Source organism: Stegostoma tigrinum, chromosome 19 (assembly GCF_030684315.1).
Source record: "Stegostoma tigrinum isolate sSteTig4 chromosome 19, sSteTig4.hap1, whole genome shotgun sequence".
In the NCBI taxonomy this organism is placed as follows: domain Eukaryota; kingdom Metazoa; phylum Chordata; class Chondrichthyes; order Orectolobiformes; family Stegostomatidae; genus Stegostoma; species Stegostoma tigrinum.
The window spans coordinates 28,897,607-28,969,695 of record NC_081372.1 but is presented as its reverse complement, the minus strand read 5'-3'; the positions used below and the strand labels follow the sequence as shown (position 1 = coordinate 28,969,695).

Below are 72,089 nucleotides of genomic sequence, written 5' to 3'. Positions count from 1 at the left end.
AGTTTATATTGTCCACTAATGATGTAAGATTACAATGTAAACAGTCAGTGCTCAGGAAAGTAAATTTTAGAAGCAAACTATAAAGTTCGACCCAGAAAATGTCGCAGAAGAAGGGTAAGCTAGCTCACTGCTTCCAGAACCTTGTAGTGCCAGTGGAGAGGAGAGCAGTCCTTTTCCCTTCTGAATGCCAAAGTAGGCCCTGCCAACAGACCCAGTAGGCTGAAACTGAAGGTGCAGGATGACTCAATGCTGTGTCCCACATCCAAGCATTTTTCCCAACTTGGACTTGACTAGAATGACGAATGTGGCCAATAGCCTGTGGTATAATTGGACGAGCCCCTTGACTATCTACCACTTCACCTCACAAAGGACTCTTCCCCTTTGACTTCCTCACATGGTCCTTTATAGAAACATAGAAAATAGGAGCGGGTAGGCCATTTGACCCTTTGTGCCTCCCCAACCATTCAGTATGATTATGGCTGATCATCCAACTCAGTACCCTGTAATAGACTCATAGTCAGAAGGTAAGCGTGTCAAACACTATCTGAAACACCTCATCTGTATGTGATAAAAACTTCAAAGAATTATGTACCTGAACCCTTTTGTCTCTCTGTTCAATAACACTACAACTCTGTTCCCATTGATCCTTCTAGCCCTAAGATCTAGCTCCTTCTTGAAGGTATTCAAAATATTGGTCTTAATAACTTTCTGTGGTAGAGAATTCCATAGGTGGCCACTCTGTGTGAAGATATTTTTTCCCATTTCAGTCCTAACTGGCCTCACACTGTGACCTCTGGTTTTGGAGCACCTGCTGTATATTTGCTTGAGCCACATACAGTATGTTTGCTGCGTAAATGCTGGCATATACTGCACCTCTAAAGTTGATGCCGCAAAGTGCCACACATTTACATGACCACTCCCTGTCTGACTGATAGATTGACGGTTCAATGTGCTCCACTGTGACAAGCTGCCTGCATCTCCCTCTCTGTTAAATCATTCAAACCGCAAGAATGCAAAAAATTTACAATATCTTTGAAAGTGATGTAGTTCAATATAAAAACATGGGATACAATTTGGTGGATTGGGAAAATATGACTGTGGATAGGCAGTGGATAGTCTTTAAGGAACTCCTACAAGACTTACAGCAACTATATATTCCCAGAAGTGGCAAAAACTCAAAAAAGGTCAGTCAACTATGGCTGACAAAACAAGTTAAGGAGTGCTTAAGGCTAAAAGTCTTATACTGTGCCCAGAAATAGTAATAAATCTTAGGATAGAGAAGTTTTCAGAATACAAAGGAGGACGAAAAAAAAAACACAGAGGGAAGGGAATAATAGAATATGATTGCAATCTAGCGAAAGAACATAAAAATGGACAATATCTTCTGCAGGTGTCTAAAAATAAATATTTGGTTAAGATGCATGTAGGTCTATTAAAAGAAAAATTCGGAAGACTTTATAATGGAGAATAAAGAAATGGTAAAAATGATTATTCGTGCCTGTCTTCACTAAGGAAGATATAAGAAATCTCCCAGAAATACAGATTCAAGTGACAAGGGAGAATGAGTAATTGTAGGAAATTAGGACAATTACGAAGATCATGTCTGGAGAAATTAATAGGACTAAATGTTAATAAGTGCTTGGGACCTGGTGGGCCTGCATCCTAGATTGTTAAAAGTGGTGGTTAGAGAGATAGTTTGGAAGGTAATCATCTTCAAAAAATTTTTTGAGTCTGGCATGATTCCTGCAGATTGAAAGGTAAAAAATGTCACTCCAATATTTAAAAAGGAGCAAGCGAGAGAAGAAGAGGGAACTATAGAGCCATCAGTCTTACATCGATACTAGGGAAAATGTTAGAATTCATCAGGCAGAATATGCTAAATGGATAAAAGTGTTCTGGATGGACATAGTCAACATGGATTTGCAAATGGAAAGTTATATTTCACAATTTTCTTGGAGTATTTTGGAGGAAATTATTAACAAAATTGATAAAGGGGAGTTGATGGAGATAACAAGGTGTGAAGCTGGATGAACACAGCAGGCCAAGCAGCATCTTAGAGCACAAAACCTGACATTTCGGGCCTAGACCCTTCATCAGAAAAAGGTGGATGGGGAGAGGATTCTCAAATAAATAGGGAGAGAGGGGGAGGCGGACCGAAGATGGAGACAAAAGAAGATAGGTGGAGAGGAGAATATAGGTGGGGAGGTAGGGAGGGGATAGGTCAGTCCGGGGGGGGACTGACAGGTCAAGGGGGCGGGATGAGGTTAGTAGGTGGGAAATGGAGGTGTGGCTTGAGGTGGGAGGAGGGGATAGGCGAGAGGAAGAACAGGTTAGGGAAGCGGGACGAGCTGGGCTGGTTTTGGGATGCGGTACGAGAGGGGACGAGCTGGGCTGGTTTTGGGATACGGTGGGGGAAGGGGAAATTTTGAAGCTTGTGAAGTCCACATTGATACCATTGGGCTGCAGGGTTCCCAACCGGAATATGAGTTGCTGTTCCTGCAGCCTGCGGGTGGCATCATTGTGACACTGCTGGAGGCCCAGGATGGTCATGTCATCTAAGGAATGGGAGGGGGAGTTAAAATGGTTCGCGACTGGGAGGTGCAGTTGTTTATTGAAAACTGAGCGGAGGTGTTGTGCAAAGCGGTCCCCAAGCCTCCGCTTGGTTTCCCCAATGTAGAGGAAGCCACAATGGGTATAACGGATGCAGTATACCACATTGGCAGATGTGCAGGTGAACATCTGCTTGATGTGGGAAGTCATCTTAGGGCCTGGGATGGGGGTGAGGGAGGAGGTTCGGGGGCAATTGTAGCATTTCCTGCAGTTGCAGGGGAAGGTGCCGGGTGTGGTGGGGTTGGAGGGTAGTGTGGAGCGAACAAGGGAGTCACGGAGAGAGTGTTCTCTCTGGAAAGCAGACAGGGGTGGGGATAGAAAAATGTCTTTGGTGGTGGGGTCGGATTGTAGATGGCGGAAGTGTCGGTGGATGATGCGTTGTATGCGGAGGTTGGTGGGGTGGTATGTGAGGACGAGGGGAATTCTCTTTTGGCGGTTATTGCAGGGATGGGGTGTGAGGGATGAGTTGAGGGAAATGTGGGAGACAGGGTCGAGGGCATTTTCGACCACTGTGGGTGGGTGGGGGGGGGGGGGGGGGGGGCGGATGTTGCGGTCCTTGAAGAACGAGGATGTCTGGGATGTGCGGGAGTGGAATGCCTCATCCTGGGAGCAGACGCGGTGGAGGCGGAGGAATTGGGAATAGGGGATGGAATTTTTGCAGGAAGGTGGGTGGACGGAGGTGTATTCTAGGTAGCTGTGAGAGTCGGTGGGCTTGAAATGGACATCGGTTTCTAGGTAGTTGCCTGAGATGGAGACAGAGAGGTCCAGGAAGGTGAGGGATGTGTTGGAGATGTCCCAGGTGAACTTGAGGTTGGGGTGGAAGGTGTTGGTGAAGTGCTTGAACTGTTCGAGCTCCTCTTGGGAGCACAAGGAGGCGCCCATACAGCCATCAATGTAACGGAGGAAGAGGTGGGGTTTGGGGCCTGTGTAGGTGCGGAAGAGGGACTGTTCCACGTAACCTACAAAGAGGCAGGCATAGCTTGGGCCCATGTGGGTACCCATGGCCGCCCCATTTGTCTGTAGGAAGTGGGAAGATTCGACAGAGAAGTTGTTGAGGGTGAGGACGAGTTCGGCTAGGTGGATGAGGGTGTCGGTGGAGATCACAATCATAAGATGTGTGTGTGTTTATTTCAGTGCAGAAGACCCCTATTGATATGCACGAGGTGCATGGCTGTCCGTGCTTGAATGGTGACTCAGGAGAAGCATGCAAGCTGTAGGTGTTTGTCAGCTCCAAAGTGTTGATGGCCTAAAGTGGGTCTGAATTGGTCTGAGAGCAGGTATGGTGGCATGATGAAGCTTTTGGTTTGTTATTGTGGAACTGCATGGGTGAAGGGTTGAGAAGGATTGTGGCCATGGCCCATACAGTGACATTGTTCAGAAGAAGCAGTGGAATGAAAGCCCAGAAGACATTCAGTGAGCTGGTACCACTCTATATTACCTGGCATGAATATTTTGCTGTCTTGTTTCTCTGTGGAGGAGATGAGAACTGGAAGTGGGATGTAAATAGAGTGTGATCAGAGATAATGGGAACTGCAGATGCGGGAGAATCCAAGATAACAAAGTGTGGAGCTGGATGAACACAGCAGGCCAAGCAGCATCTCAGGAGGACTGAGATGCTGCTTGGCCTGCTGTGTTCATCCAGCTTTACACTTTGTTATCTTGTAAATAGAGTGTTTTGGGGCTTTACTGAGATGCAATTATTTGAAAATCACAGTCAACCCTCAGCAGTGAGATTCAGAGGCTGCCAGTTAAGGCTTGAGGCGAAATCGAGAAAATTTATTTCAACATTAGCCACCATTGCTGTCATCACACCTGGGAGAGGAACATTCTGTCCATAGAATGTTCAGCACAGAAGGCCTCGATGGAGGCAGTAATATGTTCTCCACCTTCTAATGGTGTGAACATTACATAGAACATAGAACATAGAACATTACAGCACAGTTCAGGCCCTTCGGCCTTCGATGTTGTGCCGACCTGTCATACCGATCTCAAGCCCATCTAACCTACACGAGTCCATGTATGTCCATATGCTTATTCAATGACGACTTAAATGTTCCAAAAGTTGGCGAATCTACTAGCGTTGCACGCAAAGCGTTCCATTCCCTTACTACTCTCTGAGTAAAGAAACTACCTCTGACATCTGTCCTATATCTTTCTCCCCTCAATTTAAAGCTATGCCCCCTCGTGCTCGCTGTCACCATCCTAGGAAAAAGGCTCTCCCTATCCACCCTATCTAACCCTCTGATTATTTTATATGTTTCAATTAAGTCACCTCTCAATCTTCTTCTCTCTAACGAAAACAGCCTCAAGTCCCTCAGTCTTTCCTCGTAAGACCTTCCATCCATACCTGGCAACATCCTAGTAAATCTCCTCTGCATCCTTTCCAAAGCTTCCACATCCTTCTTATAATGTGGTGACCAGAACTGTACACAATACTCCAAGTGCGGCTGTACCAAAGTTTTGTACAGCTGCAGCATAACCTCATGGTTACAGAACTCGATCCCTCTATTAATAAAAGCTAAAACACTGTATGCCTTCTTAACAGCCCTGTCAAGCTGGGTGGCAACTTTCAAGGATCCGTGTACATGGACACCGAGATCTTTCTGCTCATCTACACTACCAAGAATCTTACCATTAGCCCAGTACTTTGCATTCTGGTTACTCCTACCAAAGGGCATCACCTCACACTTGTCCGCATTAAACTCCATTTGCCATCTCTCAGCCCAGCTCTGCAGCTTATCTATGTCTATCTGTAGATAACATTCAATGTTATCGCCAATAGCAACTTCTATTGTTACACATTTGTGCAAAAATTTGCAATATCCATGCTGACATTTGTAAGCATTTTTATTGCATAAAATGACAATTTATTTATCAAATATTAATAATTAAAACTCATGGGCAGCTGAAGAATTTTCAGATGTGCAGCATATCTTTAGAGATCCATTAAGCTAATTGGAGCAATCCTTTATAAGCGCCCCCGTCTTTGAAAGTGATGCTTTGTAGACATCCAGCTGAAAATACTGTGGAAGAGACTATGTAATGTGATAGAAAGAGTGTTGAAACTTCATTCATTTTCATTTCCCAGACCTGTCTTTTCAAAGGAAAAACACACTTTCAGGCGATACTTGCACACACAATGCAAAAGCCTGTAAACAGAATCATTTTGATACCTTTTTCATTGTGTGAAAGAACAGATAAGGAATTCATTCACTTATTTAAAAAGAAATGGAGGTGAACCATAGTACCTGCACTGTGATTTTAGATCAGCTCTCCTCAATGTACAGTTAATTCCAGGAAAGAAATAATCAGAACCAGCATTAGTAACTTATGCAGCAAAATACAAATCTACCCACAGCAGCTATTATCATCACGAGGCTAATTGTGTGCTCTGTTAGATTGTGTTTGTGGCTTTAATGGTTGCTAGCTACCAGACATACTATCCCTCCTGGTAAGGCATGATGCTCTTATTTTCCATGTTCAGCTGGACAGATGTTCATATAACATGACATGGGTGATGTATACAATTTATATCACTGCTCCCATTGTCTTTAAGCATAAACCAAGATGGAATGAGTCACAGAGTCATATTGCATGGAAGCAGACCTTTCTGTCCAATTTGTCTATGCCGACCGGGTTTCCCAAACGAAACAAATCCCACTTCTAAACCTTTCCTATTCATGTACCTGCTCAAATTTTTTCTAAATGTTGTAACTGTACCTGCATCTATTGCTTCCTTTGCCACTGCATACAAACCATCCTCTGTGTGCGAAAGTTACGCCTTCAGTCCCTTTAAAATCTTTCTCCTCACACTTTATAAACATACCCTCTAGTTTTGAACTCCCCTACCCAAGGGAAAAGACCTTTGCTGTTCACTTTATCTCTGCCCCTCATGATTTTATAAACCTCTATAAGGTAACCCTCAATATTCTACACCCCAGAGAAAAAGGTTTGAGCCTATCCAGCCTCTCCTTATAACTCAAACACTCCAGTCCCAGTAATATGCTTGTAAATCTTTTCTGCACCCTTTCCAATTTACTAACATGCTTCCTATAGCAGGGCAATCAGAACTGTACACAGTACTCCAAAAGTGGCCTCAACAACATTCTATACAGCCACAACATGACATCCCAACTCCTATACCCAATGCTCTGATGCATGAAGGCAAGCCTTCCAAACATTTTCTTCACTACCCTACCTATATCCTTATTTATCAGTGTCCTGACCAAACCTATTTATGAAGAAGAGTTTAAATAATGCACAATCCTTGTAGTCAGGCAAATTTATTTTGAAAGTGGACCATGATCTCCTTCTATTACCTGTTATTAAAATATTTCCAATGTTTTGATGACTTGCTCGATAAAGTCTGAACTACACAAGAAAATTATTTCTTGCCATGTAATCAACTGTCTTGGAAAAGCAATGAATGGCATATGCTGCATTTGAGGGCTGACAGGGCCACGATAGGTAGGTAAAAGCTATCAGGGGAAACAGTATATTTAGCAGTGACGGAGCCACCTCATTACTGTGTCTGAAATTGTATCTGCTCATCCTGTTCAAATGGAAGTTGTTGGTTTCCTCACCTGTCTCAGCCTTAGAGATAAAGAGCGCAGTATCACAAAATGTCCCACCTAACTGCACCACAATAATAACGCAACTCTTAACTTTTAGTTTTGCCTATGACTAACAACAAAACAGACAAGTTGACCTAGCCATGAGAGATCAGCACTTACGATCTGTTTAAAAAAAATGCTAGAGGAATCGGCAACTTAGTTAATTTATTTGAACTGCTAGAGATTGGTTAACTACAATCTCATTATTTTATGGTTTATTTACACAATGCTGATTTTTAATTTCATCCTTAAAGTTATTTGTTGCTAGTTTAATTCATGTAGGATTGAACATCATCAGATTACATTTAACCAGTGTGTAAATTCATCTTTGCAAAAACACCGCATTGAAGGGGAAAAAGAGTAGCTTATTATCATTTCACAGTTAAAATATAAATGTGTTTGGGAATGGTCAGATATTTACTATTCGGTTTAGGTAGGACGTAACCATGAAATATGTGCCCTTGTGGTGTTATTTGCATTCTGAACTGGCCTTAGTCACAGGCAGAGGTCTGAAATTTGTCACAACTAGTTTGGAATGTGGGAATTTCTCAGCATTTGTTCACATAAAAAGGAATTTCCATACAAGATATTCAAATCCATTGAATTAAAAATGATTTATCTCCAATGTATAAGTGGGATAAAATATTTGGTTGACTGATGTTTTCCAGTTTCTGACAATAAAGTTCTTGATCGCATATATGTGATTATTAAACCTGTGAAAGTAAGACAACAAAGAATGGTTCCAGAGAAACATGAAACTGTCATATATTGAACAGCATGTTCTCACATTGAATACAGACAAGGTAGAATTCAGTCAGTCCTGCGGGGATGATACATTGTGTAACAATGAATCTTGTGTTCCAAATTTTGTCTTTTTTCCCTTCTGAGGTCATATCTGTCGGCATTAAGATAAGGAAATTAAATTTATAGGTGGTTATCAGTTGGTTATTTTTCTCTGGGTACAGCCCTTGTATATTCATTGTATAGCGATCTATCATAAGGATTGGATTTATGTTGACTAAAACAGAAAATGCATAGTCGCTGTAAAGTTCAAAGACAAGATTGTGTTTTGGTAGACCTTCTATATTCTTTCTGCTGCTTTTGCAGCTGAGTATTGGGAGACCAGCAAGCATAATATTTTAATATACTCCAAAAGTGGGAGAGAATGGGGGATAGTAGAAGTAACAGATGCTCCATCGTCAAGTGAAGGATGAGGGCCAAATGACCTGCAAACTGTTTAATGGAAAACTGTTCGATGATATAAAACATAATTTCAATAAGGCAATGGAAAATTATGAATGAACACAGAAGGTATACATAATTAAGATGGCGCAAAGATAAACAACATTGAACGAGCCTGCCGAAACAGAATGGAGAGTAAATGGATCTAATTAAAGTTGAGAAAATAAAGTTGGAAATGCAGAACATGTGAAGCGAAGAAAAGAACTTGCATTTCTATTGCCCTTTTTGTATTCTATTCGCAATTTGTATGCAGCAAATCCAACAATAAAATTGAGATAAATAATCATTTAATTTAGTTTGGTGTCATTGGTTGAAGGATAAATGTTGATCAGGCTTTTTCCCTTCAAAAGCAAACTTTGCAGGTGCTAGAAATCAGAAAAAAGAACAGAAAACATTGGTAATACTTTGCACGCCTGGTGCCATCTGTGCACAGAGAAATAAGAGCTAATGTATCAGGTTGTGTTGAAGAGTCAAAATGGTTGAATAAACTGACCATGATACTATGGATGCTGTGCATTAGGAATAAAAACAGAAGTTGCTGGAAAAGCTCAGCAGGTCTGGCAGCATATGAAGAAAAATCAGAGTTTTGGGTCTGGGTGACTTGAAAGGTTAACTCTGATCTTTTTCCTCATAGATGCTGCCAGAACTGCTGAGTTTTTCCAGCAACTTCTGTTTTTGTTGTGTTGTGTTGACCATGGCACCGTGTGCAGGGAGCAATTCAATAGGAGGAGCCAAAATGAATGTAATTTGTGGTTCGGGCACAGGATAGTCAGGAGGACAGATACTGTCCTCTGCAACTAACTGCGTGAGTCATAATGGCTATGTTGTCTGCCCTGTGCATCACCTTCTGGCAAGAGAGTCCTTTGGAGAGTAAGGGGAAGTATCCACTTGGGTACCAAATGTAAAAACGAAGACTATGAAAGTGATTCTGCTGATGGAGTATGAACATTAGGATTACACAACGAGGATGCTAAGAGTTAGGGACAGTTACGTGAGCAGGCAACAAGGTGAAAAATGGGATGTAGTGTTCTGAAGTGTGAAATTATTCTCTTTTGGTCATAAAAATAGAAAAATTGATTTTTTTTCAAAGGCATAGAACTTGTAAATGTTGATGTTTGAGAGACTTGGATGTAATCATACAAGCAATACAAAATGTTAGCATGCAGATATAATTAGCAACTGGGAAAGCAAATGGCATGTTGACTTTTATTGCAAGAGCATTGAAGCATATTGACTGCTATTGCAAGGGATTGAATGACAAGGATAAATCTTGTTTCCTACACATACAGGGCTTTGGTGAGCCACAGTAATGTTACTGTGTACAACTTGGTCTGCATATTTAAGGAAGAATGTACTTGTATTGAAGGCAATACAACAGCAAGAAAAAAAACACTGATTGACCCATGGGATGAGAAGGTTGCCTGATGATAACAGGGAGAGTAAACTGGGAGTTTAGAAAATGAGATGTGATTTGGTTGAAACAAGCACAAAGGTACTTGACATTGTTGTCCTAGTTGGGGAATCTAAAACAAGGGACACTGTTGTAGGCTAAGGGAACTATAATTTAGGACTGAGTGGACAAGAATTACTTTCACTCCAAAGGTTGTGAATCTTTGCATTATTCTAACACAGAGTATTGTGGAAGTGGGAGTGGGGGTTGGTCAGTGAGGAGGGAGGAGCAGGTCTGCCCCTCGCTCCTCACTGACCAACTCCCATCCCAACTCCCTGCCGACACTCACCTTTACTGGCTTTATCCCCGCCTCCTTGGCCTGTTCGTCTTTTCTCCCTCTATCTGCTCCACTGTCCACCTTCTATCACCACCCTCCTCCTCTATTTATTTCAGAACCCTCTTCCCCACCCCCATTTCTGAAGAAGTGTCCCAGCCTGAAACGTCAGCTTTCCTGCTCCTCTGATGCTGCCTGGCCCGATGCGTTCATCCAGTTCCACACCTTGTTATCTTTGAAAATGAAGAAAATGTGCCAACGCTTCTTTCTCGCTTGAACAGCTACTAAGGTGAAGAATGCTGGAACCTTGAGGGTTAAACCATTTCAGCTACTACTTTAGGACAAGCCGCATCAAAGAAGCAGGAAAGCTGATGTTTCAAGTTGGGACCCTCCTTCAAAAATTTTCTGAAGAAGGGTCCTGACGCGAAATGTCAGCTTTCCTGCTCCTCCGATGCTGCCTGTGTTCCACTAGCTCCACACTGAGTTATCTTTGACTCCAGTATCTGCAGTTCTTACTATCTCATCTGATACTTTGTTGTTTTGCCACATCTTTCTCATATGATGGCTATTCATAAGACACCTTTCATTAACCTATGTGGATTTGCAGTGCTGAGTGACCGAATCAAACTGGTTCTAAAATCAATAACATTATATGAAGCTTGATAGTGGAAAGAGCATAGGACCCAGTAGCAAGACATCATTTCACCCTTTGAGCCTGTTCTACCCCTCAATAAGATCACAGCTGATGTGATTGTAGTCTCAGTTTCACTTTCCTATCTATGCCCGATTACCCTTGGCTCTTTTGTCTATCAAAAATCTATCTAACTTAATAAGCCCAGAGCCCAATATCTTTTGGTGAAGAGGATTCCACAACCTAACGAGGGAAATATTTCACTGCATATTCTCTTATTCTTAAATGGTGACCACCCAAATTCTAGTGGTACCCCACAACAGAAATCATTCTCTCAGAACCCACTCTATCCAGTTCTCTCAGGATCTTACAATTTCAATAAGATTATTTATCCTTCTTCTAAACACTGATGGGAATAAATCCTGGGTGTGAAATTTTCTTCATAAGACCTTCATCTCAGGAATAGATTGAGTAAACCCTGTCTGAACTGCTTCTAAAGCAATATCTTTTTTTCAAATAAGGAGGCCAAAAGTCTACACAGTACTACAGATGTGGTCTCAACATCACCCTGTGCAATTGCAGTAAATCATCTGTACTTTTATATTCCAATCCATTCGCAATGAAGAACAACAATCTATTTGCCTTCCAAATCACTTACTGTACCTACAACCTAACTTAAGTAATTCTTGTATCGGAAACCCAAAAGCTTTTGTACCCGTCAAGTGTTGCAATTTCTCTTCATTTAATTAGTTCACTGTCTTCTCTATTCTTCCAGCCAAAATAGGCAAGCTCATATTTACATAAAATTTAGCTTAGCTATATTCCTTTACATTACTCTTACCTCTCTTGATAACTTACCTTGCAATCTATCTTTAACAAATTTAACTACCGTACATTTGGACCCCTCATCCAAGTCATTGCTATAAGTTGCAAACAGTTGAAGAAATCCAAACACAACCTTTTTTTTAGCAGTTCTCTTCTATCCACTGTAATTGTTGTTATTTTACCCAAAGCTCTAATAGATTAGTTAAGTACAATTTTCCTTTCACAGAACCATGTTGGTTCTGCCTGATTACATCCTGTAATGATTTAATGGATAATGGATTTCAGCACCTTCCCTATGGTTAATGTTAGACTAACTGGCTGACATTTCCTGCTTTTTGCTTCCCTCCTTTCTTGAATAAAGGTGATACATTTGTTAATTATCAATCTGCTGGGACTCTTACAAAATCTAAGGAATTTTGGAATTTATAAAATCCTAAACTAGAATACATCTGCTATCTGTGCCTCCACATTATTTTAATACTCTGGGATGCATGCTGCCTTGTCCTGGATGCTTAAACTTTAGGTCCAATACTTTGCCCAGAACCTTTCCCCTGGTGACAAAGAGTATTTTAAGTTCATCTCTCCCTAACACCTACTGACTTTTGATTATTCTTAGTGAAATTTTCTAAGAAGACAGGCTCAAAATATCTGTTCAAAGTCTCTTTCTTTGTTTTCCATTATCAATTCCTTGAACACCTTCTCTAGGGAATGAACACTAGCTTTAGTTATTCTTTTCCAATTGTTGTTGCAATTCTTACTTTATGTGTTTTATATTACTAGACGGCTTTCTCTCATCCTCTTGATTATCTTTTTAGTCATTCTTTGCCGTTTCTTAAGATATGTCTAATCTTCTGACCTACTACGAAACTTTGCAGATTTGTACAGTGTTTCTTTCAATTTAATACTATACTTAGTTTCCTTAGTTAGCCACAGGTGATACATCATTCTCAGAGTCTTTCTATCACATTGGAATAAATCTTTTGCCGACAGTAATTAAATATACCTTTAAAGATCTGCCACTGCAACTCTACTGTCCTACCCGTCACCTAGTTTCTCACATCACCTGAGATAATGGGAACTGCAGATGTTGGAGAATCAGATAACAAAGTGTGGGGCTGGATGAACACAGCAGGCCAAGCAGCATCTTAGGAGCAGAAAAGCTGACGTTTTGGGCCTAGACACTTCATCAGAAAAGGGGGATGGGGAGAGGATTCTGAAATAAATAGGGAGAGAGGGGGAGGCGGACCGAAGAGTTGCAGTGGGAGAGAGATCCCCTGAGGTTGGTCTGGAGGGAGGAGGGTAACTTCTTCAGTTTAGGCATCCTGGAAGAGGCTTCGCAGTGAGGTTAAAATTGTGATCAGAGATAATGGGAACTGCAGATGCCGGAGAATCCGAGATAACAAAGTGTGGAGCTGGATGAACACAGCAGGCCAAGCAGCATCTTAGGAGCTCACATCACCTGAGCCAGTTCTGCCTTCGTACCCTAATAGCTGCCTTTATTTGGCTTCAAGACACTAGCCATGAACTCACACCTTTCCCTCTCAAACTGAATATGAAGTTTTATCATGTTGTGATCAACATCACTTACAGAACCCTTTACCATGAGGTTATTAAACTGTTCTGTCTCATTGCACATTAGGTCTGGGATACCCTGCTCCTTTGTTGAATACACAATGAACATAAAGCAAGGGAGTGTTATTGGATTTACAAAGGACAAGGTGGAGAACTGAATGCAGCTCTGGGGGATCCATTTTTGGAAAGCAACTTTCAATTGAGATTACTTTAACATTCTGCTTGCTGAGTTGTCCAAAACTACAGCTCATCCGTCAACTTTATTCTGTGGACCGATACTGGCTCCCTATCCAACATTTAATGCTCACCTTCAACATTGCCCATGGTGTTACATTGTCCTATTTCTGATATCACTTCCAGACTTACTTTCTCTCCTACATTTGACAGTCTCTGATTCTGACCTATTTTGCTATCTTGCTAACTGTGGGGATTTCAAATGCCTTTTCTGTGCAAGTTCTTTCTCAAAGCTGTATGGACCAATTTACATTTATATAGCATTTTACACATCCTCAGGCCATCTCATAGCACTTTTGAATATAATCATTGTTGTGATGCAGGCAAAAATATCTATTGTACTTTTAGTCAAGAAATGCTAACGTAAATTTTCCTCAAGTCGTGTTGGCTTTCCAACACAAATTAATTTGGCTTAAATGCTGTTCCAGCACCACTTTCATTGAACATTTGAAGTATCTGCTGTAAAGGAATGTCTTCACCAAGGGCCCGATGATAGACTAGCATGACACATCACATTTTTAGTCATAACCTGTCTAACAGCACTGGAAAAATGGAATGCCTACAATTGTTCGTCGTCACGGGGGCTTCTCGTGCTCACTTAAAAGTTAAAAAGCTGCCACAGGGATTGCATTTATGAAATAGTACTGATGTTAGTCAAAACATTACAAGGGCTTCTCCCTTTAAGGTGGGCAGCCCTTTTACATGCTGAATGCATGAGAGTCATTGGTCACAGGTATTCTCCACTTTCAACTCCCATTGGTTTCTGGTGAAGGCACAGACCATGCAGCAGAACCCCTTAAAAATATATAAGAACGTAAGAACTAGGAGCAGGAGTAGGCCAGCTGGCCCCTCGAGGCTGCCCCACCATTTAATAAGATCATGGCTGATCTTTTTGAGACTCAGCTCCATGTACCCACCCACTCACCATAACCCTTAATTCCTTTACTGTTCAAAAATTTATCCAGCCTTGCCTTAAACACATTCAGCGAAGTAGCTTCAACCGCTTCACTGGGCAGGGAATTCCACAGATTCACAACTCTTTGGGTGAAGAAGTTCATCCTGACCTCAGTCCTACATCTGCTTCCCTTTATTTTGAGGCGATGCTCTCTAGTCCTAGTTTCACCTGCTAGCGGAAACAACCTCCCTGCTTCTACCTTACCTAGTCCCTTCATAATCTTATATGTTTCTATAAGATCTCCTCTCATTCTTCTGAATTCCATTGAGTATATATTTTAAACTGACCTTGAAATGTTCCATGGGGCCAGATTGGCATACATTCTGCTGCAATAAAATTACATTGGTGTAGTTGTAACAGGGGAGGCCAGTGTAGTTTTTAATATCTGGCAACACATTGAGAAGAAGGGCTAATATAAAATATAGTTTAAAGAAAAATGTGAACTGCATGTTTGTAGCTCATAAATTGGTGGTGTGGGATATTTCAGAGGTAGTCCAGGTCTGATGGAGGTAGAAGATTTACTCCACTGGTCGACACAAATGTGTTCGTTGGATTTTTATGCTAATTCATCAGCTGCATAATGACTTTTATAGTGCAACCCACAAATTGCTTACTTAGTGATTCTATCCACAACAAAATCTGCAAGGCAACTGTATAAAGTCACACATTCTCACCCACTTTGCATAATGGCTTGCACAGTTGATAACAAATAAGGATCATTGAGTCAAAGGATTCATGTCTCAGCAGAGACTTTTAATCCTTTTTTAAAGCCTATCCAATTGTGAAAAAAGTAAACAAATATTTGTATGGAAGATTTTGTGATTCAAATAACATTATTTTGAATTTAATGGAGATTACTTCACATCAAAGGACGACAAGATGCTGGTCACCTTTGACAGTGCTGTCTCACTAATGATGATCATTTACTAAATCTTTGATCAATACTTTGCAAACATGTTTGGATGATGGTCATCTTTAAAAAATATATTACATATGCTTCAACAGTCCCAGGGGTATGCTATTGGCCATCTGCAGATGTTTGACCTGAGTATCTGTATTTCTTTGCTCCCGCCTTTGTTTTGGAATATGTCCTCAAGGAAACTTCATTGGAATATCTGGTTTCAGGGGAGGTTCTGCATTCAGTATAAGCCTGCTCTATGTATGTCTGTGCAGGAACAGGTGATCTGGTGCCGGACAGTCTGTTGTTTTATTTGCAGCAGCCTCATTCCAAGGCAAATTGAGAAGGATTTATCACAGTCTTGTAAAGGGAGCCAATCTCTGACAACAGACCCAGTTTTACGGGTACAGGCCAGAAAGCAGCCCACCTTACATTCTAGGATGTATTAGAACACATCTTTCTCCTGGAGTGACGGCTATCTATTGTAACTCAGGCGAGGACCAAGGAAATTTCTGACTTGATTGCTTCATCCCTAAGCCATACTTGATACAGACAGTAATTTCACTCCTAAAGATGCTTTTCACCTCCTCCTACAAATTCAAGGAGAGCTTTTCCTGAGCCTACATTCAAAGAAAGTGACAAGACATCCAAAGTTATCTCCCCAGCCTCTATTCATACATTCCTTCCCCTGGACCCCATCATTATCACCTCACCAAGCCACTGTTACTGTGCTTTCCTTAATCTCCAAGCTCCCAACCACCAAGACAACTCTTCCCACAGCTTCAACACCATTATCTCCAATTGGCCATGTTTTACACTCTCTCCAATCCTAACTTTTTTCTAACACCCATGGTTGATTAGATCTAACTAAAAAGTTATTCTCTTTAACAAAAATTTTATTTCTGGGCTAATAGTTAAAACATTTCAGATATGAGAAAAAAATAATCTATGAATATCAGGGACATTTTAAGGGCTTTACAAAAGTATAAATAGGCTATTTTCCTTTCAAACCATAGTTAACAAGGCAAAACACATTTGGTGTCTGTATTATGTTAACGACAGAGTGTGGACAGCTCCAGAGACTGAAACACAGAAATCAAAACCCTCTGCAGACAAATGCATTTAATGATAGCAAAGAAAATGTGCTGTTACTCATTTCAACAAGACAAACTCACAGCTGTATTTATACAGGAAATCTGTGCACAAAGCGTGTGTAATGAAAGGCAGAACAGCAGTGCTGGTTTCAGCAGAAGCCAGCAGTCACACGGTGATTGAATTTCAGTAGTTTCTCCATTGATGTGGGAAAATATTTCCTTTTCCTCCTGGCATTTCTACAGCAAGAGAGATCTCTATTAACTAAAGCTTGGGAGACATTGCTAAATAGATTGCAATTATGTTAGTGATCAAACTCATACTGCCTTGATCAAACCTTTTGGATATGACTGCTAGGAACTGAACTCTCTACTTGATCCATAAATAACATCCCTGCTGCTTTCGATAATTGGATCCACCATATCTCATATAGCCTTTGAGAATGCTATTTGATGGTGTTAACATAATTTTTAAAAACACACAGATTCAAAGAAAAACAAGTAGAAGCAATCACTACAAGCTCAAATCCCATTACAAACAGTTTGGGCAAGGCAGCAATCACACTGGAGAAATGCCAAATACCAGAATGATTGGTATTATTGTTGTATCTCATTTTAGGTCACTCAATTTCTCCCATAAAAATTAGTAGTAGTATGACTTGTAGAGTATATTATTTTGCTGGTAACTGGTGTAGCTATTTAAGGCTATGAGATTAACTGTTGTCCACAACCAAAATCAATTACAAGCTAATTGCTCTTTGATTGATTCAGGTAACATTAAAGGACAATTTACGCTCCTGATGATATTTTTCCAAAGATTGATCAATACAATATAATTCTAAGGATAATATAGATATCTGTATGTGGGTGGGCATGTGACAATTGAAGAATGTCCAATCAAGATCCATTTTTAAAATCTCTGGTGTGTTGCACACAGACTCTGTGTAGGCTGGAATATAGTTGTGATGTTTGGTTCCTAAAATATCCTTTATAAGTAAATTTATATGCTACAATACAATAACACAAAGAAGTGTGGATGCTGGTGATCTTTAAACAAATGGAAAATGCTGGAGAAATTCAGCAGGTCAGGCAGCATTGGTAGTGAGAGTTAATGTTTCAAATCCTGTGCTTCTTCAGAACAAAGAGTTCTAATGATGGTGTCAGTGGACTTGAAATGTTATCTGTGATAATGGGAACTGCAGATGCTGGAGAATCCAAGATAATAAAGCGTGAAGCTGGATGAACACAGCAGGCCAAGCAGCATCTCAGGAGCACTAAAGCTGATATTTCGGGCCTAGACCCTTCATCAGAGAGCTCTGATGAAGGGTCTAGGCCCGAAAAGTCAGCTTTTATGCTCCTGAGATGCTGCTTGGCCTGCTGTGTTCATTCAGCTTCACGCTTTATTATCTCGAAATGTTAACTGTTTTTTTCTCTCTACAGATGCTGCCAGAGCTGCTGCACTTCTCCAGCAATTTCTATTTTTTGTTATATATATAAGCCAATGGGCTGAGGAATGGCAGATGGAGTTTAATTTAGATAATGTGAGGTGCTTCATTTTGGAAAAGCATATCAGGGCAGGACTTAATGGTAAGGTCTTGGGGAATGCTGCCAAACAAAGAGACCTTAGAGTGCAGGTTCATAGTTCCTTGAAAGTGGAGTCGCAGGTAGATAGGAAAGTGAAGAAGGCGCCTGCTATGCTTGCCTTTATTGGTCAGTGCAACGAGTATAGGAGTTGCAAGGTCATATGGCAGCTGTACAGGATATTGGTTATGCCACTTTTGGAATACTGTGTGCAAGTCTGGTCTCCCTGCTATTAGAAGATGTTGTGAAACTAGAAAGTGTTCAGAAAAGATTTACAAGGACGTTGGCAGAGTTGGAGGGGTTGATCTTCAGGGAGAGACTGAATAGGCTGGAGCTATTTTCCCTGAAGCTTTGGAAGCTGAGGGGTAACCTTATAGAAGTTAAGAAAATCATGAGGGGCATGGATAGGATGAATAGCCAAGGTCTTTTCTTCCCAGGGTAGAGGAGTCCAGAGCTCGAGGTTATAGGTTTAAGATGAGAGGGGAAAGATTTGAAAGGGACCTAAGGGATAACTTTTTCACGCAGAGGGTGGTGCGTATATGGAATGAACTGGTACAATTACAACATTTAAACAAAATCTGGATGGGAATATGAATAGGAAGGGGTTAGAGTGATATGGGCCAAATGCTGGCAAATGGGACTTGATTTGTCTCGGATATCTGCTCAGCATGGATGAGTTGGTTTGAAGGGTCTGTTTCTGTGGTGCACATCTCTATTACTCTATGTCTCTAACACACTTCTTGTGATATTGATTTGATCACAATTATCCATTTCTATAACTTTTATCCATCCATAACTTTTATTTGAACATAGAACATAGAACGTTACAGCACAGTACAGGCCCTTCGGCCCTCGATGTTGTGCCGACCTGTCATACCGATCTCAAGCCCATCTAACCTACACTATTCCATGTACGTCCATATGCTTATACAATGACGACTTAAATGTACCTAAAGTTGGTGAATCTACTAGCGTTGCAGGCAAAGCGTTCCATTCCCTTACTACTCTCTGAGTAAAGAAACTACCTCTGACATCTGTCCTGTATCTTTCACCCCTCAATTTAAAGCTATGCCCGCTCGTGCTCGCCGTCACCATCCTAGGAAAAAGGCTCTCCCTATCCACCCTATCTAACCCTCTGATTATTTTATATGTTTCAATTAAGTCACCTCTCAACCTTCTTCTCTCTAACGAAAACAGCCTCAAGTCCCTCAGCCTTTCCTCGTAAGACCTTCCCTCCATACCAGGCAACATCCTAGTAAATCTCCTCTGCACCCTTTCCAAAGCTTCCACATCCTTCTTATAATGCGGTGACCAGAATATAAACATGTGTAACTCATTTATATATAAAAAACGGCTGTATATTTGCACATTTTACATAATTTTTAAATTTGTAGACTTCACACAGATAAGTAAAGCAGTTGTGACTCTACTACTGATGTTTGCAACATTTTGGTCTGGATTTCACCATCAGCAGCAGAGGATTGGCCTTTGCCACTAAGATCAAACTAATGACTAATATTCAAATGGTCTCTGAGGCACTTGTTTACCATTTTCTGGTGTTAGTTTGCATCATATGAACATAGGAAGATATGAATTAGGAGCAAAGGCTGGCCTCTTTAGGCTGCTCTGCCATTTAATAAAGATTACATCAGAACTGATTGTAACCTTAACTTGTCAAAATGGACAATTTTCCACATTTTACTCCATGTGCCAGATCTTTGGCCATTCGCTTAACTAATCTATATCTTTTTGTAGCCTCCTTATGTCCTCTTTAGAACTTCTTTTTCTACCTTCTTTCTGTCATCAGCAAATTGGACGACCATTCCTTCAGTCCCTTCATCCAAGATGATTATATAAATTATATAAAGTTGAGGTCACAACACTGATTCCTTTGGCAGATTATTATTACATCTAACCAATCAGAAAAAAGAGTTATGTTTACTCTCAGCCTCTTGATAGTTAGCTAATCCTCTATCCATTTTTCAATCTCTGCCAACACAAAACCCCTACACCGTGAACATTTCTTTTCTGCTGTTAAAACCATTGGTGCAGTATCTTATCAAATACCTTCTGGAAATCCCAAGTGCAATATATTTAGTGGTTCGCCTAAATCTGTAGCACTCAATCCTGCTTCAACAAACCAGAATAAATTGTTTAAATATTTTTGATCCTTCATAAAGTCATGTTGACTCTGTCTAATTGCTTTAAAACTTTCTAAAAATCTGTCAAAATGTGTTTAATAATAGATTCAGTAACATTTGCCCTATAACAGATGTTAAGCTAACTGGCCAGTAGTCTTCTGCTTTATGTTGCCCTATCCTTATTTGGTAAAGGATTCACTATCTCCAAATCTAATGAAACCTTCCCTGGTTCTAGAAATTTTAAAATTACAATCAATTCACCAACAATCCCATTTCTTTTAAAACCTTAGGATAAAATCATCAAAAGTCAAAGACATTTCAAGATACAGCTGCAGCAATTTAGTCAGTACCATTTCCTTAGAGCTTGTAATTTTCCTTTAGTTGCTCCCTCCATTCAACTTCTGAAATTACTGCTACTTCTGGGATGCTACTTGTATCCTTTGCGGTGAAGGCTGATGCAAAATATCTCTTCCGTTTATCTGCCATCTCCCTATTTTCCATTTTAATGTTCTAGACTCACTTTCTAAAGGTCCAACATTCATGTTTTAACTCTTTTCCTTTTTAAATATTTGCAAAAGCTCTTACCAAATATTAACTCCGGATGCATTTACTGTAGATCACACTATTGCAAATGGGCAACATTACTTCTCCTTTGACCTTTTAACGTGTTCACATTAAATGGTTAATTACTTTGTTCATTTTTAATTTTCATTTTTATGAATTTGATGAACTTTACTTTAGTTCCAAAACTATTTAAAACATTCCAAGCTGAGAGCGGAGTAGGAGGGTCCAGCCGGAGCTTGTCAGTTTATTCCCCATTTCCTTCTGTTTCTTCCTTTTTTTTCTTTTTCTCTTGGTGTTGCTTCCTGGCATCAGTGTGGACCAATTCAGGTGCCCATTGGCAGTGTCTCGGCCTGGTGCTTCAGCTGTACATGGTGGTATGCCACCCGGTCTTTCAGCAGCTGGTGGAGGTGTCTCAGCCTGGTCTCTTGGCTGCTTGTGCCAGTATGTGGCTCGGTTTCTGGGCAGCTCATGGTAGTGTCTTGGCTTGGCATGTGAGTGGGTCCTGCCCAGGCATGTTCCAAAGGCACTGGGGGTGATCAGGGAGGTGGCAGCTTCAGCAGCAGCAATGACATTGCATCCAATTTGGGACGAGAGAGTAGTGAGGGAAATCCCCAGTATCTGCGGCGATTTCAAGAATAGGTAGCTTAGGTCTCCCAGAGATTGAGATAAGTACAGGACTCATCAAAGACTATTAACTTAATTCCTTTTTTTGAGGTTAAATTAAGAAAGACTTTAATGTTAACTACAACCTTATTTTGTCATTTTACTTGTTATGCAGGTAATGTTTAACTTTGTTTCTCTTACTACTTTGTACCCAAGTTTTTTGTACCTAGGTACCTTTGAATTTAAGGCGGCACCATTGTACACATTTCACTGTACTCCTGTACTTGAGTACATGTTACAATAAAATCTAAGTCTAAATCTCAGGAATAGAATACGCCTTAATCGCTGACCATCATTCACAAAACAGTAAGCTGCTTCCTCTGTAGTAGAGTGGGTTGAAAGGTTTAGAAAAAGGCACAAGCAAAGGGTCACCTCGATTCATTCCTCATCCAATTCCTGTAATCACTAAACTTCTAAGCACTCTGTTCAATCATAAGGCGATCAGAGGATTAGATAGGGTGGACAGTGAGTCTTTTTCCGGGGATGATGGCGTCAGATTACACAAGGGGGCATAGCTACAAATTGAGGGGTGATAGATTTAAAACAGATGTCAGAGGCAGGTTCTTTACTCAGAGAGTGGTAAGGGTGTGGAACGCTCTGCCTGCCAATGTAGTTAACTCAGCCACATTAGGGGCATTTAAACAGTCCTTGGATAAGCATATGGATAATGATGGGATAGTGTAGGGAGAGGGCCTTAGATTAGTTCACAGGTCAGTGCAACATCGAGGGCCGACGGGCCTATTTGGCGCTGTATTGTTCTATGTTCTATGTTCTATAACTGGGTGATCAGAACTGGACACAATATTCCTGAAGAGGCCTCACTAATGTCCTGTGCAACCTCAAATGACTTCCCAGTTCCTATCCTCATGGGAGTGAGTGCTAAGGACAAGTGAGCCAAACACATTTTAACCAACCTGTCTATATGTGACACAAACTTTAAAGAATTATGTACCTGAACCTCTAGGATTATCTACAACACTAGATAAGGGCCTAGCATTAATTGTATAAGCCCTATCCTTGTTTGTTGTACAAAAATGCAACACCTCGCATCTGTCCAGATTGAACTCCCTCTGTCTTTTTTTAGCCCATTAACCCATTTGATCAAGATCCCTCTGTAATCTTAGAAAACCTTCTTCACTCTGTACAGTGCCACTAATTTTGGTGTTGTCCACCAACTTACTAACCATGCTTTCTATATTCTCATCCAAATCATTTATATCATTGTCAAACAAACAAGGACCCTAACTGATTTCCGTGGAACACCACTGGTGACTGACCTCCAGAATAAGTCAATTATGTATCTAATTAGCAAGCTCAGCCTGAATCCTATGTTACCCAAAATTTACCAGTTAGTCTACCATATAGAACCTTGTTGAAGGCTTTACTATAGTCCAATGTCTACTGCTCTACCCTAATTAATCTTTTTGGTAATTTTCTCAAAAAACTCAATAAAGTTTGTGAGATACTACTTTCCTCGCACAAAACCATGCTAACTCTAACGAATTTTTGTCTCTCTAAATGTCCATAAATCCTATCTTTTATAATCACCTCCTACAATTTACCCACAACTGAAGTCAGAACTCACAGGTCTCCTTACAATTTCTCCTTACAACCACTTTTAAACAAAGGTAAAACATTAGCCACCCTCCAGTCATCAGGCACCTCACCTGTAGATATAGATGATGCAAATATTTCTTGTAATTTCCTCCCTAACTTCCCATAGTGTTCTGGGATTCATTAGATCAGGCCCTGAAGATTTATCCACCTTTATATTCTATAAGACCTCCCAGATTTCCTCTTCTGTAATGTGAACTATTTTCAAAACATCAGCATTTATTTCCATAGGTTCTCTGGCCTTCATTTCCCTCTTCGCAGTAAAAACTGATGCTGTTTAAAAACAATGACAGACTTTGCACACTGTTGAAAATCCATCACATTACAATCAGGTAACGAGGTGTCTGGCTGGATGAACACAGCAGGCCAAGCAACATCAGAGGAGCAGGAAAGAAAAAAAACAATTTTGTTTTCTGAACAAGGGTCCAGACCCGAAGCGGCAGCTTTCCTGCTCCTCTAATCGTGCTTAGCCGGCCTTGTTCATCCAGCTCTACACCTTGTTATCTCAGGTTCTCCCAGCATCGGCAGTTCCTACTATCTCTGAATCGACATTACAATAAGATGTAATTTTTCCGAAGATTTTTGTAGTGACAAGAATAGTTTCAAAAGGCAAGTTTTCATCAATTCAGTTTCTATTTGATTGAGCTCAAGGTGAACACTTCATCAGTACATCTTAAAGGAAAATCAGTGCAAACAACTCTGGATTTTCGTATAAAAGTCTTGTGTGTGTACTCAAAATGTTACCGTAATTGTCAGAGCTATCAGTTTTGACATAATTAATATTGCAAACTCATGCCTTTGTTTTTAGCTTATCTGCAAAAGTGTACTGAATGTGATTAGAGGCAAGAGCCCCTAATCAAAGGACGGACTCGTTAAGAAAAAACGGCGGAATTATCAACAACACCGTGGAGTGAATGCTGTAGGAAGTGATTGCGAAAGGCGGGGAGGTCGCGCTACATGCCGCACTCTTAATGTACTGTGGATCCCTATCTGTAAGTTTAAATGCCGTTCTGCACGACCTAACGTCTTCTTAATTTTTCATTAAAAGAAGTCCAGGTCCACGTTTATAATGAAAGCTGCTTATTTAAATTTGTCATGCTATAATTCTACATTTATACCAGAGATTCTAATCGAAATGGATGTTATGTAAAATGGCTGTTCTATTTTACTCAGGGTAGAATTGTTCATGTTGGGTTGACTTATTCAATTGCATGAAAATTTTAGGAAACATTAACAGCGTTGACTGAAAATGACCGGGGTGGGGGGGAATATACTATGTAAAAGTGCACAAACATCAGTTAGCGAAAACATGAACTCTGGTATCACGTTTATGCAAATGGTGAGCGCTAACAGAGAACTGAACAACAAAAGGAAAATTGGAATGAACTTGATGATTGAGTTTAACGATGACTTGGTGCACTAGCTCAGTGAGTTAAACTTGAGACTCTCTTAAACTCCGTATCACGTTATGCGACAGGCGGCCAGTTGCCACCGCTGAAATAATCCTTCAACAGGCGCCTGTTTAACTAAGTTTACTATTGAGCTGTGGCGGCTGCTCGACCTTCCCACGCTGCTCTGTGTCACACGTGTGGGGCATACAGCCTCGCTAGCTGGCGCCTCCTGTATCTCAGGTTTCTCCCCATCCGTGTCAGGAAATCTGCCCTTTGATCTCTCCATCTCTGTTTTCTGCTGCTGCCTCATTTAAAATCTACAAACAAATTAACAGGCGAGAAAGGAATGAAAAGTAATATCTGTAATCTGCCTGCTTTCCCGAGGGTGGAGATATATTTTTAAGGTGAGAGGAGAAAAATTTTAAAGAGACGCGAGGGGCAACTTTTTTTTACGTGGAAAGTGGTTAGTGTGTGGAATGAACTGCCAGAGGAGGTGGTACAGCTACAACATTTAAAAGGCATTTGGATTAGTACAATGATATGAAAGGTTTGGAGGGATATGGGCCAGACACAGGCAGATGGGGCTAGTTTAGTTTGGTATTATGGCCAGCATGAGCTGGTTGGGCCGAAGGGTCTGCTTCTGTGCTATATGGCTGTATGGCTCTAGGACTCACCTTCAGGGCAAGTGAGACTTGAACACAAGACTTACAGGCACAGAGGTCTGAGTTATAATGTTTGCTGCCCTGGAGTTTAGAAATTGATGTTGGTAATATTGGCTGTACATACACATTGCATGTTTTAAAGTCACAAATAACGGAGTTTGCATCAAGCCTAAAATATGAAATTAAAAAAGTCAAATTAAGTTTTTCTGTGAGCATCTGAGCATTTAGGATTATTGGATGATAAAGAATTCACAGAACATTTGCAAATTGCGCAGAAACTCAGCTCCTGTCTCAAACCGGCTGCCTATTTATCGAAAACAAATTTAGCTTGTCGTTGACACAAACTATTTGCCACAGTTCAGCTGTGCATTCAAATGAATGTCAGCAGTGTCAAGCTCCACATTAAGGCAATCGTTCTGCACAGCTTTTGGTTTTCCACTGGTGTGAGGCAAAGTTTAGGAACCTTATCCTCAGGAACTTTTAAAACACTTGTGCTATTTGGTACAGGGCTTTCTCAACAACACTCACCCATTACTTTTTTTAAAAAGTCCAGGTAATAGCGATTTGTTTCCATTTTCACTATCCGCAAGGTTGCATGGAGGCAACAGTGTAACCTGCTCTGGGAACCCACTTTGTTAAAATCAAATTCGTATCTTTAAACCTGAAGTGTAACAAAGCTGTTAAACATCTACTGTTTTTCATGGAAAAGATGGGTCCACATAGCTTAGTGAACTCACACTCCTTCCCTACAGGACTGCAGATAGACCCACAACATATGGATGACAACTCGCTGCCATCTTCCCAAACACAATTAGGGATGCTGACCTTGCTAGCGATGTCCACATGCTTGCGAACAAATAAATATGCATTTGTGTGGCGGAGGTGAAGAAATTCAAAATATGTTTGTGCATTCATATCACTGCTGTATTTCAGATTTTGTAAATGCATCTTCTCCAGTGGCCAATTTAGAAACTCCATTGCAGTTGTCTTGTTGCATAGCATTTTTGACTGTTCCAGAAATGGTGTCTGTTCAGAAATTTTCCAGAGGAATGCTTTGCTTCTATTTATAATCTTTGGCCAAAGCTAAGAAACCTCCAAGTTTATTCAGTCCCATAGAACCTGCACCTTCAGCACGAACCTGAAATTGACAGACAAGTTCAAAATCTTTTCAGAGTCAGTTGGATCACCACAGAATAGACTCAATGGGAAACAGCAAAATGCGTAGTTTTTTTTACAATTCCCCACAATATCTGTTATGCAATATTACATTAAGGTAAAAGCAGATAGAGAGCAAAACTCTAAAAACAAATTTAAATACTGTATTTTTATGTCTTGCATTGATTTGATGGCTCTGTGTTGCATGTCAGATTGCTGAAAAAAGATTTTAAGACATTTATTGGGTCTTTGGGATTATTTCTGCTCGGGCTGGTGTTTCAGACTCTGCTGGTATTGCTGCATGCACATAAATATATACAGTAAAATTACACTAAGTTTTAGCAGACCGGGCCCGCACACAAATGTGTTGAGTATTGCTTCAGGATAAACAGAGGTCCCTATGCAAATTGGTTTGTCTGCAACAATGTTCTGTATAAAAAGAACAAATGAAAACAGAGTGACATAGTGACGATACGCAAATATATTTATTCTTAAATTAGTTCACATCGTACAACGGCTTGACCTTTAGCATTTTGCTTCATTCTATGTTTGTTCACTTGAAGTATCATTCTTTGTCTCCAATTGACAAGAGTTTTAACTTCCTCACAGACATAGCCATACTTGCAAGGGTTCACAGAGAGATCTCGATGTTGAATGGCAGCACGCCCGTGATTTTTCTCACTCCACTCTTATTTGTGGCATGGTCAGATGACAGGTGGCTTCAGTTAATCTGGAGTTACCAGTCAAGATTTTTCATTGGCACCTGTCTGTTTGATTTCCTATTCTGCTACTAAGAATCGCTGACTTTTCAACACAATGAGAGGTTCACCGTAACCAATTTTGACTCATCGCGATTTCATCGCTCAGCTACACAGCAGTGTTATTCTGAAAATCAAACTGCGAAGGGACGGCCACTCCATTGAATGTGAAAGTGGAAGGAGATAGCAGGGCTCATCCACAAGTTATTGAAGATCCTCGTATGGATAATCTGCCTGTGTCGGACGACAAAGGGATTCTGTGTTGAAGTTGCTGCTGACAGCTGAAGAAAAGCACAGTTGACCTCAGAGATTGCGAGGACCTTACTGAGAAACCACAGTCCTGGCTCTATGTGGAAACTGGTTGTTGCAAGTCATCAGTGATCACCAAAAGCCAACTGCGAAACCCATCAAAAGGAGGGAGCTCAATTCTGCCAAACTGTGATGAGGAAACAAAACCGGCGCTGGGCGAACTGTCAATCAAAGAGATTCGCAGGAGGGTTGAGACCTACTGTCTGGTTGATAATCTGATACCGTGGGAAAGCTGCCTGCATTTGTAACCGCGTCTTTAGCTACGACAGTTCTCAGAGCTGAAGGGCATTGTATAAGAAGGCGAGCTGTTAAACTATGAAGAGATCTTTGGAACTGAGCTCCTCGGACAGCGAACTGGACTTTGAAGAACATAGGTCAATGACTTCTTCATTTCCCTGATTTGTAATTTCGATTCCTTAGCAGTTAATGAAATTACCTCGAGATTTACATGATTGAATTGTTGAACAATCTGGCTGAAGAGAAGTAACAATGACAATCTTATTTTAAATAGAAATATGAAAGAACCCGTGTTACCACCGACTTTGTCCCAGAGCCAAGCCAGAAAGAAACGACGCGGAGTACGTTTACAATCTTCTTGCAAAACTTTTGTTGTTTGCGTTCTGGTTGCATTGTCGAGAATATAACTCTGTTATAAAGTGGCCTAAAATTGATATTTCCTTTAATTGTAGATTGTTGAGAAACGGCGCAGAGATCGGATTAACAACAGTCTCTCTGAACTTCGCCGACTAGTTCCCACTGCCTGCGAGAAACAAGTAGGAGGATATAACCTGATCGTATACGGCTAAACACTGAGGGTTCACCATTCAATGCAGATCCTATTACTCGGTGTCGCGGGGTGGGGGAGCAGGACAAATATAACATTTTCTGCGCAAATATTTCTGTAAAAAGTCTGACTACACAAGATAATGTGTGTGCATTGGTTCGTCTAACGTCCAAAATATATTCACTCACTTTTCAGGGGTCAGCAAAACTGGAGAAGGCTGAAATCCTGCAGATGACAGTTGATCATCTGAAAGTGCTACACACGAGTGGCAGAAAGGGTGAGCATAACATTCAGTGTTCTTGAACAATGAAGTTCGTTCCTTAAAAATTTTTAAAGATATAGGAGACGTTATTATGTTTGTGCTGCAGTGGGAATTTTATTAATCCCCTTAATCTCTAAAATTATAACGTTTTGTTATAGACATTTTGTGAGGCTTTGTTCCAGACAAGAGTTAAATCTCCTAGGCAGCAAGTGGGGAAAGATATACAAACCTGGAGTCCTCATTTTAATCAGCAGTGAAACAGCAGTGTTGCTTTATTGCCGCTGGCTAAACTATTAATTTGAACGGTTGTTCCTTCATGGGATGTATTTATTCCCCATCCTAATTGCTCAGTATCTAGAGTCACATAAAAACCGAAAGATCTGCGATGCTGTAAACCAGGAACAAAAACAGAAGCTAATAAAAAAAAAGTTCAGCAGGTCTGGCGGCATCTGTGGAGAAAAATCAAGGTTAACGTTTCGGGTCTGGTGACCCTTTTTCTCAGAACTGATTCTGTTTTTGTGTCCAGAGTTACATGCAGCTCAGACCAGGTAAAGATGGCAGATTGCCTTCCACATGAAGCAATTAGTGAGCCATTAAGGTTTTTACTTGTGACCGTCAACGATGGTTTTGATAGTGTTCATTAGACTCTACTTTCTCCGATTATTACTGAATTCCACATTCTGCTGTGGTAGGCTTCGAAAGAATGATGCGTATGAATCATCTAGGTCTTTGGATTAATAGTGGTAGTGGTGTGGTACAATTGCAACATTTAAAAGACACCTGGATACGTATATGAATACGAAGAGTTTCGAGGGATATGGGCCAAATGCTGGCGAATGGGAATAAATTTATCCGGTCGACATGGACCAGTTGGACGGAAGGGTCTGTTTCCGTGCTGTATATCTCTATGACGCTGACAAGACAGCAATCACTTAGAAATCTCTCAATTGACCACAGCTTGCTTTAATGCTTTTAATCTCTGTAAAAAGCTTGGAAAATTAATACCTCATTGAATGAAGTGCATTCTCTTGAATGCTAATTTTTCTACTTGTGAAACACCAGTACTTCCAGTATGTTAAAATTCATATTTTAAAAACACTTTTTAAGAATTATATTTGATATTCCAGTACCAAATTTAATCATAAGGGCATATTTCTCCATGTAAAATGTAAACAGGGAGAAAAAACTGCTGCATTTTAAGTCCTGTTTGGTGCCAGTGAGAATATTTTAATGTGATTGGCTTTTCATTCTGCTTGATGACATCAGCATTAAGGGATGCCTGGAGATTCACTTAACTTGATACCAAGTTGAAACTGAAAGGGGAAAGCCAAGTCATAGAGATTCTTGGGCAATTTTCTTAGAAGCTATTGATGACCACTGTTGCCTTCCTGCTGACTTCAATATCTGGCCCATTACCATACAAAATTATGCTCTGGAGTTACAACCCAAGTGGACCTCACACCCAGCGGTGTGAAGCTTGTACAGAAAGCAAAATTCACACTGCCTGAGTTTCACATTGTGTGGAACAGAATCTCTTTTGCAAATTGGGTCTTTATTTAATCTGGAATTGAATGAAAGTTTCAGAGATTGTAAGTACTCATTCCACAGTTTCCAAATGTTTAGATTTCACCATCAAAGACCTCCAATGGGAAGCAAGACATTCCTAATGTTGCATCCTTTTGCTGATATTGCGTTACCATAAGACCATAAGACATAGGAGTGGAAGTAAGGCCATTCGGCCCATCAAGTCCACTCCACCATTTAAATCATGGCTGATGGGCATTTCAACTCCACTTCCCTGCACTCTCCCTGTAGCCCTTGATTCCTTGTAAGATCAAGAATTTTTTGATCTCTGCCTTGAAGGCATCTAATGTCCTGGCCTCCACTGCACGCCGTGGCAATGAATTCCACAAGCCCACAAATGTCTCCTCATTTCCGTTTTAAATTTACCCCCTCTAATTCTAAGGCTGTGCCCACGGATCCTAGTCTCCCGCCTAATGGAAACAACTTCCTAGCGTACACCCCTTCTAAGCCATACATTATCTTGTAAGTTTCTATTAGATCTCCCCTCAACCTTCGAAATCCCAGGATCCTCAGCCGTTCATCATACGTTAAACCTACCATTCCAGGGATCATCCGTATGAATCTCCGCTGGACATGCTCCAGGGCTAGTATGTCCTTCCTGAGGTGTGGGGCCCAAAATTGAATACTGAAGTATTCCAATTTTATTCAAATATGCCCAAACATAAAATGTGCAAAAATCAACATAAACAGTTCTGCCCCGGGAAACACTGAATCCACATGAATATTTTTTCTATCAATATTGAAATTGAATTTTGATCTCATTTCATCTTCTTTCGTGCAGAATAAGCACCTTATGTTTGTAATGTTGCAACAGCTCAATTTTTAAAGTGACTTATCCTTATACATTAAAATACGTTAATAAAAACATTATATATACTAAAACATTGCAATGAAATGATAAAGAAAATTGCTTCATTTCTTCTTAGAGCCATGAATATGGTCCTAGTGTTGAGAATCCTGTCTCTCCCCTTAAAGAACCCTCTCTCTCCCCTTAGAGAGGCACAATCTGCTTGTAAAAGAAAGTAAAATGAGAAGGCATTGATTTAAAGTGATGTCCAAATGAAGCATATGGTTAGGTTATGAAATGCACTCTCTGGGAACGTGGTCGAGACAGATTTATTTGAGGTATTCAAAAGGGCATTGGATGGTTATTTGATAAAAATAATGTGCAGAGCTATGGGGAAAAGACAGGAGACAGGCACTAGGTAATAGAACCAGGCATGATGGTCTGAATGGTCTTCTTTTGTGCCATAACAATGCTGTGATTCTGTGAATCGGAGGAGAGTCATGTTTCCAAATTATGGCAGATACTCATTTGGGTGTAGTGTTTGATGAATGGGTATAACAGATCAAGGAGATTGTATGTATTACAGTTATATCTGTAAATCACTTACTGCCCAGAATCTCTCAATCATTTAAGCATGCTAAGTTAAATTGCCTTCCCTTGATATTCATAAGCATACTATCCTTCAACTCCCTCAGTTCTGAGGAAGGGTCACCGGTCCCAAAATGTTAACTCTGTTTTTTCCCTTCACAGATGCTGCCAGACCTGCTGGGCTTTTTCAGCAACTTTGTTTCTGTCCCAGAAAAAATATAGAATTTTTTTTCCACAGAGATGACAGAGTATGACAAGTCCTCCTCCTGGACACCACCTCCAGGCCTCCCACCTTCCCTCGACCTCTTCATCTCCAACTGCTGTCGAGACATTAACCGCCTCAACGTCTCCACCCCTCTCACCCACTCCAACCTCTCCCCCGCAGAACGGGCAGCCCTTCACTGCCTCCGCTCCAACCCCAACCTCACCATCAAACCCGCAGACAAGGGTGGCGCAGTGGTAGTATGGCGCACTGACCTCTACATCGCCGAGGCCAAACACCAACTCTCTGACACCACCTCCTACCGCCCCCTCTATCATGACCCCACCCCCGAGCACCAAACCATCATCTCCAACACCATTCATGACGTCATCACCTCAGGGCACCTCCCACCCACAGCCTCCAACCTCATTGTTCCCCAACCCCGCACGGCCCGTTTCTATCTCCTTCCCAAAATCCACAAACCTGCCTGCCCTGGTCGACCCATTGTCTCAGCCTGTTCCCGCCCCACCGAACTCATCTCCACCTATCTGGACTCCATTTTCTCCCCTTTGGTCCAGGAACTCCCTACCTACGTCCATGATACCACCCATGCCCTCCACCTCCTCCAGGACTTCCAATTCCCTGGCCCCCAACACCTCATTTTCAACATGGACGTCCAGTCCCTATGCACCTGTATTCCACATGCAGATGGCCTCAAGGCCCTCCGCTTCTTCCTGTCCCACAGGCCCGACCAGTCCCCCTCCACTGACACCGTCATCCGCCTAGCTGAACTCGTCCTCACCCTCAACAACTTCTCTTTCGATTCCTCCCACTTCCTACAGACAAAGGGGGTGGCCATGGGCACCCGCATGGGCCCCAGCTATGCCTGCCTCTTTGTAGGTTACGTGGAACAGTCCCTCTTCTGCACCTACACAGGCCCCAAACCCCACCTCTTCCTCAGTTACATGGATGACTGTAGCGGCGCCGCCTCTTGCTCCCCAGAGGAGCTCGAACAGTTCATCCACTTCACCAACACCTTCCACCCCAACCTTCAGTTCACCTGGGCCATCTCCAGCACATCCTTCACCTTCCTGGAACTCTCAGTCTCCATCTCAGGCAACCAGCTTGTAACTGATGTCCATTTCAAGCCCACCAACTCCCACAGCTACCTAGAATACACCTCCTCCCACACACCCTCCTGCAAAAATTCCATCCCCATTCCCAATTCCTCCGCCTCCGCCGCATCTGCTCCCACGATGAGACATTCCACTCCCGCACATCCCAGATGTCCAAGTTCTTCAAGGACCGCAACTTTCCCCCCACAGTGGTCGAGAACACCCTTGACCGCGTCTCCCGCATTTCCCGCAACACATCCCTCACACTCCGCCCCTGCCACAACTGCCCAAAGAGGATTCGCCTCATTCTCACACACCACCCCACAAACCTGCGGACACAATGCATCATCCTCCGACACTTCCGCCATCTACAATCCGACCCCACCACCCAAGACATTTTTCCATCCCCACCCTTGTCTGCTTTCTGGAGAGACCACTCTCTCCATGACTCCCTTGTTCGCTCCACACTGCCCTCCAACCCCACCACACCCGGCACCTTCCCCTGCAACCGCAGGAAATGCTAGACTTGCCCCCACACCTCCTCCCTCACCCGTATCCCAGGCCCCAAGATGACTTTCCATATTAAGCTGAGGTTCACTTGCACATCTGCCAATGTGGTATACTGCATCCATTGTACCCAGTGTGGCTTCCTCTACATTGGGGAAACAAGGCGGAGGCCTGGGGACTGCTTTGCAGAACACCTTCACTCGGTTCGCAATAAACAACTGCACCTCCTAGTTGCAAACCATTTCCACTCCCCCTCCCATTCTTTAGATGACATGTCCATCATGGACCTCCTGCAGTGCCACAATGATGTTACCCGAAGGTTGCAGGAACCGCAACTCATATTCCGCTTGGGAACCCTGCAGCCCAATGGTATCAATGTGGACTTCACCAGCTTCCAAATCTCCCCTTCCCCCACTGCATCCCGAAACCAGCCCAGTTCATCCCCTCCCCCCACTGCACCACACAACCAGCCCAGCTCTTCCCCTCCACCCACTGCATCCCAAAACCAGTCCAACCTGTCTCTGCTTCCCTAACCTGTTCTTCCTCTCATCCATCCCTTCCTCCCACCCCAAGCCGCACCTCCATCTCCTACCTACTAACCTCATCCCACCTCCTTGACCTGTCCGTCTTCCCTGGACTGACCTATCCCCTCCCTACCTCCCCACCTATACTCTCCTCTCCACCTATCTTCTTTTCTCTCCATCTTCGGTCCGCCTCCCCCTCTCTCCCTATTTATTCCAGTTCCCTCACCCCATCCCCCTCTCTGATGAAGGGTCTAGGCCTGAAATGTCAGCTTTTGTGCTCCTGAGATGCTGCTTGGCCTGCTGTGTTCATCCAGCCTCACATTTTATTATCTTGGATTCTCTAGCATCTGCAGTTCCCATTATCACTGGCAGAGTATGCATCATTTGTGGTGGATTTTCAGGCTTTAAATGTGAATTACTGTGCGCGGGCTGCATACATCTTCCTAAGCACAGAACATACTTCCAGAACTAAGCAGCATAAGCAGAGCAGTGTCAGGTTGTAACTAATGTTGTAATTAACAGTTTAGTCTCAGACTTTTACTGAGTAAGTTTCCAAAATAAGAGACAAACTCCACAAAAAATATATTACTCACAGTTGTTTAATTATCCTTTCTGTTTCATGATTTGGCAGTTAGTTATGCAGTTTGCACACAATTCCCATGTGCAAAACAAGTATAACAATATTAATATTACCTGTAGTTGTATCCAGCTTGTACCTCAGATTTTAAGTCTTATTCACTAAAATGTGTATTAACACTGCAAATTAGCAGACTGTTGATGAACCATTTGTTAGAGTTTGCAACACATTTGTGGCAGATGATGTGAAAACTTTCCAGTTATGTTCTGTCAACAAAAAGCATGAAAAGTCCAAACCAGCTAAGTGCCAGCACAACAGTCTACTCTTGGTCATCAGTAATGTGATGGAAGCAGCTTAAGCAGGGCACTGCAGGTTTTAGCTAATGTTGCAGTTACCAGTTTAGCCTGAAACTGCTGGCTGAACTTGATCAGCCACCTAAATATTGTGCTACATTACAGGTCAGAGGCTGGGACTTCTGTGGCGAGTTACTCATCTCCTGATTCCCAAAGCCTCTCCATTATGGATAAGGCACTAGTCAGAAATATTATTGAATACTTTCCATTTGACTGGATAAGTGCAGCCCCAGCAAATCAAGATATCAATTAAGACAAAGCAGCTTGTTTGATCACCATCCTATGCACTGTCTTAAATGTTTTGTCCATCCACCACTCCAAACTGGTGCACAATAACAAGATTATGTGGACGGTATATATGACAGATGACAGTAATTGCATTGTTGTTATTCAGCAAGACAGTTTCAACAGTACCTTCCAAACCCATGACCTCTGCCAACTGAAAGGACAAGTGCAATAGACATTGGAAATGAAAATAAATCAGTGAAATATCATAATACAACAATTATCACATGCAGAATTCCTGATTTGAGCTGAATTATCTGATAATTGCTACAATTGATTTCAGCACAGCTGGACGATGGAGCAGAAAACTCCTGATTGTTATCCAGTGACTTATTGTGGAACGTGCATAACTGTTTGCCACCAATCACTAATTGAGATATTTGTCATACATTGTTTCAGATTCTGATAATGTCCTAAACAGCACTACCTAAAAATTAAGCATTACCTTTTGACTGAATTAAGACTCACCTGGACTGACTTTTGATTATTTGGATGTTAAATAGTCTAAACCTTAACTCAGAGGCACTTGTGGCACAGTGGTAGTGTCCCCCTGCCTCTGGGCTAGGAGACCCAGGTTCAGCATTTTTTAAAAGGACTCTTGTTAGCTTTTAGAATGGTTGATATCAACTACTAAATGGGCAAATAGGCTCTTTCTAAATATTTGCAGTGATTACTAAGACATAAAAACTTAAGAAATAGCAGCAGGAGTGGGCTATCTGGCCCCTCAAGTCTGCTCTGCCATTCAATAAGATCATGGCTGATCTTTTTGTGGACAGCTTCACTTACCTGCCACTCACTATATCCCCTAATTACTTTACTGTTCAAAAATCTATCTACCTTTGCCTTAAAAACATTAAACAAGGTAGCCTCAACTGCTTCATTGGACAGGGAATTTCATAGATTCACAATCATTTGGGTGAAGAATTTCCGCCTCAACTCAGTCCTAAATCAGCGCCCCCTCATTTTGAGGTTATATCCTCTAGTACTAGTTTCAACTGCCAGTGGAAACAACATCCCTACTTCTACCTTATCTCATCTCTTCATAATTTCATAGGTTTCTATAAGAGCCCCCTCACTCTTCTAAATTCCAATGAGTATTGTCCCAGACTGTTTATTCTTTCCTCAAAGGCAAATCCTCTCAACTCCAGAGTCAACCAAGTGAACTTCCTGTGCACCCCCTTCAGTGCCATTACTTCCTTTTTCAAGTAGGGAGAACAAAATGATACACAGTACTCCTGGTGTGTCCTCAACAGTACTCCATACAGCTGTAGCATAGCCTCCCTGTTTTTAAACTCCATCCCTCTAGCAATGAAGGACAAAATTCCATTTGCCTTCCTAATTATCTGCAGACCAACTTTTTGTGATTCGTGCACAAGGCCATCCAGGTCCCTCTGCACAGCAGCATTTTACAGTTTTTCACCATTTACATAATATTCCATTTTGCTGTTATTCCTACCAAAATGGATGACCTCACATCTACCAACATCGTACTCCATCTTCCAAACCCTTGACCACTCATTTAACATATCTATATATCTTTGCAGACTTTCAGTGTCCTCTGCAAAAGTGAATGTAACTTTGCATGTGCTGCTTGAACATTTCAGCCAAGGTGACACAAAAGGCGAGTAGATGAGATGTCTGCTTCAGTTCTGCACAACACTGTGTAGCTTGACTTGGTGCAAATAACTCCACAATTACCTACCCAAATAGGTCAGGTTTTTGTCATAACATCAAAACTCACCTTCTTAGCTGGGTGACTAAACTCCAAATCCAGCCACAAGATTAAAACAGCTGGTTTGTTTGAAATCACTGTTAATTATATAGTTTTTCATTCTTTCAGCAGTCTGCATGTAACACCTGAAGAGTGAGCAGGTCCAGGTTTAGATGAACACATGCCTCTGCTCTCACCATCTCTCAAAAGTCCGATTCCTGAAAAGGTATCTATTTTTTGCCTGTAAAGTAGCTTACAACGACCATACCTTCATCTGCAATTCACCCATGTCTGAGCCTCTGTGAAAGTGATTTAGAGTCATAGTCATAAAGCATGGAAACAGACCCTTTGGTCTGACTTGTCCATGTCAATCAGACATCTCAATCTGACCTAGTCCCATTTGTCAGCATGTGGCTTCTAAGCACAGCTAACTGAAAGAACCTCAATTGACTTATTGGACTCTGTAGTTGATGTAAACTAATTCTCATGTCTTTGATTTTAAATGATTTGTAATTAGTAGTTTACCTCTGTCTTTCATTCTTGAATGTGTTTGTGTTTGTGTGAAAGTGAGCCACAAACCGTTCCTTCTGATTTTGAATGCAGTATTAAACCTCAGCGAGCTTAAACCTGAAATAATTTGACTTTGCAAACATGGCTTATAGAGCACCACTGCCTATCTTTAAAAGAGTGAAGAAAACAGAAGGATATTAAAAATCAACGTCTGTAATGGACAGGAGAGGAAGATAGCAAAAATAATTACATTCAGCTGTCCCTCTTGCCTGTCACAATCATTATGGGGGTACACAATTAACTGAGATCCTATTTGGCTGATCTGTTGCCTCTGATAGATTGTCATACAACAATGGAACAGGCCCTTTCGTCCAACTCATCCATGCCAACCAGGTTTCTGAAACTGACCTGGTTCCATTTGCCTGCATTTGGCCAATATCCTTATTTCCCTATTCATGCACCTGTCCAAATGTCTTTTAAAAGTTGTGACTGTACCCATCACTATCACTTCCTCTGGCAGTTTGTTCCATATATGCACCACCCTCTGTGTAAAAAAAACGTTGCTCCTCAGGTCACTTTTAAATCTTTCCCCTCTCACCTTAAACCAATGCCCTTTAATTTTGGACTCAACTACCCAGAGGAATAGACTTTGGGTATTCACCTTATCTATGCCTCTCATGATTTTATAAAGCTCTATAAGGTTACCTCTAAGCTTCGTAAGTTCCAGGGGAAAAATAAAATCCCAGACTGTCCAGGGGAAAAATAAAATCCCAGACTGTCCAGGCTCTTCTTATAACTGAAACCCTCCAGTCCCAGCAACATCCTTGTAAACCTTTTCTGCACCCTTCCCAGTTTAATAACATCCTTCCCATAGTAGGGCAACAGGAACTACATGCAGTACTCCAAAAGTGACCTCACAAATGTCCTGATTAGCTGCAACATGACGCCTCAACTCATTTACTCAGTGCTCTGACCAGTGAAGGTAAGTGTGCCAAATGCTATCTTCACCACCCTGTCTACCTCTGATGCAACTTTCAAGTAACTATGTATCTGAAACCCTAAGTCTCTCCATTCAACAATGCTTCCCAGGGCCCTACCATTAACTGTGTGAGTCTTGCCATGGTTTGCCTGACCAAAATGCAACACCTCACATTTATCTAAATTAAACTCAATTGACCACTCCTCAACCTTTTGGCTCTTCCTCACTGTCTGCTATACCACCAACTTTGCATCATCCATAAACGCACTAACCATGTCTCCTATATCTTCATTCAAATTGTTTATATAAATGACAACAAACAATGGCTCCAGCACCAATCCTTGCAGCACACCACTGGTCACAGACCTCCAATCCAAACAACAATCTTCTATCACTACCCTTTGTCTCTGACAGTCAACCCAATTTTGTATCCAGTTGGCTAGCTCTCACTGGATCTCATGTGATCTAACTTTACTGAATGGTCTACCATGCGGATGTTTGTTGAAGGCCTTGCTGAAGTCTATGCAGGCAACGTCTACTGCTCTGCTTTTTAAAGATGGCAAGCACTATTCGAAGAAGAGCAAAAACTTCTTCCAGGCTGCAGGTCAACATTTTCCCCTCAATCAAGATCACCAAAAAAAAATTAACTGCTCATTCATCTCAATATTTTTTGTTGGTAATCACTTGTTCACAGTAGTCATTGGAAGTTAAAATGTAAGTTGCATGTGAGGAGATTTTCCAGGATTGTAATGTTAATTCCAATCCAGTTTTTTTTTAGCATATTGGAATTTAGGCATAGGATGAAATGACATTGCTTACTACTTATGTGAACAGATTTTATGTACAGTTGAAGTACTGAGAAATTAAATTTTCTTCTTTTATTCTGTATAAGCATGTATTTCGGCTTACTGAACATTACACAGTATATGACCAGAACGCTGCATTCCATAGTAAAAATGCAAATGATACACCAAAAACTTGTGAGAATGTTCTCTAGAATTAGAGAGTATAATTATGAAGAATTGCTTACATCTCTCATGTTATTCATGCTAACAGAACAATTTCATGGAGGACCAGATAGGTCTCTTCAGAATTTTGAAAGATGAATAGTACAAGATTATTCCTGGTGGTTGTTACACAATTAATAATAAGTCTTTGACTAAGTATTATCTTTAGCTACTGAAGGGTAAGGTTAGAAGAAATAGTTTCATACAGAGTGAGAGCAGAAAATAAGATGCTTTACCGGAAGTGGTAATTGATACAGAAGTAACGTCATTTAAAAGGGAATTTATTAAATATTTGAAGAGGAAAATAGAAACGAATAAGATGCAGGGGCAAAGAGTTGGGGTTAGATCAGTTGAAGAGTTTACACTGATAAAGGCAAAAATGGCTGAGTAGTCTCTTCGTGTGCTCTAATATCAGAGGGATGTGCATAATATTCATGATAACTTTATTGTTGGGTTTAAGAAGCATGAAATAAAACCTTCAGATTTTTGCTGAAGCGTAATGAAAAGCAAAGACAACAAAATAAAACAAGTAGAAGATTTTATATGTGAGATTTGTAATATGCCATATATCTATTGATTTTCAGTGGCCAAATATGCGTACCTGGCTCTATTCAACTTACAACTAGACAGAAAACTATCAATCAGGTTCCAACAAAAGAACAATTACATAGGATCTAGTTGTCATTACAATGTTCTTGGCCCCAAACCTTGATTCCTTCTCAATTGCCTTTGCTTCATTCTTATATTCCCATACTGTCTTCACCTTGCAAACATTACTCCTGCGCTGTTATGTGGTTAATCTTCCCTGAGTTTCAGAATTGTGTCTCTCCCTGTTCCAGCTTCTATGTCATACCTTCCTTCTCCTTGTCTCAGATTTTTTTTATTCCCTTACTGCTACTTCTTACTCCACAATATTCTTTTTCATCAGTTAAGTTTTATATCTTGGGATCCTCTCTCTAACAACCTTAGGCTGTGCTCATTTCTCACTCCAGCAACAGGCTTAAGTTTATGGGGTTAGGTCTCTGGTGTGAGTTTGCCACCAACAGGATGTTTTATCTGATTTGACAATGTTATGTTATCTCTTGTAACATAAAAAACTTAGTGTATGTGTATAGTGGTATTGAAAATCTAATGGACATATATTACAACTAACAATCATGTACAAACATTAAAACCTTCAGGCATGAAAGTGTCTGGACTAATATTAAAGTATTAGTTGACAACATAAAAGAATCATAGAATCTGTACAGTGTGGAAGTAGACCATTTGATCCATTGAGTCCAACAGAGAAGCATGATTCCAGTAGAGTGTCATGCTTCAAGTGATCTGAGTAAAGATAGAGTATGAGATCTTTATACTTCAGGCCATATGGTACAATGCAGTGATTATATCATGAGCATATCTCATAAATGTGTACAGGCATACAGACATGACATGACAACAACTATCTTGCATTAATAATGGGCAGAAACATTGGCTGTGAATGTGGCCGATTGTTTTCCTTTGATGGTTATGATAGGGCAGTTTGTTGTCTTTTGACTTTAACTGTTCAGAAAATAAACTGTAAACTTGTGTGTGGTTCCTTGCTGAAAAATCACAAAGTTATTCCACAAAATGGATACTCAAATTGTAAGCTTCAATTCCACAAATGTCAGTCTCCCTCCAGCACTTCATTTATTGTTTTTACTATATGTGAATTTTGACAGTGAACATCACAGGCTAGTTAGTTGCTATTGATAACTAGAATGAAACTGGGACTTTTCCTCAATTGATATCCTCAAAACCTGTTGGAGTGATTGATGCCTTATTTCACCAACATGTAAATTGAGATCCTAGGGATAACTACAAGAGAAGTACTCTTAAAATGCCTGAGATTGATCTGTATTTTTATCGAGATAAATCTGTGAATTCACTGGTAAAGTATACTTGAGCAATTTGTCACTGATGGTTGTACCTTTAAATTTTCCTGCTTTACGAGATGTTTCAAGGGTAAACTATTGTCAATACCTGTTTTTATTGCAGAAAGATGTTTTGTACACTTTCTAATTTTACTCCTTTGTATTAATAGGTTATTTTGAGACTCCGATATTAGCCACAGATTACCAGATTCTGGGATTTCGGGAATGCTTATCTGAAGTCGCTAGATATCTCAGTGTGATTGAGGGATTAGACCATTCTGATCCTTTGAAGGCTCGCCTGGTGTCACATTTAAACACATGTGTATCACAGAGAGAAGTTGTAACTGCCGAGAAAGGCCATCAGCTGTTGAGTACAGGATATCCTCACCAGTTTGTGCTGACCTCTCTATCTCATCTCAGTGCTGATGCTTTTGCACATAGCTTTCCTCCTGCAGAACAGAATCATCACAAAGAGTCAATGCTCAGCAGTATCCGTCTTGAACATGTAAATAAATCATCTTCTACAGGCTTTGTGGTCCCTATTCTGACAAATACTGCACGTGTAGCATCTTCAATTTTTCCAATTTCTTCTCTTTCTGCCATACAATTTCCCCTTGCCATTGATCCTCTACTGCCAGCTTCTGTAGCCCAAACCCCAGTACCAGCCGTAAAAAATGGAAAACACTTTTGGACTACAGAAGTGGGGGCTTTTTAATTTGAATTTTTAAAATTATTTTTGGAAGTCAAGGGATAAAAATTTTCAGGTATCACATTAAAGTTTGGATTGTGCTCATAATTCTGTGTACATTTCTGTGTACAGCTATGAGTAAAGTGAAATCTCATTGTTATAAACTCAGTGTAATGGGATCATCTCATCTGTCTTTGCCTTACTTAATGAATTTATAATTGTACCCTGGTTCACAGCAGGGAAACATTAATTATTAGAAAATTTGCAATATTGAATTCCAATTGTACATAATTTATTATCTATGATTGGGATATGCTTACATTTCTTATCACATGAAATTATGACTCTTGAATTATTAGAATTTGATAAAAGATACATTTAGAAGTGTTAAATAGCTTTGTGTGTAATTGCACTTTGCAACTTATTACTATCCACTACAAAGCAGCAAGTGCTCTGGTTTGATTCCGGTCCGTGTTCAGTTAGAACAAAGGGCAGCCATGCAGATAAGATACCTGTGAAACTGCCTGGTCGTGAAATGCCACTTTGAAAAAAAGTTTTAAAAATTGCAACAATATGTTAAATTAATTGTTTGGCCTCATCTGATTATTGCTTTCAGAGAGCTGAGTGTACCTGGCACATGACATTAACAGGAGTTCCACTATCATAGAAAGAAAGAAAGCAATGCAATATCTCGTTGTAGGGTCTTTGGCTGTCGTGTAAGTTTTGAATCAAGGGTACCCTCTAGTGTTCTAATCTCTTCCTGCAAGTTTCTTAATCTGCCTTTTCCTATTTTGAGACTAAAGCTCAACATTGTAATGGATTTATTTCCTGAGAGCTGGCTATGGGGCTTTCAGAATTGTTATTCCTTCTGAGGAAAGATTAAGCTTCAATGTACATAATAACTGATTTCAAACACATGGTGTCTGTAGTGATTGTAATGAAGTCAGTCAGGTGGACATAATAGAATAAGTTCCCTGATTGGGGCTGCCAACCTGGTCCAATCACAGAGCCCTGGCTGACAGATATAAACAAGAATGTCAAAGGCTCTGCTCACTCTGAGAGTTGGCTCTGTGAATGTTGGACCAGTGTCAAGTACTGTGCATGTGGAAATAAAGGGTGACTTGGTGATGGGATACTGGCCTCTGTGAAGTCATTTTGGTGGTGATGAGAGAGAAATGTACTCAACAGTTTGTCTTTCTGGCATCATGCCATTATTTGTGAAGCTGTACTTGTTCAATCTTGCCATTGCAGACTGGGCCCAGTATGTGGAAAGAATGTATTTTTTTTTCCCTGAGCAAATGACATTGGGGTAGATGACCAACAACATAATTCTCCTGAGAGAGTTTTTAACTGCACTGTGAAGCATCTTCTAAGGATGCCTACCTTGAAGTTACCCTCCTCCCTCCGGAAAGCATCCCCACCTCTTTGACCTGCCTGTCTCCTCTCTACCTATCTTCTCCTCTATCCACCTCCCCTTTTCTCCCTATTTATTTCAGGACCCCTTCCACTTCCCCATTTCTGAAGATGGGTCTAGGCCTGAAACGTCAGCTTTCCTGCTCCTGATGCTGCTTGGCCTGCTGTGTTCATCCAGCTGTACACCTTGTAACAACATAATTCTCCTGACAGCTGGTGGACCTGCAGCTTTTCAATGATTAAGAACCTAATGTTTCCATAAGTATCACATACTAAAACCTTTTGAGAGTTAATGGATTTAGGTAAGGAATATTATGACCCCAAGACTCCTCTAATCCTGAGATGCAATTGGATTTATCATCAGTTCAAGAACTGGTGGATCTGTGTTAGGAACTCTGACGAGGTTAAGATGACTGGCAGAGGCATGTGACTTTGGCTTAGCCCTTAATGCAGTGCTGAGAGACTGTTTGTTTGGTATGTGGTATCAACAATGTAACCGTGCAAAAGCACCTAATAGCCGAAGCCCAACTGGACTTCAAACAGGCACTACAATTGTTGCTGTCATTAGAAAACACAGCAATTGGAGCAGATGAGTTGCGAGGTATGCTGATGGAAATGGAGACCCTTGCCAGGCTGATTGAGCTTGGGAAATACCACTTGAGTGAAGGCAATTGCATAGCCTCACTCAGGTCATATCCTGAACAGAGCGACTCTAGGTCACCTCACAGCAAAACCCCAACACAAAACTAAGCCTTGGCTGAACAGTTACAACATTCATCAGGATCCGGGCTGGCGAGACACTGTAGTTGCTGTCAGTAGTGGAATTGAGAAAGTAAAAGAGTCACACTGGACCTAAATTGAGTAAGAGAACTCATATACTGGTATCTAGGTGAGTGCACATCCTGGAAAGCCCACTTACACCTGGCTTGTAACAGTTAAATTGCAGGCAACATTCAAATCAGAACCAAAGTAAACACCTTGTAAAATGGTCACCCGGTTCTAATGGAGGTTTGATACTGGCTCGGCTGTTTCAGTGATTGCAAAACCATTCTTTCATAAAATTTGCTCTGGAACACCAACACTTACCATTTGGGTAAGACAGACTAGATTGAGAACCTATATCAGGGAAGCTTTACAGATTAAGCGTACACCTTCTTTAACTCTATGACGATGACCCTGTGGTTCTGGTCTTGTATGACAAGCAGCTCGTTCAGTTAACACTGATTATAGTAAAAGGCTCGGGCCCAAGCCTGATGGGGTGAAATTGGTGGAGAAAGGTTCACCCTGGTTGTCTCAACACTTTTAGGTAAGAAAATGGTTTGTGTGAGTGAAGTCCTAATTAAATACCCAGATGTTTTTTCAGGAAGGTCTGGGGACTATCAAAGGAGCCAAGGCCACCTTGCATGTTGACCAGGAAGCAATTCTATGATTGTGCAAGTCCTTCCCCTTGCCATTGCCCTGCGGCAAAAGTTGAGGCAGAAATCAGGAAGCTGGAAAGTGAAGGAATCATCAAACCAGTACAGTTTGCAGTATGTCCAGCACAGGTCAGACTGACTATGAAACCCGACAAGTTGGTTTACCCTGATGGGGTTGTTAAACAAATGGTAAACCACTTCTCGCAACTGGATAAATACCCAATCCCTCAGATAGAGGATTTATGCAGAAGGCTGGTGGGTTGGTGGTGTGTGCTGTTTTTTGCAAAGCTGGACATAAGCCATGTGTACCTGCAATTGTGGTTTGATAGATGAGGATTCCCTGAAGTATGCTACAATTGATACCTATAACAGTTGTGCAATATGCAAGACTACCATTTAGCGTATCATCGGCCAGTACCATTTTTCAGTGGATGGTGGAAAACATTTTGTAGGGTCTGTCCTAGTTTGCCATTTATCTCGGGAACATGGCAATAATTGGGAAGAAAATGAAGAGCACTTGAAGAACTTGGACATAGTCTTTAGATGTTGTTCCAAGGCAGATGTATGTCTTAAACGAGAAAAATGTGTGATCTACAAGTGATCTACTTGGGCTACAGAGCTTACAAGACCAGGTTGCGCATATTGGAAGATAAAGCAAAGGTGATCAAATGTACCCTTTCTCCCATGTCCATACTGGAGCTTAGAACTTTCCTAAGATTGGTGAATTATTACAGCAAGTTCATATATAACCTGGCCTCCTTCCTAACACCCTTAAGTCTGCCCTTGAAAAAAAGGTAAGCCTTGGAAAAGATCTCATTCAAGATGTAGCCTTTAGGGAAGCGAAAAGCAGCTATCATCATCTAAAGTGTTGATCCCAAGCGACATCTGGTGCTGATATGTGATGCCTTCCCAATGGTATTGGGGTAGCGTTGGCTCACAGATGGCCCAATGCAGAGGAGTACCTAATCGCGTATGATATCCAGACTTTAGCTTTGCAGAGTACAAATACACCAGGGTAGAGAAGGAAGGTTTAACGGCCATCTCTGGTGTAAGAACGTTCCAACAATACCTTTACAGATGTAGATTTGTGATTGTCACAGACCACAAACCCCTGCTAGGGTGACTCAAAGAGGACAAGACCATGCTGCCCACAGCTTGAGGTCGATTTCAGTGGTGGGGTCTCATCCTAAATGCAAAAAGTTACAAGTTGGAACACATCCAGGAAACCAAATAGCAAATGCAGATGCCTTGAGCCAACTTTGTAGGTTGGGTGACCTCATTACACTCACTGTATGCTTTCCCCTATAACTTTGAGGATATAGATCATTTTCACGCCATGTCTGGTTTGTCTGACTCAGGATAACACACTATAACTGAGAACATTGAACGGGGATCATCCCCTTCTCCACAATATCATCATCAGTTGCAACAAGCCACAGAGGACTTCATTAGCAGCCAGTCCCAGTAGATGTGAATTGAGTGCAGTGAGCACTCATTGACTACAAATTTGTTGCTGCTTAATAGGCAAACAGTTTCTGTTTGTTCCTACGGGCAAATGTAGTTACTATTTTTCGTTTGCTTTGGCTGGTGTTAAATAAGATATTTTGAATGCTCTCCAAAATGTGACGGTCCCATATTGAACAACAACAGAATGTTGAGTTGTGTTGAGCTTTGGAGAAACAGTAGCAATCCCTTAAACAAGCTACTGAAATTGGATGAGGCTAAAGACAGGAATGCTGCTTGGCTTGGTTATTAACTATCATTAGATGTAAGAATATTAATTGTATTTACAATGAAGTGTCGACTGTGCCACTTTTGTACCCTAAGGAGAATTTCTTTTATTTGGCCTTGCACTATATGCATGGTGAATGATAGTACTGGACTGACTGGGTGCACAGTTGAGCTTTAAAGATGGCTCTGGCATTAAGAATCCTGGATGTTCCCATCAGAAGTGAATATTTCCACCGATGGCAAGTGAGAGAATTTTACAATTGGGCTGCTATAGTGCATGGATAATGAGGCGAGTTTGGGAAGATAGTGGCATCATGGAGAGAAAGCCTCAACGAAATTTAACAAAATTGACTCCACTGATTTTTAAAATAACATTTGGTCCAGTGTTTGTTGCTCAAAGAAAAAAAAATTACATTTAATTTTTTCTTGCTTTGATGTAGGAACAGAATATTACTGCTGTGTTGACAGCAAATGTAACATTTCTTGTTTTGTTGTGGAGGACCATGTTCAAAATCTAGATAAATGGAAGTTTGAAATGGTCTGTTGTTGACTTTGTGGATCATTCCTGAACAGGTATTTCAACAACAACAACTCTGAGGAAGGGTCTCTGGATCCGAAACATTAACTCTGTTTTTTGACTTCACAGATGCAGCCAGATCTGCTGAGCTTTTCCAGGACCTTGGTTTTCATTCCTCATTTACAGCATCCGCAGTTCTTCTGGTTTTTATTGTGCATGTCAACAAGCCAGTATTAGCCACTTGAGATATATATTCTCATACTAAGATGTGGTGCCCACAAAAACAAGAAGGGTCTAGGCCCGAAACGTCAGCTTTTGTGCTCCTGAGATGCTGCTTGGCCTGCTGTGCTCATCCAGCTTCACACTTTATTATCCAGTCTAGAAACTTCAATTCACATGTATGATTTAAAGTTCATTGTTCAAGAGTAACCTGCTGATGAATGGATCATGGTTCAATTTGTATTACATAACAGTAAAACTTCTACTCTTTGACAAACACAAATATTGATCTTGTATGGAACATTTTATAACTGCTTGGTACACTTGTGAAGCAATCTGTGTAAATCATGTGGTTATTTTTAACTATTTGTCTTTAAATGCTTATAAAGCATTATCTTCCAACTAAAAATATTTTTGATGGTATTGTCTTGTGATTTTAATTCATTTTTTCATCATTAAAATATTTTGATGTTTTTAGATTCCAAGTAGTCCTTTCAGGACTGAGCATGTTCAGAAAATGTTTGTACCTACATAAACATCATTGCCGGAATTACAGAAGTAATATTGTTGAGGATATCAGCACTCATTGATTTTGCTGTGGAAAAGTAACAGCAGCTAACCAAAGAAACTAGAAGTAGCTGTCAGTAATACCCTGCTCTCTGCAGAGACTGCTGATGTTGGTCTTTCTAAATTAAATCAGAAGAGAAGTCTCTGGTTTGTTGCGAATTTAATCCTATCTGCCCACTACTCTCATTGCAAGAAACAATTAAAGATTGAGTCTTGTTCAGTCCGGAGGAGCTGTGTTTTAAATAAAACACTCAATCAGAGTTAGTAAAACCTCTCTGGACCTAAAAAAAAAACAAATTTTAAATATGCAGAAACAAAGACAGAAATTGCTGGAAAAGCTTAGTAAGTCTGGCAGCATGGGGAGTGAAATCAGACTTAACATTTTGGGTTGAGTGACCCTTCCGCAGTTGTGAGTACCATTCCTTTATTGTTGACATCAAATTTTGGATCATTAACTGATTTGACATTATTTGTTCAACTTTTGAGTATGTCACTCATCTGCATACTATTTGGAAAGTCTGGTTTGGCTTCTGGATGCCATAAACATTCAACATGCGGGTAGACTGGGAGAATCAGGATGGTACTGGACCCCAAGAAAGGGAGTTTGTGGAGTGCCTCCGAGATGGATTCTTAGAACAGCTTGTACTGGAGCCTACCAGGGAGGAGGGAGTTCTGGATCTGGTGTTGTGCAATGAACTGGATTTGATCAGGGACCTCAAAGTAAAGGAGCCATTAGGAGGTAGTGACCATAATATCATAAGTTTTAATCTGCAGTTTGAGAGGGAGAAGGGAGAATTGGAAGTGTCAGTATTGCAGTTGAACAAAGGGAACTATGGAGCTATGAGGGAGAAGCCAGCCAAAGTTCAGTGGTACAATACCCTAGCAGGGATGGTAGTGGAACAACAATGGCAGGTATTTCTGGATATAATGCAGAAGGTGCAGGATCAGTTCACTCCAAAGAGGAAGAAAGATCCTAAGAGGAGGCAGGGGCGGCTGTGGCTGACGAGGGAAGTTAAGGACTGTATAAAGATAAAAGAGAAGAAGTATAACATAGCAAAGATGAGTGGGGAGCCGGAAGACTGGGAAGCTTTTAAAGAGCAACAGAAGATACTAAAAAGGCAATACACAGAGAAAAAATGAGCTATGAAGGAAAACTGGCCAAAAATATAAAGGAGGATAGTAAAAGCTTTTTTAGGTATGTGAAAAGAAAAAAAATGATTAAGACTAAAATTGGGCCCTTGAAGTCAGAAACGGGTGAATTTATTATGGGGAACAAGGAAATGGCATAAGAGTTGAATAGGTACTTTGGATCTGTCTTCACTAGGAAAGACACAAGCAATCTCCCAGATGCAATAGTGGCTGAAGGACATGGGGTAATGAACGAACTGAAGGGTATTTATATTAGGCAGGAAATGGTGTTGGATAGACTGTTAGGTCTGAAGGCTGATAAGTCCCCGGGACCTGATGGTCTGCATCCCAGGGTACTTAGGAGGTGGCTCTAGAAATTGTGAACGCATTGGTAATTATCTTCCAAGGTTCTATAGATTCAGGATCAGTTCCCGTGGATTGGAGGGTGGCAAACGTTGTTCCACCTTTCAAGAAAGGCGGGAGAGAGGAAACAGGAAATTATAGATCGGTTAGCCTGACGTCAGTGGTGGGAAAGTTGCTGGAGTCAATTTAAAAGATGAAATTATGACTCATTTGGATAGCAGTAACAGAATAGGTCAGAGTCAGCATGGATTTACGAAGGGGAAATCGTGCTTGACTAATCTTCTGGAATTTTTTGAGGATATATCTATGAAGATAGATAAGGGAGTACCAGTGGATATAGTGTACCTGGACTTTCAGAAAGCCTTTGATAAAGTCCTGCATAGGAGATTGGTGAGCAAAATTAGGGCACATGGTATTGGGGGCAAAATACTGAGTTGGATTGAAAATTGGCTGGCTGACAGGAAGCAAAGAGTAGTGATAAACAGGTCCCTTTCGGAATGGCAGGCAGTGACCAGTGGGGTACCACAAAGTTCGGTGCTGGGACCGCAGCTGTTTACGATATATATTACTGATATAGATGAAGGCATTAAAAGTAATATTAACAAATTTGCTGATGACACAAAGTTGGGTGGCAGTGTGAAATGTGACGAGGATGTTATGAGAGTACAGGGTGACTTGGACAGGCAAGGTGAGTGGATGGATGCATGGCAGATGCAGTTTAATGTGGATAAATGTGTGGTTATCCACTTTGGTGGCAAGAACAGGAAGGCAGATTACTCAATGGAGTCAAGTTAGGTAAAGGGGAAGTACAACGAGATCTAGGTGTTCTTGTACATCAGTCAATGAAAGCAAGCATGCAGGTACAGCAGGTAGTGAAGAAAGCTAATAGCATGTTGGCCTTCTTAACAAGAGGAATTGAGTATAGGAGCAAAGAGGTCCTTCTGCAGCTGTACAGGGCCCTGGTGAGACCGCACCTGGAGTATTGTGTGCAGTTTTGGTCTCCAAATTTGAGGAAGGGCATTCTTGCTATTGAGGGAGTGCAGTGTAGGTTCATGAAGTCAATTCCTGGAATGGCGGGACTATCATATGTTGAAAGATTGGAGCGACTGGGCTTGTATACTCTTGAGTTTGGAAGGATGAGAGGGGATCTGATTGAGACGTATAAGATTATTAAGGGACTGGACACTCTGGAGGCAGGAAGCATGTTTCTGCTGATGGATGAGTCCAGAACCAGAGGACACAGTTTAAAAATAAGGGGTAGGCCATTTAGAACAGAGTTGAGGAAAAACTTCTCCACCCAGAGAGTGGTGGATATATGGAATGCTCTGCCCCAGAAGGCAGTGGAGGCCAACTCTCTGGATACTTTCAAGAAAGAGATGGATAGAGCTCTTAAAGATAGTGAAATCAAGGGTTATGGGGATAAGGCAGGAACAGGATACTGATTGTGGATGATCAGCCATGATCATAATGAATGGTGGTGCTGGCTCGAAGGGCCGAATGGCCTACTCCAGCCCCTATTGTCTATTGTCTATTGTCTAAACCAAGTGAGGTAGAATGGCCTTGTTGTTTTTTACACTTTGTTTGATTGTAATGGGAATGGGAACACCACCACTTGCAATTTCCCCTCCAAGCCACTCACCCTGACTTGGAAATATGTTACCTTTCCTTCGCTGTCGCTGTGCCAAAATCTCTCCCCAACGACATTGTGGGTCAACCTACTGCAGTTTGAGAAATTGGTTGACCGGTCAGTGCTAAAAACCAAAGGAGCTGTGGATGCTGTAAACCAGAAACAAAAACAGAAGTTGCTGGATAACCTCAGCAGGTCTGGCTGCATCTGTGAAGAGAAATCAAAGTTAACTTTTCAGGTCCAGTGTTACTTTTACCAGGTTCCTCTCCAGGAACTCCTGTTTTTGTACCTGTCAGTGTTCCTTTGTTTCAATGAAATTTCCTTTCTTAGCTGGAAGCTGTCTTTTAAAAAGAGATCTGAAATGTATGCCCATTTTGTGAAATGCAAATCTTAGTATTTGATATGACACATCTTCAGAACACAGTCAACATGCCATATAACAATCAATGATGTTGATTTGATTTCAACAATAAGTGAAATATAATTACCTTCAGACCTTTTTAATGTGCCAATTTTAATTTATGTCTTTGCTTTCCATCAGGACCTTCATATTTGTGGCAAGAGTCCACAGAACTTATAAATGATGAATATGCAGCAAAATGCACTGCAGCAGTGACCTGTGCTTAGCCCCAGAGAGGTATGATGGCAAAGATCTTAAATGTGAAATTTATAGCATGATCTTTCAACTAGGAGTCAACTAGGAATTCAAAGTTAACATTTCGGGAAGGGTCACCAGACCTGAAACGTTAACTCTGATTTTATCTTCACAGGTGCTGCCAGATCTGCTGAACTTTTCCAGCAACTTTTGTTTTTGTTCCTGATTTACAGCATCCGCAGTCCTTTTGGTTATCTTTTACTTGAAATTCAAATCCCTTTTTAAAAACCTGTCAGTCTTAATGGGGATTGTAACATGTCTTGTGCATTTATGGACACTTACTTGGATATATCTCTTGCCACAGATCTACCCAGGACTCTAAGCTGACAGCCACTGATAATGCATGATTACCGGGTTCAGCATAGCTTGGGTCTTCCTCTAAGAGTTTCAGATTTCTGCCATCATCTGAGGCAATAATCTGAGCCTCCTGAATCACTGCTGTTCAACATGTCAAGGATACCCAGTCTCTGCCTGTGTGGCTCGATGTTACTACCCTATTGTTGGTGCTGATGCCATGTCAGGTACTGCTGTTACTGGTGCTGCTGTTGCTGAGGTCTAATCCAAAGGACTGAGATGCCATGCCTCAAATAATTCAGAAAACCTCTGAAATGTAGAATGCAAGATCTCCATATCAAATATTGTGAACAAACCGTTTCTCACAAGAAAGTAAAAAGCATATGAGCGTATGACATATTTTGTTGTGGTATTTTCGTTATCCTTAATCAGCTCCCTGAATTTTCTGTGTTCTTACATTGCTTTCACTGGTAAGCCAATGGGAAATCCGTAGATATTACGTTAAGGTGAAAACAGCATTGAAATATCCCTCTGACTCTACATATTATCTGACAACCCATCTCTCCCAAGGAGGTGTGCAATCGCTTAATAGATGTTAGCTAACTGAGGAAGTCCGGAGGTTGGTGCTCCCATTTTAGCTGTTTTTAACCACCAACCACACTAGATTGTCGTCTAGATTAAAATTTTCCCTCATGCGTTTGCTTTTATTTCCTAGTTTGTGAAGTTGCCTTTCATCAATTCAATTGATATCTAAAAGCAAAATTTGTTAACTTTGTGCCTTTGATATAATTAATATCCCTACAATGTTAAAGTTAGATGGCTTAATTAATTTTGTGCGCAGGAAAAGTGTAATTCATCCTTGTTATAAGGAGATATACAGGTTCTGTGGACTGAATCAGATTTTGTATTCAATATAATCACATACTCCCAGCTGAAACACAGCAAATCTTAAATAATCGCCACACAGTATGCACTAATGTCTTGTTGAGGCAATGAGTAAAATAGCCTCTAATCAAATGTTTGCTGATCTCCAGAAATTATAAAGAAAATTTTGTATCGCAATTAATATTGCAACAAGCATGATACAGGCAGAAAGTGAACTGATATCCAACATTTTCTGCTAGTTGACGCCTGCTTCAACTTTACTCTCTGATTAAAAATTGAAATCTTCAATTCGTGTATTCTGATTTGTACCATGGTACATTGATACACAATTATATTGTGCCTCCTTGCCACCAGTAAGGACATTTTAAAATTAGAGCTCTCAAACTGACAGTGCAAAAACAAAACAAATTTTTGTGGCACATGTGCAAGAACCTTGCTTTTGACGACTTTTATTTTCTTTGCTCAGCCTCAATTTTAAGAAATATTCCATCTTTTTGCCAATCAAAAGCTAAATAAAGCAGGACTGTTATATGGCAAGACATCAAAGTGATTTAATCCATGAGAAACTCTTTGACCAGCATGAAGCCTCGCCAGATGTAGGTGAGATAAAGTGCATCGTATTTCTGTTTCTCCTCCTTTCGCCCTGCATCAGAGGATGTTAGGAATTGTCTATCCCAGAGATTTGTGGAGGAAAGATCACTGGAAGTATTTAAAGAGGACATAGGTAGATATTTGAAATATCAGGGAGATGAGGTCACTAAGGAGCTGGCATGAAAGAGAAGCTGAGGTCCAGGGAATATCAGCGATCATATTTTAGAATTGGGGAGCAGCCTTGAAGGTGCAATGTCATACTCCTACGCTTCTCATTCTTTCTCTGCTCTATACTGGTCTTTCGCTCCACTCTTTTCTCCTTCCCACTCTCTGCTCTTTTCCACTTTCTTGCTGATGTAATAATGCACATAGGGGTTATTGTTACATCACAAAGGGTTGAAAAGAGCAGGGGGATGGGCAATAGCTATAACGCTGACAGTGAGAGAAGGCAGGCTGGGGCTTCAGCTGCTTAAGAGTGCAGGTATGTCAAGGCTTCATCAGAAATACATTAAACTTTACATAAAGAACCTGTGCAATTAAGTGCACACCGAAAATCAAGATCTCCAATGCACAGTAAATCCCTAATTGACACAATTCTGTATCTATATATAGCAAATAAATCTTTTGGCTTTAACTTACTGGACTGCATAATTACGTTAGCACAAGAACACTGTTTTAGGATATAAAGTAATCTAATGCTCAAGTCAATTACACAATTGTCTTTCTCCAGCTGAGTTCCATCTACCATTGAATATATATTTCACATTTGTTTTCAGTCATTCCTCCCTTCATAAAATGTTTGAAGTCACATGACATTAAGTTATAGTCCAACAGGTTTATTTGAAATCACTAGGTTTCGGAGCATTGCTCCTTCGTCAGGTGAAGTGTCACCTGACAAAGGATCAACTCTCTGAAACCTTGTGATTTCAAATAAATCTATTGGACTATAACCTAAAGTCCTGTGACTCCTGACTTTGTCCACCCCAGCCCCTGCACTTCATGTTGAAATGTTTGCCTGTTAAATTAACTAGTTGAAGGACATAACATTAGTTAACAGCTAGCACACTGAAACCAGCCATTTGGCCTAACTAGTCAATGGCATCGTTAATGTTCCATACCAATGTTATTGCACCATCTTCATGTAATCCTAATAGCATAACGGAAATTAGATTGCAAGTGCATATCTGACGGGCAGATTAAATTATTTCGAACAGACTGTGGGTATAGCAGCCATAACTTGAACCACTTTTATTGTGGAAATAATTATGTAATTGAAACATTCTTGATGTTTTAAACTCAGGCCCTGAGCAATCTAAATCCAGTTTTATTCTGAAAATGCTCCCAAGTTTGAGTAGGAGGTTAATCTTGTAAGGTTTAACTGGTAGTTAACATGATGGGGCCTTAGTCAGATCCCTTATAGACCTGCAGTCATTTGTACAAGGTTTTAAACTGTCAATGGAGTCTTGCAAATTTATCATTTATTTGCTATTTTCTTATAATAGTGTGAGCATCGTAGATTTTTTTCTGTTGTCCAGTCTATAGAATATGAGTCAGAGAATTAGGACAATATTGCTATTTTATCTCTGACAAATGCTGTCAGATCTAGTGTGCACCATGAGATGCCTCTGATTCCGTGCAGCTAAATATGACAATGGATCCGGCAATGAACAACTCTGATGGAATAACTGAATAACCGAACGTGGTTGAAAAAATTATCGACTTTTTCTTTATGCTTCACAGAAATCTGACAATACTACTAACCATTGGTCAATATCTTTGGAAACACATTGCAAATTAAGAGAGCATTACTATCAGTGGTCCTTTTATGAATCGATAAAATGAAACTAAATGATTAATTTGAATGTTATTTTCCTCCTGTTTCTGTAACTCTGTCAGAGTGCTTAAACAAAAGAATGATCCATCATTGGGATAGATGGTTTGGAAGAACTGAATTAACATTAGTATATAACACTGACAAATCTCAATAGCTTTATTGCTTATACTATGATATTAGCATATTTTGGCCAAATAAATGCAACTTAAATAGACATGACTGATTAGGTTTTCAAATAAACTGAGTGTAGTGACAGTATCATTACATTTGGTCTATACTTTTCAGAAATGTAAGTTAAAATTATCATAAAAGGAAAATAGTTTTAAAATTGCACACTTGTTCTTGGTGTGCAATATTGTGAAATTCTGTTCCAGACACAAGGAATTATTTTAGGTTATCTTCATGAAGTAACCCGACTGCTGTTTGCTGTCAATCTAACACTTAGATGCTGCAACAACATCACTTTATGACATCACGTCTTTTTTAAACGAGGTCTATCAACTTTGACTAACTCAATTCTGGTACAAGTATCAATTTTCAGAAAGACTGCGCAAGGTCTAAGCCTTCATTGCAAGACATCTAATCATCAACAAGACAAGGTATTCTTAACAGTTAACCAATAATAATTCAAAAAAGAACAACCTGTACTTCTATACAGAACCAAAGTAGTGCAGCTGCTAGCAATCAGGGTTTAGTCTGGGGTGAGGATGGTAGAGGGTGGAGGGTAATGACTGTTCTGCTTTTCTCATCAACTCACCTGTTTTGTTATGTGGCTGTGGTCTATGGTCTGTTTGGGATTCCTCTATTTCAGTTACTGCCTCTGGACAGGAGCGGGGAGAAGTAGGATATGGTGTGGGGTGGGTGTTTGGGGGTGGGGTCAATGACAGCCATATACAGCACCCACTGGTGGAGGCCAGGCCAGGGTCACATACGTGGCTGCGAGGGGTGACTTTGTTCTGTCCAGGCATGTGGCATTCTTTTGTGTAGAATTTTACTGGTGGTAGTTGCAGCATCGGTGGACGTGCAGCTCCAGCAGGATCTGGTGGATGTAAATTCCCTGTGCAGACCTTGGGCAGAAATATGACAAGTGGAGAGGCTGCAAGTCAGACAACCTGAGGATCAGCCTCAAATGTGAGAGAGGTAGGGGTCCTGCCAAAATGGTGCCAATCAGGTCAGGTACAATAGTAAATATTAAAATGAATTTCAATGCTCGACAAGATTTTTTTCCCCAATACCTCGAAGTTAAAGCAAAGCAGTGTTAAACAGGGCAATTTTAAAGGAGGGTTCCCTGCATTGTGTGTAGTTGGAGGTATTCAAATTCATAAGGGATCTAGACATCCTTATTGTGATGATGCCCTTTCAGACAATAACTTTGATGCAGCTGTAATGTAAGGTTGTGCTCTTTAGATCTAGAATTGCCCACTGGGGAAGCACACAAAACTCATCCCACAGGGTTTAGGAAGGATACTTAAGCATTCGAGAAGGTGTAATGAAGATGCACAAGATATGTTCCAATCATGATGAACTATTTTGTTTGCTTGGACAGAATGGAGAAACTATGAATCTACTCCCTAGGATATGGTGAAAAGAGGTGTGATAGAGTTGTTCAAAATCATGAGATGTCCAGACAGGATAGACAAAGAGAAACTGTTCCCATCAGCAGAAAGGTTGAGAATCAGAGGATGCAGATTTTGGCAGAATATGAGGTGTCGCTTCTCCAGTTTCTGGGTGGTGTCATGGTGGCCCTGGACGAGGCCCAGGATGGACACATCACCCAGGAAGTCGTAGGGGGAGTTAAAATGGTTGGCAACTGGGAGGCCTCATCCCTTGTCCAACCCTTTCCCTCATCCCTGCCTCCCTGACCTGAAACAACCTGTCCATCTTCTCTCTCAGAGATAGTAGGAACTGCAGATGCTGGAGAACCTGAGATGACAAAGTGTGCAGCTGGATGAACACAGCAGGCCAAGCAGCATCATAGGTGCAGGAAAGCTGACGTTCTGAAAAAGGGTCTAGGCCCGAAACGTCAGTTTTCCTGCTTCTCTGACGTGTTTATCCAGCTCTACACCCTGTTATCTCTTCTTCTCTCCAGCCCATCTCCTCCTCCTCCCACGTTAATGACCAATCCCCACCACTGCCTACCAGCACTCACCGATCACTACCCCACCTACCTCCCCCAGCCCCATCCCTCCTCTCTCTATTTATCTCGGAGCTCCCTTCCTCCTCCCCGTTTCTGATGAAGGGTCCCTACCTGAAATGTCAACTTGTCTGCCCCTCTGATGCTGCACGGCCTGACGTGTTGTTTTCCTCCAGCTCCACACTCACTGTCATAATTAAAAATATTAAATAAATTTGGGCATTACGTAACCTTTGAAATAGTCAAAGATGATATTCTCCCAACAGTTCTCAGAGCTCCCTGGTGGTCTAGTGGTTAGGATTCGGCGCTCTCACCGCCGCGGCCCGGGTTCGATTCCCGGTCAGGGAACATTAGCTTTTCTTCTCCTGCTGAGTTTTATGTTTTAAAATTATTTTAGAAGTGTTCATCCGTGCTGTATAACTGATGTTGGAAGTAAACCAAGATAATAAAATGTGAGGCTGGATGAACACAGCAGGCCAAGCAGCATCTCAGGAGCACAAAAGCTGACGTTTCAGGCCTAGACCCTTCATCCACCCGAAACGTCAGCTTTTGTGCTCCTGAGATGCTGCTTGGCCTGCTGTGTTCATCCAGCCTCACATTTTATTATCTCACATTTTATTATCTTGGAATTCTCCAGCATCTGCAGTTCCCATTATCTCTGTGGAAGTAAACCATTGTGTTTCCTTCACAGATTTCGATCGGCACTTACGCTTTCGGCATAATCCTCATGGTTTCAATCTGCTAGAATCTATAGTCATCGCATTTTTTATTAAAACAGTTAAATATTTTCATTATATTCCAGTTAAAATAGTGATCGCAAATTTAAATGAATTCCCATACTTCTAATATATACTCCGTTAGGGAGAACGACCGTAAATTTTAATTAAAAAAACAAGTTCCCTGACCGGGAATCGAACCCGGGCCGCGGCGGTGAGAGCGCCGAATCCTAACCACTAGACCACCAGGGAAGACAGCAATACTGTGTCTTTGACTTTACTGGAGGTTGTCTCCCCCTGCGTTTTGTCATTTGTTTTCGTTTATGAGATTCTGTTGGTGTTGATTGGATAAAGAGCGGGCCTCCGGCACAGGCAGCGCATGTCTATTGGACGATTCCGACGTTTACCGACTTTTTGTAATTGGGCGGGGTGATACGGGCCGAGGCTATATATAACCCGCTTGGCGCCCCCTTAGACCCGAATACTGCTCTCGATTGGAGTCCGTGTTGTAGTAGTGCTTTGTGCCAGGTTACTTTGTCAAATGGGCCCTGTTGCCTAGCGTTTACTTTCTTCAGTCATTACACTTGGAGTCCTGTTTGGTGTCGAAGGTATGCGGCCCCGTTATGGGAAGGGGAAGGGTGGTTTGTGTTGTGGAGGGTGGGGAGAGCCTGGGGCTGGAGACTTCAATCCCGCCGCCGCTATCCATCGACCATCATCCGGCGACCCAACCGCTGGCGGCCGCGGTGTGTCCTCCCTATGAGGCCTTTTGCCACCAGAGTACCCACAGTGTGCGGTTCCCAATGCAGTGTTTTCGCTGAGTTAGTTATTGGCTTTTCTCCTTCCCCACCGACTCAGCCGTGGTTTGGGGAGGCGGTGGGGGTTCGGGCTGTTGATTTGTTGTCTTGTTAATTCGGATGTTGCCTCCATGAAGTGTTGTTTGCAACCGAGCAACTTGACACTTTCCAAATGAACCGCAGATGCTGGAAATCTTGAAACAAAACAGAAGTTGCTGGAAAATCGTCTGGCGGCATCTGTGGAGAGAAATCTGAGTTAACGTTCTGGGCCCAGTGATTCTCCTTCAGAATTTCTATTTTTGTTTTAACTTTAAAAAGCTATAGTTGTTAGATTCCACTTTTTTAAATGTTTGGACAAGTTCAGTTGTGATAGTTTAGCATTCACTCTTGAACATATGGGTACTGTTAATTTGACAGTGACTCAGCTAAAATAGGTGACGCTTTAGTAATTTAATCCTTTGAATGATCCTCAGCAGTCTCTCCGGTTTATGGGATGCTATTCAGGCCAAGAATCTGTTTATAACTTGCAGGGTGTTACTGGGCTGTGTAAATCATCATCAGATTGGTAGCTCAGCCATAGATAATTCGTTGTCTTGTACCATTACAAGTTATTTTTTCTCCTCCATCAGTATATACAACTTTATTCCATAAGATGTGCTAAAGAAATGATAAAACAGAAGCAACTAATCCTGAATTCTTAGACAATTCAATCGTTTTGGTTTTTAATGCCTGTCCTACAAATTGAGAATAATTTCAAGTCTGTAGCACCTGTGTTATTTAGATTTTGAGCAAGTTTGCTATTTTAGGGCATCAGTGCTGATACAGCTGGGAGGGGGTGGAAGTTGTCTAAACGTATCTAAACGCTGTATCCATTTTTGATTGAACTGGAATGAAATCCAAACCGAATCTACAATTGGTGAAGCTCTCCCAAACTATATCTTTGTATGCTACATATGCTCAAAGCTATTCTTGAACTTTTTATCTGTTTACATAAGGACTTGAACCTTGTGCCTGGCTTTGTGAATCAAATTTTAGAATAAAATCTTATTACTTTTTGATGTGAAAAGCTTTACATAGTAAGGGTGACCCATCATTTTTACTGGTATGTGATCAATAAGGCCAGGCATTTCTCTATACTAGAACTGCACTGTAATTTTGAGGAACTTGTCGAACTACCAGTTATTTTGTTTTGCTAATCTGCCAATCTAAATATAGTTTTTAATTTCCTTTTGCTACTTCAAGGGTAACCACCAGATACTAGCCTGAAAGATTGCAATGGCATCCATTCCGTCAACTGGCTCCCTTACAGCTACACATGACTATTACAGGAGTAAGTAATTTTATGAACAACAATCCTTTTGAGGTGCTTGCAGTAGGAGGATCTGTTGAGTTACAGATAGTACATCAACCAATTAACTATTAATGGACATTTTTCCAACAAACAGCTGCAAACCTGATGAATAACAACTTCCAGTAAAATTCACAGCAATGATTTCTTTTTCAGTGCGCCTACTAAATTGACACTACTATTTTTTTGAAGTGCTTTATCTATCTATAAACAGATTTTACTGTTGTTAACCAGCAGGATTGAATTTATAATTAGTTTTTTTGCTTCAGCATGTATACGGACATTACAGTTGTAAGTTTTAATTATTTTTCTGGGGCCAATGAAGAAGTAAGTTTTCTGTATTTTTTGATTAACCTTTTATTTATCATTATTTTATTGTACTCTACAATTACTTTTTAATATAATTGATCATCCCTTTTGGGCATGGGTTCTTGAAAGGTGTTTTTGTTTTGTAGAGGTAGACAGCACAGGCTTTTGAAAACTGTTCTTTTGATGGTTATGTTTTTCATGATATGCTGTTTTTTAAGTGAAATACTTCCAGTTCCTGTCCAAATAAATTGGGATGCTAAATGTGTTAAAGATTTTGTAAATCATGAATTTTGCATGCACATAACTTTAATTTGTTAATTCTAGGTAGCAAGCTACATAATTCTTTGTTAACTAACAAACACTAACTTCTTCATTCGTTATGGTTGAAAGCTGTATTTCCAAACCATTACTTTAAATCTGAGAGTCCTGAATTTCCAGAGGACGGGGGCTGTGGAAATCCTGTAGGGCCTGTGCTTTTGCATTGTAATCCATGCTTTTCCACACTTTTCTGTTTTCTTTCTTCATATTACTATTTGTAGTGTATCATTCATGAGAACTGTTTTGTTTTGAGTAGGTTGATGCTGCCTATCAGCATTTGGGAAAGGGGACTAGCACATGTTGATAAATGCAAGGGCTTCACGTTTTCCATGTTCTGAATGCACAGTTTGTAGAAGTAGTAATAGTATGACAAAGTCCAAACTTCTAATTTCAGGGCGCCTTGGTTCTGCTTCCAGCAATAGTTCCTGTGGTAGCTCGGAGCACGTGGGAGAAGTGATTCCACACCATCCAGGTAAGAAAATTTCCTTTACGTAAGCAGCTCGTCCAGTTTTTGCAACGAACCTCGTTGCTTATATGGAATTCAAATCAGTTGCGAACAGTTGTATTTAAATACACTATCAATTTCCCAAATTGCTTTTAACCAACTAATTAATCTTTTGTGCTATTAATCAGACTTCATCGAAGTTAACTTCATGCATCAGGTAATCATTGAACTACAGTGTAATTTGGATTCCCTTTTAATCATACATTCTACCTTTATTATGTTTTGATACCTTTGTTATTTTTGACTAGTAAATATTTTGGCAGTTATAATAATTGGATGAGTTTGTTGGCTTGCTTGCTGAGCTGGCTGGTTATCGTACAGACATTTCATTACCATGCTAGGTAACATCAGCATGGTCTCTGATGAAGCGATGTTGTTCTACTTCGCTAGGTATTTGTGATCTGGCTGTTAAGCTGGGTTGTGTCAGATTCCACATGTTTGTTGATTGCATTATGGGTTGAAAACCAGGTCTGTAGGAATTCCCGTGCGTGTCTGTGGTTGGCTTGAGCCAGGATGACCACCCTAGACCCATAATGCAATCAACAAACATGTGGAATTAGATCCCATATACAAACCTATGAACAGAACTGGAAATGACGCAGCCTACCTGAACAGCCTGGATCACGTAATTACCAAGCAAAGTAGAATAACATCGCTTCATTGGAGGCCACACTGATGTTACCTAACATGGTGATTAAACGTCTGTACAATAACCAGCCAGCTCGGTGAGCAAGCCAACAAACTTTTCCACAACCTGAGCTATTAATCTTTGCAAGAACTTTAAATATAAAAATTAGAATTAAGTGTTTAGAAGCATAGGAGTTTATCAGCAAACCACTGGAGAAACTCAGGTTTGGCAACATCTGGTGGTGGTGAGGGGGCCGGGGGGGGGGGGGGGGTGGTGAGGAGGATTGCCAATCCAACGGATCCTGCGTTCTGAATCAGCATTAACACTGTCACCTCTTGTGGCAGAGAGAGAGCCTGAAAGTGTGAACGTAGTGAAGAAAATACACATGAAACACAAGATGTTAACACTGTTTCTCTCAAGGCAAACCGTGAATTTGAAATGTGTTTGGTTCTTTAATTGAATTGTGCACTTTTGTCATTTAAACCTTGCTTTTCTTTATACACAAGAGGAAGTTTTGTTAGTCTACTGAACAGAATCCCCAAATAAATTAGCCCCACCTGCCTGTTCCTGGCCCATATTACTCCAAACCTTTCCTATTCATATATCCATTGAAGCAACTTTTAGACATTGTAATTGTACCTGCATCCATCACTTCATCAGGAAGTTCATTCCACATGTGAACCATTGGACACTTTGTCTATGATCTATATCAAGAACACACTTAATTAGTTGGCAATTTGGTATTTGCAGGATTACCAAAGTCTACAGCGGGCCAGTGGTGGATCAGTTTTTTCTTTGGAAAGACTCAGAACCATCCAGTAATGACAACGCTGTCTGAATCCTCTGAGAGGTGAGATATCTGTACAGTGTAATCAAGAACTATTGGTGCAACATAATTAGAACTAATCAAGTTTGTGCTCATTGTGTAACAAACACTGAAATTCTCTGACGCCACTGACTACATCGCTACTTCTGTATCTGCTCACGTGACTGTTCCCATACACAGACCCATTTCAGAGACAGTTTTCCAGCTCAGTACCTAAGCCCCTGCCCCAAGCCCTGCAAGGTATTTATCATTCCCCTGGACTTCCACCCTATTGAAGACAAATGGTCAGTCTTTTGCAGAGGACTCACCTTCATTTTCCTGTGCCCACGCAACATCGAATTCCCTACATGCCTCGATGTTGAACTTTTTTTCCTGCACTTCTGCCTGTTTCTTCAAACGGAAGTCCAATGCACCCTTTGACCCCTTCTCCCACCTCCGACAAACCTCATACCTCTTGACACTGCTTGCCAGTTTCCAACCCTCCCATGACCTCTTCATTTCCAGTTGCCGTCGTGACATCAATCGCCTTAATTTCTCCACCCCTCACTCTCTCCAACTTCTCCCCAGCGGAATGCACAGCCTCTGCACCCTGCACTCCAAACCCAACCTCACCATTAAGCCTGCTGATTGGGGGGTGGGGGGTGGCGGGGTGGGGTGGTGGTAGTATGGTGTATTGACATCTACATCACTGAGGCCAGCCGCCCACTCTCTGACACCACCTCCTACCATCCCCTCAATTATGACCCGGCTCCTGATCACCAAACCATCTCCCAGACAATCAACAACCTCATCACCTCTAGAGACCTCCAGTCTATAGCCTCCAACCTGATTATGCCCCAACCCCGCAGTGCCCGTTTCTACCTCCTATCCAGAATCCACAAACCTGACTGGCCAAATTGACTTATTGTCTCTGCCTACCCAGACTCTGTTTTTTAAATCCCTCTTGGTCCAGGAACTCCCCACTTACATTCGGGACACTACCCATGCCCCTTACCTCCTGCAAGATGTTCAGTTCCCTGGCCCTCAACACCTCATTCTTCACTATGGACATTCAGTCCCTCTACCTCCATATCCCTAATGAAGAGGATCTAAAACCCCCTTTTTCTTCTCCTGCGGGCCTAACACCATCCCCCTCCACTGTTACACTCATTCACTTGACAGAATTTGTCCTCACCCTCAACTTTTCCTTTAACTCCCCCTAATTAACTACACCTTTGGTTTGTAGTATGAGCACCTGCATGGATCCAACTATGCTTGCCTCCTCTTAGGATATGTGGAACAGCCCCTCTTCCACAGTTACACTGGCACTGCTCCTCACCTCTTCCTGTGCTTCATTGACTATTGGTACTGCCTCATGCTGCCATGAGGAGCTCTAACAGTTCATCAACTTCACTAATTACCTTTCACCTGACCTTCAATTCACCTGGACCATCTGCAACACCTCTCTACCCTTCCTGGACCCAACCATCTCCGGCAACCGACTCAGCATCAACATCTGTTTCCAACCCACTGACTTCCGTGGCTACCTTGATTAAACCACTTCTCACTCACCCCCACCCTCTTGCAACAAATGTGATCCCATACTCCCAATTCCTCTGCACCTGCTCCCAGGATGAAGTGTTCTGCTCCCGGACATCCCAGGTATCCTCCTCTTCCTCCAAGGACTCTAACTCTATTCCCATGATTCATAATGCCGTCAATCGCATCTCCTGCATTTCCAGCACCTCTATCCTCAAACACCCTCCCCACAACCGTAAGAAGGATGGTGTGCCCCCCCCCCCCCCCCCCCCCCAGTCCTCGTGTACCACCCCACCAGCCTCTAAATCCAATGCTTCATCCTCTGTTACATTAGCCACCTGCAATCAGACCCCACCATCCCTATCTGCTTTCTGTAGGGACTGCTGTCTCTGCAACTCCCTCATCCTACACTCCCCACCACTTCCAGCACCTTTCCTTGCAACTGAAGGAAACCTTACACCCCAAACAATCGTTCTGTATCCAACAGGGATTTGCTTGTGCATTTTCTAACCTGGTCTGCTTTATCCGTTGCTCCTGGTGTGATCTCTTCGACAGCAGAGAGACCAAGCACAGACTTGGTGACTGATTTGCAGAGCTTCTGCGCTGTGTACGCTCCAATCAACGCCACCCTCTACCAGCCATTTCAACTCCCTTTTCCACACCCTGGGCTGCCTCCACTGTCAGTGAGGCCACGTGAAAATTGGAAGAACAACATCTTATATTCCACCTCCAGTCCTTACAGTGCAATGGTATCAACATAGAATTCACTCGCTTTAAAATCTCCCCATCCCTGGCCTCATCCCATGTTCATCCCCGTCTCCTTGACCTGATACAACCTGTCCATCTTCCTTTTCACCCATCTGCCCCACCCTTCTCATTGACTAATGTACACAGCTGCCCACCTGCATCCATGCCTCCTACCTTCACCCAGCCACACCCCCACTTATTTCTGAGCTCTGTTCCTCCTCCTGCTCAGCCCTAATAAAGGTTCTTGACCCAAAATGTCGACTTTCCTGCTCCTCTGCTGCCTGACCTGCTGTGTTCCTCCAGCTCCACACAGTATTGATTCCAACTTACAGCATCTGTAGTTCTTGCTATCACTAAATCCTTGTATGCATCTTTTAAAAAGTATGTTGAAGTGCATATAACAGAAGTAGTGCAGTAATTTTCTTTGTGCTTCTAGTGGCAAGATAAACTGTATACTGCCTCAAGAAATGGCAAGGAAACGACATGCCAGTGAGCCCAGCAAACCTTCATCTTAATCTGATTTCAACTTTTGAAGAAGACGCTAGGAATTTCAGGCGTTCCAAAATGTTACATTTTTTAAAATGAAGGCTGCTTTATGTTTCTGACTATATTTTTAATAAATACCAGTCCTCATCTTTCCATATCAGTGGGGATTGTTGGCTTACTCGAACATCTAATAAAAAAAACTTTAGCAGCCCATCTGTCTAGCTTTCCATTTACTTTTTTCCTTTTGCTGGATGCTCTCAGCCAATTATCATCTAATCATAGACGTGCTCTTATCAGGTCAGTAGGTTTCTGAACAACTTAGCAACTCCTAAAGTATCAGCTGTTAAGCAATGGTACAAATTAATTATCCAACTTCAATTTTCTTTTTGTTTTTAAAGAATATGATGTAAAAACACATGCCTGTCATTGGGATGTTGAACAAGTATGCTGACACTGCTAATGCAGTGAAGGGTATAGAGCAAGATAATGGTAATATTATCATTAGCATACACATGGGAGATGGCTCCATTCCTTAGATAAGGATTGAGAAATTAAGTGCCTATTTAGTACAACCCCTGATCACGCAGCACAAATGAAGTCTAAAGAGCCTTGGATATTTGATTTCTGACCCACCAGTGCTGTAGGAGAAGCTTGAAACTGAGTGGTACAAGAATTGGCTGGTTGTCCACCATAAATGAAAACTTAAGGCACCCTGAACCTAATCAGCATGGTCAGTCCTGGCTGTGATTAATGTTCTTCTGATGCTCTGGGGGGACAGGCCAAACCTGAAATTTAAGAATGAAGTTAAAGGGAAAGTGAGAATAAGAGAAGTTAAAAAAGACAATAGAATCAATGGAGCAGAAAACTGAAGAAGGGATTGTACAGTATACCCAAGTGAAATAGGGATTGATAGGAAGGGTGAGGGGAATATCAAATTAAAAGTATTATATATAAATGCATGAAGCATAAGAAATAAGGTGGGTGAGCTTGAGGCTCAGTTGGAAATTGGCAAGTACCATGTTGTGGGGATAACTGAGATGTGGCTTCAAGTGGACAGGGCCTGGGAAATGAATATTCAAGGCTATACATGCTATCGAAAGGACAGGGGGGGTGGGGTGGCCCTGTTGGTGAGGAATGATATTCAGTCCCTTGCGAGGGGGGACAACATCAGGAGATGTAGAGTCAGTATGGATAGAGCTGAGAAATTCTAAGGGTAGAAAGACCCTAATGGGAGCTATCTACAGGCCCCCAACCGAAGACAGGATGTAGGGTGCAAGTTGAATCAGGAGTTGAAATTGGTCTGTCGCAAAGGTATTACTACAGTTGTTATGGGAGATTTCAACATGCGGGTAGACTGGGAGAATCAGGATGGTACTGGACCCCAAGAAAGGGAGTTTGTGGATTGCCTCCGAGATGGATTCTTAGAACAGCTTGTACTGGAGCCTACCAGGGAGGAGGCAATTCAGGATCTGGTGTTGTGTAACAAACCGGATTTGATCAGGGACCTTAGAGTAAAGGGGCCATTAGGAGGTAGTGACCATAATATGATAAGTTTTAATCTGCAGTTTGAGAGGGAGAACGGACAATCGGAAGTGCCAGTATTGCAGTTGAACAAAGGGAACTATGGAGCTATGAGGGAGGAGCTGGCCAAAGTTCAATGGTACAATACCCTATCGGGGATGGCAGTGGAACAACAATGGCAGGTATTTCTGGATATAATGCAGAAGGTGCAGGATCAGTTCATTCCAAAGAGGAAGAAAGATCCTAAGGGGAGGCGGGGGCAGCCGTGGCTGACGAGGGAAGTTAAGGACTGTATAAAAATAAAAGTGAATAAGTATAACATAGCAGAGCTGAGCGGGAAGCCGGAGGACTGGGAAACTTTTAAAGAGCAACAGAAGATAACTAAAAAGGCAATAGGTGGAGAATAAATGAGGTCCGAAGGAAAATTGGCCGAAAATATAAAAGAGGATAGTAAAAGCTTTTTTAGGTATGTGAAAAGAAAAAAAATGATTAAGACTAAAATTGGGCCCTTGAAATCAGAAACGGGTGAATTTATTATGGAAAACAAGGAAATGGCAGAAGAGTTGATTACGTACTTTGGATCTTTCTTCACTAGGCAAGACACAAACAATCCCAGATATAATAATGGCCGAAGGACCTAAGGTAATGGACGAACCGAAGGGAATTTATATTAGGCAGGAAATGGTGTTGGATAGTCGGTTAGGTCTGAAGGCTGATAAGTCCCTGGGACCTGATGGTCTGCATCCCAGGGTACTTAAGGAGGTGGCTCTAGAAATCGTGGACGCATTCGTAATCATCTTCCAATGTTCTATAGATTCAGGATCAGTTCCTGCGATTGGAGGGTGGCTAATGTTGTCCCACTTTTCAAGAAAGGAGGGATAGAGAAAACAGGAAATTATCGGCCGGTTAGCCTGACGTCAGTGGTAGGAAAGATGCTAGACAATTATAAAAGATGAAATTATGACTCATTTGGATAGCAGTAACAGGATAGGTCAGAGTCAGCATGGATTTACGAAGGGGAAATCGTGCTTGACTAATCTTCTGGAACTTTTTGAGGATGTATCCAGGAAGATGGACAAGGGAGAACCAGTGGATCTAGTGTACCCAGACTTTCAGAAGGCCTTTGATAAAGTCCCACATAGGAGATTGGTGAGCAAAATTAGGGCACATGGTATTGGGGGAAAAACACTGACTTGGATTGAAAAGTCATTAATACATTAATGATATAGCCGAAGGCATTAAAAGTAATATTAGCCAATTTGCTGATGACACAAAGCTGGGTGGCAGTGTGAAGTGTGAGGAGGATGTTATGAGAATACAGGGTGACTTGGACACGCTAGGTGAATGGACGGATGCATGGCAGATGCAGTTTAATGTGGATAAATGTGTGGTTATCCACTTTGGTGCAAGAACAGGAAGGCAGATTACTATCTCAATGGAGTCAAGTTAGGTAAAGGGGAAGTACAACGAGATCTAGGTTTTCTTGTACATAAGTCAACGAAAGCAAGCATGCAGGTACAGCAGGCAGTGAAGAAAGCTAATGGCATGTTGGCCTTCTTAACAAGATGAATTGAGTATAGGAGCAAAGAGGTCCTTCTGCAGCTGTACACGGCCCTGGTGAGACCACACCTGGAGTATTGTGTGCAGTTTTGGTCTCCAAATTTGAGGAAGGACATTCTTGCTATTGAGGGAGTGCAGCATAGGTTCACGAGGTCAATTCCCGGAATGGTGGGACTATCATATGTTGAAAGATTGAAGCGACTGGGCTTGTATACACTTGTGTTTAGAAGGATGAGAGGGGATCTGATTGAGACGTATAAGATTATTAAGGGATTGGACACTGTGGAGGCAGGAAGCACGTTTCCGCTGATGGGTGATTCTAGAACCAGAGGACACAGTTTAAAAATAAGGGGTAGGCCATTTAGAACAGAGTTGAGGAAAAAATTCTTCATCTAGAGAGTGGTGGATATATGGAATGCTCTGCCCCAGAAGGCAGTGGAGGCCAACTCTCTGGATACTTTCAAGAAAGAGATGGATCGAGCTCTTAAAGATAGTGGAATCAAGGGTTATGGGGATAAGGCAGGAACAGGATACTGATTGTGGATGATCAGCCATGATCATAATGAATGGTGGTGCTGGCTCGAAGGGCCGAATGGACTACCCCTGCACCTATTGTCTATTGTCTAACTACTGAAAGATATGGGGTTAGATCAGGTGATAGCTGGTAAGCCTTAGCTTGATAGACAAAGTACAATGAACCACTTGACCCTGGTATTAAGTTGCATGACAAGAGTCTGCAAAATAGTCACATGACATTCCTATCATGACATAACAAGTAAAATAAAGTTCTGCAGTGTGTTTATATATCTTCATGACAGTAGCCCCTGATAGCTACCTTGACTGTTCATTCAGTAGCCTCATGAGATGGTGAGAGGGCAAATAAGATGTTAAACAAATTGCTAAATAAATCTGCTGAATGATCTGAGACTTGTGGTCACAATTGCACTTCAGGTTTGCCCTCCTTTTGAATGCAACCATTTGCTTCATAATATCTTGTGTAAATTTGATTGAATACTGCCCAAATCCATCACTGAAGGTGGAAAGACCTCTGCTCTTCAAAATTGTGTTGGTTCTTTGCCTGTATCTAAATTCTGCTAATTAGTGAGTTAACTTGCTTCCTTCTAATTTTCATTGTTTGCAGCTGTTTGTTACACTGTGCAATTCCTTTAACATGGCTGTACATGTTCACTTTAAAGGGACCTATGTGTGTGCATAGCATCTCTGTCCTGATGCACAACTCTGTAAGAGTATTGCATGTTGAGCAGCCTAGAGGATTTATTGGATATCAGTTAGAACGGCTTGTGTAATCTTCAGTGCTCTTATCATGTGGTTTTTAATTCTTTATGAATTATAAGGCCTACTGTGCTCCTCATTTTTCTTTCTCCATGAGCATAATGCCCTGCCTGCCATTTGACATCAGAGTTACAATAATAGACTACTTCATGTTTCATTTCCATGGCTGACTTGATATCTGGGTCTTGCATGGCCTGAATTTTTTAAATAAAGGATCAAAGTGCTTAATGGCTACAGGGATTACCTGAGCCGCACAAGTCAGCTTTGATACTTGGCTAACATTGTCTGAAAAATGATCATCTGAGCTGAAATTAACACTTTCACCCGAGAGTAATGAAATCAGTCAGTCAGACCTCATGTGAAGTGTGAAAATGCCCTCATCTAATTCATTTAAATGATTGCACATCTTCACATTTTGGTGATGAAATGTCTTCAAAGATGTGGTTTCAATCTGCAGCCAAAGAATATACAAACAGTTTCTATTTCAAGAGGATTTTTGGTAAACCAAGAAAGATGAAATTAAGAATGCTGACTTTTTGGACCATGTGTGCTCTCACCACCACTTTAAACACACAAGGGTTTATGCTTGGCTGTTTCCTTGGCTGTTCTCATCAGGACTTTGCTCCTCAGTGATGAAATCTGGATGAGTGAACATTTCCAATTATATGTCAGGAATACTGGAGCCAATGCTTTCCAAATTCTGTTCTCCAGCTACTGACACCATCCCTCTCATTGGCAACTATTTGATACTAAACTGAGCTGTACGTAACCTTGCAAACATGAATTAAGCTCAAGAATAGGCCATTCAGCCGCTTCAAGTCTGCTCTGCCATTTAATAAGAACATGGTTGATGTTGTTGTGGCCTCAACACCATTTTCCTTCCTACTCCAATACCCTTCTGTGTTAGACGTGCTGTCATGTTGGATGCCATATTTGATCCAAGAATATCTTGCAACCATATAGACCACCAATTTCCACTTCTGTAACTTTGCCCCTATCTTGGCCCATCTGCTATCAAAATCTTATTTGTGCCTTTATTACCTCCAGACTTGACTGTTACAGCAGATGCTGAATAGTATCCCACACTTTACTATCTGTAAACTACTCAAAAGCATTCATCAAGTCTTGCTTCCCCTAACATTCTTGAACCTGCTGCACAACATTGGCTCCTGGTCAAGCAATATTTTTATATTTTTATTTAAATTTATACATTCTATGTTTTAATGTCATCATCCTTTTCAAATTCCTCCAGGGACCTGTTCCTCCCTATCTCTAATCTCCTATAGTTCCATGGCCCTCTGATATTGTCACTCATCCAATTCCAAGCTCTTCACCAACTTTAATTGCTGCACCATTAGTGGCTATTTGTCAATGCCCAGGTCCTGAGTTCTGAAATTCTTCCTAGCTGTCTTTCTGTCTTTTATTTTTCCTTTATGGCGTTCAGAAACTTGCATCATCTGACCTAATGTTGTTTCATGTGTTAGGTCTTGTTCTGTATTGCACCTGTGTAGTACTTGGGCTATTTTTTGCAATCAAAGGCACTATAGATTGTAAACTGTGGTAGCAGGACCGAAATGGAAGGAGTGCACTGTCTTTCTCTTGTCCCACTGCATAGGTTGCAACGTATATGTAATTGTATTACCTGATACCTGATATTGCTAATAATATGCTTTCCATGAACTTAGAACGTGAAGATCCATCAACTGGTTTCCAAATAAATACACTATCATTGTTGTGTGTTTGTTTTATAATGAATTGAAAATGCAGAATTGGTTAATGCACATAGTTTATAATATGAAAATATAGATGCTTATCCCTCTAAATAATCCAGGACATGTGTAAACATGAGTTAAAGGGGGGAAATTGATTTCTTGTTAGAGATTTACTTTGGGGGAAAGAAGATTTTTGGCAAGTAAGTCTTGGTCCTTGAAGGCATAAAGAGTAAGGTTTTAATGTGTTCAGATGGCTGTTATTCTGATATTTTGTTGATGAGGTATTTGTAGACACAGCTGTTCAGGAAACATCAACTAACACTTTTCGATCCTCCTTATTCGAGAGCACCAGGACTAGGGATCCATGCATCATACTGGACACAACAATGATTCATTTCCAGAAACAAAGGAACTGGGCTGGGAACCTCTTTCTTTGAGCAGGCTGATCAGTTACTCCAAACAACATCCAATCCGTATAGAAGACATTAAACTCCTAAATGTGATCCTGGAACAGATTGAAGGGCCATTAACAGCACTATGTTTCATTTACCAGTACTAACTTCTTTGAGTTACCAGAAGGAAAAGTTTTTTATTAGATAAAAGGTAATACTTGAAAATTAATGTACTGCTTCTCCATATTTTGAAGCATGCAAAGCTGGCCTGACTTAGTATATGTCACTTGTCAGTTCAAGAACCCTTTCTTCTACTGGGAAAGCATGCCTTTGTTAAAAAAATTGCAATACCCATTCATTGACTTCTTAAAAAGAAACAATATGGTTATCCACAATCTTCAAAACCACTCCATAAATATGTTTATGGATGAAGTCTTTATAACAGTTGT

At 41.2% G+C, this 72,089-nt stretch overlaps 2 protein-coding genes and 2 non-coding genes across 8 annotated transcripts; 3 read left to right on the top strand and 1 right to left on the bottom strand.

The window, feature by feature from the left end:
* The first annotated feature begins 23,779 nt into the window (after window positions 1-23,779).
* On the top strand, window positions 23,780-51,787 carry LOC125461193 (hairy/enhancer-of-split related with YRPW motif protein 1-like). Of its 5 annotated transcripts, XR_007249425.2 has the most exons (6): window positions 27,051-27,607; window positions 27,745-27,811; window positions 27,923-28,006; window positions 28,213-28,294; window positions 36,642-36,738; window positions 41,077-41,174. XR_007249425.2 is itself a non-coding variant. In XM_059652796.1 (5 exons), exons 1-5 carry the CDS (start codon window positions 27,549-27,551, stop codon window positions 46,913-46,915), a joined length of 408 nt encoding a protein of 135 aa, XP_059508779.1. In that variant the 5' UTR covers window positions 27,040-27,548; the 3' UTR covers window positions 46,916-47,043. The 5 variants fall into 5 exon arrangements, 4 of the variants coding, with proteins under 4 accessions (XP_048405637.1, XP_059508779.1, XP_059508780.1 ...); XM_059652796.1 differs by lacking the exons at window positions 36,642-36,738; window positions 41,077-41,174 and adding an exon at window positions 46,800-47,043 and having other exon boundaries at window positions 27,040-27,607; XM_059652797.1 differs by lacking the exons at window positions 36,642-36,738; window positions 41,077-41,174 and adding an exon at window positions 51,534-51,787 and having other exon boundaries at window positions 27,049-27,607.
* A 5,456-nt stretch (window positions 51,788-57,243) lies between these two features.
* trnae-cuc (transfer RNA glutamic acid (anticodon CUC)) lies at window positions 57,244-57,315 on the top strand. Its single transcript has one exon. It is a non-coding gene; the product is annotated as a tRNA-Glu (tRNA).
* A 548-nt stretch (window positions 57,316-57,863) lies between these two features.
* On the bottom strand, window positions 57,864-57,935 carry trnae-cuc (transfer RNA glutamic acid (anticodon CUC)). The gene has a single exon. It is a non-coding gene; the product is annotated as a tRNA-Glu (tRNA).
* A 213-nt stretch (window positions 57,936-58,148) lies between these two features.
* ppdpfb (pancreatic progenitor cell differentiation and proliferation factor b) lies at window positions 58,149-65,373 on the top strand. The gene is made up of 5 exons (XM_048550148.2): window positions 58,149-58,291; window positions 59,720-59,807; window positions 60,847-60,924; window positions 62,336-62,435; window positions 65,113-65,373. The coding sequence occupies exons 2-5, from the start codon at window positions 59,753-59,755 to the stop codon at window positions 65,189-65,191; spliced, it is 312 nt and encodes a 103-aa protein (XP_048406105.1). The 5' UTR covers window positions 58,149-58,291; window positions 59,720-59,752; the 3' UTR covers window positions 65,192-65,373.
* Window positions 65,374-72,089: the final 6,716 nt, after the last annotated feature.

What these genes read in the sequence shown, in the direction of transcription:
- LOC125461193 (XM_048549679.2), top strand. Translation starts at nt 27,549, where the DNA reads ATGAAGAGATCTTTGGAACTGAGCTCCTCGGACAGCGAACTGGACTTT. An exon ending in CCACTGCCTGCGAGAAACAA is followed by an intron (nt 28,007 to 28,212) that starts GTAGGAGGATAT and finishes CTCACTTTTCAG; the next exon opens with GGGTCAGCAAAACTGGAGAA. An exon ending in ACACACGAGTGGCAGAAAGG is followed by an intron (nt 28,295 to 41,076) that starts GTGAGCATAACA and finishes TTGTATTAATAG; the next exon opens with GTTATTTTGAGACTCCGATA.
- ppdpfb (XM_048550148.2), top strand. Translation starts at nt 59,753, where the DNA reads ATGGCATCCATTCCGTCAACTGGCTCCCTTACAGCTACACATGACTAT. An exon ending in TACACATGACTATTACAGGA is followed by an intron (nt 59,808 to 60,846) that starts GTAAGTAATTTT and finishes TTCTAATTTCAG; the next exon opens with GGCGCCTTGGTTCTGCTTCC. An exon ending in CTGTCTGAATCCTCTGAGAG is followed by an intron (nt 62,436 to 65,112) that starts GTGAGATATCTG and finishes TTGTGCTTCTAG; the next exon opens with TGGCAAGATAAACTGTATAC.